This window comes from Eschrichtius robustus, chromosome 11, assembly GCF_028021215.1.
Source record: "Eschrichtius robustus isolate mEscRob2 chromosome 11, mEscRob2.pri, whole genome shotgun sequence".
NCBI classification, from domain to species: Eukaryota; Metazoa; Chordata; class Mammalia; order Artiodactyla; family Eschrichtiidae; genus Eschrichtius; species Eschrichtius robustus.
This window is the reverse complement of record NC_090834.1, coordinates 64956677-65028765: the sequence shown is the minus strand read 5'-3', so window position 1 is coordinate 65028765 and position 72089 is coordinate 64956677. Positions and strand designations below refer to the sequence as shown.

At 38.9% G+C, this 72089-nt stretch overlaps 2 protein-coding genes across 2 annotated transcripts in view; both read left to right on the top strand.

Annotated features, from left to right (window-relative positions):
- OR6A2 (olfactory receptor family 6 subfamily A member 2) overlaps positions 1 to 135 on the top strand; it is a 993-nt gene extending 858 nt beyond the window's left edge. The window contains exon 1 of the mRNA XM_068555765.1: positions 1 to 135. This exon is cut by the window's left edge and continues 858 nt beyond it. Within this exon, the coding sequence (XP_068411866.1) occupies positions 1 to 135 (135 nt within the window).
- A 34987-nt stretch (positions 136 to 35122) lies between these two features.
- Positions 35123 to 64910, top strand: LOC137771983 (interferon-induced very large GTPase 1-like). Its single transcript, XM_068555811.1, has 3 exons — positions 35123 to 35198; positions 40847 to 40916; positions 57380 to 64910. The coding sequence occupies exon 3, from the start codon at positions 57382 to 57384 to the stop codon at positions 64678 to 64680; it is 7299 nt and encodes a 2432-aa protein (XP_068411912.1). The 5' UTR covers positions 35123 to 35198; positions 40847 to 40916; positions 57380 to 57381; the 3' UTR covers positions 64681 to 64910.
- Positions 64911 to 72089: the final 7179 nt, after the last annotated feature.

Sequence of the window (72089 nt, the reverse complement as noted above, 5' to 3'; positions counted from 1 at the left end):
GCTGTCATTGTACCACTGCTCAACCCTATCATTTACTGCTTGCGCAACCAAGAGGTAAAGAGAGCCTTACACCGTACTCTGCGCCTATACCAGGGCCATGATGCTAAGCCTGGGAAAGCTAGCAGAGTTGGGTAGAAGGGATGTGTTAAATCTTAGATAATGCTCTTAAACTTAGGATCTATGTCTTCTATGAAGTCCAGAGGAGCTCTTAGAGCTTAAATTAGGGACTAGAGTTTCAAAGGTACCACCAAAGAACTAGTTCAGAAGGAGGAAGAGAGGTGGATTACAAGCTTGAAATTGGATTTCTTCAAGACAAGGTCTTAACGTACAGGCTAGAAGTTGATCCCATGTTGTCTGCTCTATTGTAATTTACGTAGAGCAGGTTTATGAATCATGCATCCTGGTGGGGTGGAAAGGGATGACTATGAGCACAAGCAAAAGCAAAAAAGCAAAAAAAAAAAAAAAAAAAAAAAAAAATGCAGAACTAGCATCTCTCTAAATGGCTCTTCCTGGGTTTGTTACTGGGTTTTAGTTCTGAGGCAGAAGATACAGAAAAGGGAAGTGGAAGGAGGAAGCCATTCAAGGAAACACAGGCTTCATTATGGAAAAGCATGAGGAGACTTCTGGATGAGATCTCTTCTAGCCGGAGGACACCAACTGTAGCCTATGAGGTAGTGGGGCCCCATGTGATCACCTACTGTGAATTACAAGGCAAGGAGATAGGAAACTGTGAATTTTTGTATTGGCAACATATCACCTCCTGGACTACAGGGGTTTAGAGCTTCATTTCCTGATTTACCGAGGTCAGTGCCCACACTGAACTAGTGGAGTGGCTGATTGCAGCTGTTTATTTAATCTTCAGTCTCTCTAATTAGACTATAAGCTCCATGGAACTAGGGATCACATTTGTTTGTTCATCATTTTATTACCAGGGCCCAGAATAGTATCTACCACATGGTAGCTATAAAGAAATATAATAAATGAATATAATTTGGAGCCATGTAGGCAAGGCATGTGTGTCACACCTGTAGGTAGGACTGGCAGGTTCAGGAACTAAACCCCTCACACTTTGCTAGGGTATGAGGAGGTACAAAATGACTCAGCCTTGTTAGAAGAAAATTTGGCAATATATATCACAAATGCTAAAAGTATTGAAAACATTCTGATTAAGAAATATTTGTGCAGACAGACATTTGTATTTACTATAAGAAAAATATGGAACTATGCTAAATTTCCACAGAGGACTGGTTAAATAATTTGTAGTTTATACATTAAATGGAATGCAGACATTAAAATACCATGATCTAAATAGAGCTAATGACAGAAAAATATTCCTAATAAATGAAAAATTAGATTATGTAATAGTATCAAAATACTATACTATACAAAATAGTATCAGTCTATTTGTTCATTTATTTAAATAAGACTAGAAGGAATTTGACTGAAATAGTAGCAGTAACTATGCAATGAACCCCTTGCTCTTATACATTGCATTCTGCGACAAAGGTATTATTACCAGCATATTTATTTAAATAAACATTTCTTAGCCAATAAAATATGCCCCTTTATTCATCTGGACAGAGAGATGGTTAGAGGGTATGTCAGTATGATTTTTGGAAATTTAACTCCTTACAGTCACCCAAGACCCAGAACAACAGGCTACATGAAGCTTCTCTCTTTAGATGTGGGAGCCTTCTGCTGTTGCAGTTTATCTTCCTATAGTTTTCTACAGTTTAAGAAAGGATATGAAAGGCTATAATCTATATAAAATATTAAATCACTGTCTTGTACACATGAAAGTAATATAATATTGTAAATTAACTGTATTTCAATTTTAAAAAGTATGCAAAGTCTACTAGCAAGGTTATCAGGCATTATTAGCTGGTCCCTATTTATTTAATGTAATATTCACATTTATTCGTGCCAAAACAGTTACATAAACTTATAAGTGTCTTGCTATTATAATTTATAAATGACGGGATATACAGTTCATCAAAAATCTATCTTCCACCTTCCCCCATAGAATAAGTTTCTGAAAGGGGGTAGTGGTCTGGGATGGGAATGTCTTCCTCTGGGCATCAATAGTGTAGCTGTTTTATGAATCTCCTTATCAGGAAGTAAATATGTGATGTTGATTTCCTTTACTGTGCTTTTCTTTATTTTCCAATAAAATGCATTATTTTTTTTTTTTGAGTTTAAAAAAACACCTCTAATTCTGACTTCAAAATTTGAAACCAAATACTTCAGGTATAGGAAAAGTGTTTAGCACAGTCTCCTGCACTTATATATCTTTCAACAACAAAAATGAGATGAGTCCATGTGAACTCTGGTGGGATTGACACTTCTCTTGACTTGAACTGCATGTTCATAGTCATATTATCCGCATGGCTGATATTGAATTTTATATTCCAAACCTAAGATTTTCAAATGAACTATTAATTATCAGATTATTTCTCATAGTCCATTGATATAATTATTTTGTCTATAAACCTAGATAGAGGACTTTTTTTTACCCTATTACATTTGATCCTGTTTCTTTCAAATCATCTTTATAATCTGCCAATCCTTCAAAATACTGCATAAATAATGTTACTCTTTTGTAATTCCCTTTTGCCAGGGTAGTGTCTGGGGGAAGTCTCCAGTCTCCTTCATCATTACAGGAAATAGAAGTTCTGGATCCATACAGGGTCTTTCAGATAGGAGAGATACCCAGCGTGGCCAGAGGCAACTAACATCTACAGAGCAAGTGAGGATCAACGTAGACAGCTTCTGTGCTCAAAAATATCTACTGGTTCCCATCAACCTTGAATAAACTCCAAGTTTCTTAGTCTGTCCTTCAAGTTTCTTCATAGTATGATCGCAATTTTCCTTTTGGTTTTTATTATAAATTTTTGCGCACTACAACCTTGTGCAGATGAATTTTAGACTGTGATTAACATTTTTTTTCTTGAACTTAATATTCCAATATCTTTTACTATTTCCTAACATTTCGTATTGAACAGCGTCAGAAAACGTCCAAAAACCTTTCTGGAAAAGAGCATTAAAAAAAAATAACATTCTTCTGTAGTACTAAAACCCCTATTCTGCCTCATTAAAAAACCCTTACAGTTGTGAAATACAAATAAAGACAAGAAACTGTCAAATATATGGGACTTAGGGACAAGATACCTAAATGGAATGTGGTAACTTAGACTGGATCCTGGAATGTAAAAAGGATATGGAAAACCTGGTAAGATCTGAACAAATCCTGGAGTTTAGTTTAAAAATGTGCAAATCTTGCTTTCTTGGTTTTGAAAGTATACACAGTAAGGTAAGGTGATAATATTAGAAGAAACAAACTGGGGGAGGAGAATGTGAGAACTCTCTTTAAAACTTTTCTATAAATCCAATATTATTCCAAAATAAAAAGTTTATTTTAAAAAGAAACATATTGTCAGCCTTTTTATGCTAAATAATTTAATAGAACTCAATTGATTTCAGTGACTTCATATTAACTTTTTCAAAATTTTCTGGATTTTTAATTCTCATGGAATTCATGCATTGATGTTGTTTTAATCTAGCTGATTGATAAGGGAGAATTAAAGTATACTTGACACATTTTTTTCTTATTTTATTAATTTTTATTGATTATTATTAATAATGTATCATTGATGTGGGAGTTACACTCTTTTTTTCTTCTGGTTTCTTTTTTCTTTTTTTTCTTTCTTTCTTTCTTTAGACACATCATTTTTGCTTTATATATTTAGCAACTCTAACCAACAATACCAGCTCTTTCAGATGTCACCATCTGGTGCAGGCAAGCATGAGTGGACAGCTCCATGCATTGCAGAGAAGAGAGAGGGCTTATAGCACAGGTGTTTTCATTTTCTCTTACAGTCATTCCTTAGGAAGCTATTACCTTCCCTGATTTTCGTGTTCCATAGTCTCATTTCATGAAGACCAGTGGTCCAGGCTTTCCAAAATAGTGCCAATACACCATATGCTTTTAGACAAAGAATACGAATGGATGGCGTATGGGAAGAGCTAAATCTATCCTTCTCCATCAAATTCTAGCCAGTTTTTTAAAGAACAAAACAGGTATGTTTCTATTGGACTACCTGATACAGAAGGTAGTGTGGTATGAGTACATAGTATAAATGATAAATAATACAAATATATTTTATTTGAAATAAACAGAAGTGTTTACACTGCTCAGTGGGTCACTTGGAAACAAACTCCTGTTTGACTGCATTTCTGAGCAAAAACAAAGCTAAACTACAAACACCCATCTTTTTTGACATGTATTTGGAGATATGTAGGAAGACACTACTGTACTTGTTTTTTTTTTTTTTTTTAAAATAAAACTCGGGGCTTCCCTGGTGGTGCAGTGGTTGAGAGTCCCCCTGCCAGTGCAGGGGACACGGGTTCGAGCCCTGGTCTGGGAGGATCCCACATGCCGCGGAGCAACTGGGCCCGTGAGCCACAACTACTGAGCCTGAGCCTCTGGAGCTTGTGCTCCGCAGTGAGAGGCCCGCGCACCGCGATGAAGAGTGGCCCCTGCTCTCAGCAATTAGAGAAAGCCCTCGCACAGAAACGAAGACCCAACACAGCCAAAAATAAATTAATTAATTAATTTTAATAAATAAATAAATAAATAAATTTTAAAAATTAAAAAAAAACTCATCTCCTGGTCATAGAAGTGTAAACAATGTAAATGAATCCACCACTACCAGTTGTCACATCCTATTTATGTCACTGGTGTATTCTGAGATCACACATATACCTGCCAATATACCTAGGAAGGGTTGATACATCACAGTTTCATTTGAGGTCTTCTCAGGCAGGACTAAAGCAGAGTATTTTGGAACAAATTTTACATCCTATTTACAACAAATCACTAGCATTCCCTTAAATAACAGGTTACAATAGACAGATACTGCCTGGAAGTTATCCTCTAGGATCTTTAGGAGTTTACCTCTCTTGAATCTAAAATCTCTCTAGAATTTCTCACTTTTTCAGGCCCCTGTTTCACTCCCTTCATCCACCTTTGGCTACTCACAGAGACACAAGTATATCTCTTGGTCCTTTGCTCTTGCAAAACTTTTAGCACTTGATTCTCGATTTTATGGTTACTGAGGCACGATTAAGAGCAGAGATACTGTAGGCTCACCACTCTCTTGTGGATAACCTGACAGACAGAAGGGATTGCCATTTCACACTATTCTCAGCTCATAGTACATACTCCACAAATGCTCGTCAAATGACTCAGTGCTTCCTGGAGTCCAAGGCAGAGGACTCTAGTCACCTGTCTCACCTTCTGCTGTCATTATGCTGCATTCTTTCTTGTGCTAGTCTCTCTACACTGAAAGCCCTCTCACATCATTTCTTCTGATCAAATCATGGCTGTGGTTCATATTCCAACACAGGTAATATTTTACATTTGTATACTTATCACTAGACAGTTTTAGAACTGTTTTCCTATACATATTACTTTTGAAACTAATATTAATAATATGATGTGACAACGGAATTATTATTACCATGTTTTATGAGATAAAAAACTGAGGAATAAAGACAATTTTTGAAGGTTAAATGTCTTCAGAAGGATGGAACCTAGATTAAAAACCAGATCTTCTGATTACTGGACCAAAATTATTTCCCATCACGCTATTTTCACGCTACCTTCCTGCCATGAGTCTGGAATGACACCTCTTTGATGAAACCTTTTCTAGATTCTTATGTTAGAAACCATTTCTCTCTCATTGGTGTTCCTAGAGCACTTTGCACCTCTCTTTTGGCCCATGTCACATGCTACACTCATTACAGTGTATACTTCTAATTTTAATTAGAATACTAGAAGTTCCTAAAGGGCAGAAACCATGATCTACATAGTTTTACTCCAAAGAATGTATAGCACAGTGCCCTGTACGTAAAAAGAGCTCAATAAAAGCAGGATGTGATTTTTTGTAATGAATGAACAAATGAATGTATTAATTACCTTATTAACTGACTTAGGGTTCTCATCCTGGTTTTTGAGTAATTTGGTGCTGCATTACCTTGCATATGGTAGTAAGAAAAAAGGGCTACACCCTATCCACACGTATAGTTAAACATGTCCCGGTAGAAAGAGGAATAGGTAGGTGGGTGGAGATTCAGCTTCCCTGTCCAGGTCCCCGGGACACAGTATTGGCAGCACACAGAATTTCCCCGGAGCCAGGAGAGACTGTGTGTTAACAAGCCCATGGGAGGAAGGGACGGTGAGCGTTAAATATACCCTCCTGCCCCGGCTCCAGTCTTCTGGGCTCAGTGCAGCAGCACCAACCATGCAGCCTAAGCAGAGACCAGACATGGATCTCCAGGAAACACAAAAATAGGCAAACCAGCCTGCTTTCCCTTGATTAGTGCAAATGTCTGCAGAATTTTTCACTCTTGAAGAGAGGGCAGGTGGACCCTGGTAAGTGGTTGAAGGTACCAGGTGAGATTCGTTGATCCCTGAAGAAAGTTCCAAGGAAGATGAGGAGCGGCTTGGGGAAAATGGCTGCAGGCACCGTCTTGGGGTGGGAGAAAGGGTATTGTGGGGAACGAACGGGGAAATGAAGATCCAGTACATCTTTACCGAAGGTTGGGGAACTTTGGGCAGCTGTGATGTCGTTTGGATGTTGGACTAGGGCACAGAATATATGTTTCTTGCTCCAGAAGAAGCCTGTTGGTGTCTGTGTTTTCTCTTGAGAACAAGCACACAAAAGACTGACAAAAAGTTCTATAGTTTAATGAAAGGATTTCTTTCCTCAGGTACCATAGAGATCCTGGAGCTCAGTGCTGTTAGTTCTGAAACAAGGAAAACAGAGAGAATTCTGCGTCTCTCCACGATACAAAATAGAGCCTGCTGAGAGGTACATTCGTAGCCAAAACCTGGAGGAGGATATGACGTAACAGGGGTGTGATTGAATACACAAAAGCAACATGTTAGAGAGGATAAGAAAGGAAGCATGAGTGATCTGCAACTCAGAACTTTTCAAAGATGCTATAATCCTGTTTCCCAGGAAATTGGGCTTACCACATTCCCCCAGAATATAACATTAAAAAAGTAAGAGAGTGAAAATGAAAACAGCTGCGTGTTTAAACAAAGACATGTGAGTATCATGTATGAGTCTAGTGCATTATCCGTGCATTATCACATTGATTCTCACAACAAACCAGTAAGGTAGGCATTAGTAACATTATGCTATTTTACACCAGTGGGTATTGAAGTACCTAACTGTTAAATATTCTGTTTAGGATGTCACAGCTAGTAGCCTTGTTCTGACACTAAAGTCAGTGCTGGTAACTAGTATGCAAAGGTAAGTGTGTGGGAAATTGTGTGGCTGATAGGGAAAATGTGGACTGTTACACACGTCCTGAAGGGAAGTCTCTACATTCTTCCTCCTGGGACAAGAACATGGGAAAACTCACTCCTTTCTGCTACCAGACCCAGTTGCTTTTCCCAAAGAAAAGCATTAGGTCAAAGGCATTGAGGAACAAGGCTGGGAACTGCTTATTAAGGAACTATGATACATAGGGGTGAAAGGTGCTGGTTGGAGGCCTGGGGGTGAGACATAATCCCTTTCCACCCAGCAAGCAGTGTGGAGCTCTGCTGATGTGTGCAGCTCTGGAAAGGAGGTGGTAGTGCAGTAATATGTATGTCAGCATCCCAGTCTTCAGTCTCTTGCCACGAGCCGTGGCCAGAAGATCTCTAGTCCAAAGGGATATCAGGATGATCCTTGATTGGTCTCCCACCCTCTGTGTGCTAAGTGAACAGTACAGTGGACAAATTGTTTGGCCAAAAGAGTGAGCAATATTCTGAAGGTGGGACCTGAACTCAGTCTTTGTAGATGAGTGTAGTATTTAATTTACATTCATTTACATTTTTTCAAGAGATAAGCCTGTGGTAACCTCTCTCCTTAACCACAGATTAAAATAATTGGGCTAGTTCACAAATAATTCTTCCTTCCAGCCTTGCAAGAGCGGCTATCCTTATACCGTATTCATGTATGCTCCTGCCTCCCTTTTCCTTACCCCTCTATGCAGATCCTGCAACAATGGCTCATAGATAGAGAGTCTGACCTACCAGGTGACCAGACACCAAGGATCATATCCAGTGTTCTCAGATATGGTGGATATGTTTGTTATAAAAGTACCCTGAGTGTGCAAGCTGAGCGTATGTCCAAAGATGTGTAGCCTGATAGGTGCCTCCTGCCAGCAAAGACCCTGAGATCACAATCCTCTGCCCCTGAACCATTTTCTGGGCAGCTCTAAGAGATTAATTCACTTGTTAACCTATATTCTTTTAATATTTATGTGTTTGCCAGTCACTATCCTAGGCCTTGTGTTCACAGTCTTGAAGAACAGTCTTTTTTTTCCCAGTTCTATTGAGATATACTCAACATATAACATTGTGTAAGATTAAGGTGTATAATACGATGGGGTTTTTTTTTGCTATTATTTTAACATCTTTATTAGAGTATAATTGCTTTACAATGTTGTGTTAGTTTCTGCTGTATAACAAAGTGAATCAGCTATATGTATGCATATATCCCCATATCCCCTCCCTCTTGCGTCTCCCTCCCACCCTCCCTATCCCACCCCTCTAGGTGGTCACAAAGCACCGAGCTGATCTCCCTGTGCCATGCGGCTGCTTCCCACTAGCTATCTATTTTACATTTGGTAGTGTATATATGTCCATGCCACTCTCTCACTTCGTCCCAGCTTACCCTTCCCCCTCCCCGTGTCCTCAAGTCCATTCTCTACATCTGCATCTTTATTCCTGTCCTGCCCCTAGGTTCTTCAGAACCATTTTTTTTTAGATTCCACATATATGTGTTAGCATACGGTATTTGTAAATCAACTATACCCTCATAAAATTTTTTTTAAATGCTTTTTAATTTTAGATAAGCAGCCATAGGGTTATTTATTATTATAACCTAGCTATCATCTATATTTATAACTTGACATTCCTTTTCTGGTTTAGACCACCTGATTTAAAATTTTTCTGCATAGCCATTAGGTCATTTGTTATACAACTCCTCTGTATCCTTAGTTATCTTCTATTTTACTTGATGAATTGGATTTCCAAGGGAGTTACCTTTTTGTCTATACAACAGTGCATTTTCCTCTCTCCTTTTATTGTATTTTGCTTTTAATATTTCTTTTACTTAGTTTTACTTACAGAAACTAACACAACATAGTAAAGCAATTATACTCCAATAAAGATGTAAAAAAAGAAAAAAAAAAGAATGAAGCCATCTGGGCATCTGGTTCCCCTTTGGGAGCCTTATTAACATCACAAATAAACATGTCTTTCAATTTTCAAAAAAAAAATTTAAAAATAATACAAATGAACTTATTTACAAAAAAGAAACAGACTCACGGACAGAACAAACTTATAGTTACCAGGGGAAAAGGGTGGCAGGGGGAGGGATAGATTGTGAGCTTGGGATTGACACGTACACACTGCTATATTTAAAACAGATAATAGATAACCAACAAGGACCTATTGTATAGCACAGGGAGCTCTGCTCAATATTCTGTAGTAACCAAAATGGGAAAAGAATTTGAAAAAGAATAGATACATGTATATGTACAACTGAATCACTTTACTGTATACCTGAAACTAACACAACATTTTTAATCAACTATACTCCAATATGAAATAAAAATTTAGAAAAACAAATACATGTTATACTACAAAAATAAGTATACATACAAGCTGTGAAAAAAAAATGCTATTAATTTTATCAAAAAACCCAAAAACCTAAGAGTCAATCCACTAAAGACGTATAAGAACTTCCCTAAAGAAAATTATGAAACTTTACTGAAGCACATAAAGAAACATCGTAATAATAGGAGACAACCACATTTGTGGAAGAGAAGTTGCAATAACAGAAAGTGGCCATTTTCCCCAAAATTAATTTCTAAACTCATTGAAATTATAGCCATGAACCTAACAAAGTTCCCACAAAACTTTAAAAGTTTACCTTAAAATAATTATGAATTTCTAACTAAAGAGCCAAAAATAGCCAATACTGCTGGAAGAAGAAAAATTAAAAGATACTTACCCAACCAGATAACCAAGTCTTTTAAAAATCCATATTATATAGAATAACCTAACAATGACAGAGAGTAGACAAATATAGCAAAGGCACAGAACAGTAGCCTAGAAAAAAAAAAAAACCTTGCATATATACAGATTTGCATATATAGTGGTAGCATTACAAACCAGAAGGGGAACAATGATTAATAGATAAATTAGGCTGGAAAAATCAACCATCTAGGTGGAAGAAAATAACTTAGGTGTCTACTCATCTTAATGAATTTAATGACTTCTTATGACGAAGCAGTTACATTCCTATGCATACATCTTTTAGAAAACTCTCAAACATCTTCAAATAGAAATATGCACAATCATTGCACAATCACTGAAATAGCAGAAAGAGAATTAGAAACTATCTAATCAACTCCCAATGAGACACTGGATAAATATGATATGGTATGTTCATATAATGAAATTTAGACACTGTATTTTCATACAGAGAAAATGAACAAATTAGATCTGTGTGTATGAACACAGAAAAATCTCAGTAATGTAAAGATGTTCCAAAGATAAGCTGCAGAAGTATGTATATAGTATGTAGATTTTGAAACATAAAAGTAATGTTATATTTATTATAGACAATTACATATGTAGTAAAATTATATAAACTTGGACAGAAGACACATACAAACTTCATAACAATGGCCATTAAGGAGAGATGAAAGGAAAGGAACTCTGAGGTTATACAAAAGGTTTATAATAGTATCTGTAATGTTTAGTTCTATAAAAAATCCATAAAACAAACAGCAAATGGTTAAATTTCTTAAATGTATGTATTGCATATTCTATTATAATACTTTTGAAAATATACAAAATATTTTATAATTTCTAAATTATCTTACAATATGGTAAGAGATGGTATGTATATTCCATTAAGTGAGGGATCTGGGCTGCCCCATCTCACCCCACCACTCACTGCTGTATTTCCAGCACAAAGAATAATTTAAGACATATAATTGATACTGAAAAATATTTGTTGAATGAATGTATAAATGAGAAATTATATAGGCTGCCAGAGCAGAAAAAGGAGCAACTAACCAACTAACTCTGCTTGGGGCAGATCTTCAAGACTACATTTTTTTTTTTTTAATTTATTTATTTTTGGCTGCCTTGGGTCTTTGTTGCTGTGCGTGGGCTTTCTCTAGTTGCAGCGAGCGGGGGTTACTCTTGGCTGTGGTGCGCGGGCTTCTTATTGCGGTGGCTTATCTTGTGGAGCACGGGCTCTAGGCGTGTGGGCCTCAGTAGCTGTGGAACGTGGGCTCAGTAGTTGTGGCTCCCGGGTTCTAGAGTGCAGGCTCAGTAGTTGTGGTGCACAGGCTTATGGCATGTGGGATCTTCCTGGACCAGGGCTTGAACTCATGTCCCCTGCATTGGCAGGCGGATTCCCAACCACTGTGCCACCAGGGAAGTCCCCAAGACTACATTTTGTGAAGCTTTTCCTGGTCACATCCAAATGTCCTCCTTGCCATCAACTTCCTCCTCCCCCTCCTCCGCCCCCCCTTCTTCTTTTCTCCCTTCCTCCCTCCTTCTCTCTCTCTCCCTCCCTCTCTCTCTCACTCACTCTCACTCTCCCTCCCTCCATCTCCCCACCCCTGATCTTCCTTACACCTTCAATTTTCCTGGGTTAACTGCTATGTTCTACAGAGGTCTATGTCAGCATCTCATTTCATCATGAGACTTTAAACTCCTGGGGCATGGAATCTGTCTATTTTATTTGGTCCTGGATCCTGGAACAACATTGGGCACTGTGAAAAAGATGAAGAAATATGAGTGTGAAATAATGGGTTGAATCCATGCCAGGCTTTAATGTCTCTGGCAGTTCTACCCTGTTGTCCCCAAAGGAGATCATTTCATCTAACCTCCACCACCTGCCCCAGTCCCACGTAAGAGCAATAGAAATAACATAGCTTGAAAGATTAGCTCATGTCACCACTCAGTTAAGTTTTCCAGAGACAAGTTGAAGTCATGGAATGACTGACAGAGACAGATTAACAAAGAAGTAAATATCATTCAGGGTAATCAGAGCCGTATTGGGGAGAAGTTCAGAGGTCTATTGGCACACGAATTAGGACCAGCTAACTTACATTTTGGAGAATCAGGGAAGTGTTTTTGGAGAAGATGCCATCTAAACTTGCAAATAAATAATGGTAAAAAAGTAAGAAGAAGAATTAGAATAAAGAACTGACAGAATGAACAGGTAAAACTTCCAGAGGCAAAAGAGAGCATGGCAAGCATAAAAGTCATTAAGTATGGCTGGTGTCTAGAGGAGAAGGTGGAAAGTCACAAGAGGTAAGCCTGGAGAAAGAAACAGAGATAATGCAGGATGTCAGGTACAGAAGGAGGAACAGGCTTGGACAGGAGTTTTGTTTTGGATGTATTGCAAACACATGTGAAAGACATCCAAGTGTAGCTATTTAGTAGCTTCGGGTGTGGAGGTCCAATAGGTAGCCCAGTGAGTATCACCTAGTCACTCAGTATAGAAATCTGGTGTAGTCCTGACCCCTTCCTCTTTTTCATCCCATCCCAATATCCAAACATTATCAAACTTGATTATTTTCCCTCCTAAATATCCTTTAATATATCCATTACTCCCATTTTCATTGCTCATGCCCTAGTCCAAAGCACCATTATTTTATGCCTAGATTAACCCCAAAACCATGTAAATGATTCCTCTATTTCCATTCATGCATTCCACCCAATATACTATCAACACTCTGTTCTTTTTTTAAATTTATTTTTTATTGAAGTATAGTTATTTATTACAAAGTTGTGCTAGTTTCAGGTGTACAGCAAAGATACATGTATCTATTCTTTTTCAAATTCTTTTCCCATTTAGGTTATTACAGAATTTTGAGCAGAGTTCCCTGAGATATACAGTAGGTCCTTGTTGGTTATCTGTTTTAAATATAGCAGTGTATACATGTCAATCCCAAACTCTCAATCTATCCCTCCCCCTGCCACCCTTTTCCCCTGGTAACCATAAGTTCATTCTCTTTTTCCCCTGGTAACCATAAGTTCATTCTCTAAGTCTGTGAGTCTATTTCTGTTTTATAAATAAGTTCATTAGTATCATTTTTTTTAGATTCAGCATATAAGTGATATCATATGATATTTGTCTTTGTCTGACTTACTTCACTTATTATGATAATCTCCATGTCCATCCATGTTGTTGCAAATAGCTTTATTTCATTCTTTTTAATGGCTGAGTAACAGTCCACTGTATATATGTTTTTTTATAGGATATTGAATACCATTCCCTGTGCTATACAGTAGGACCTTGTTGTTTATCCATTCTATATATAATAGTTTGCATCTGCCAATCCCAAACTCCCATCATCCGGCCAATGTTGGCAACCACAAGTCACTTCTCTATGTCTGTGAGGCGTTTCTCTTTCATAAAGAAGTTCATTTGTGTCACATTTTAGGTTCCACATATAAGTGATATCATATGGTTATTTGTCTTTCTCTTTTTGACTTACTTCACTTAGTATGATAATCTCTAGGTCTATCTATGTTGCTGCAAATGGCATTATTTCATTCTTTTCTTTTTATGGCTGAGTAGTATTCCATTGTGTATATATACCACATCTTTATCCATTCATCTGTTGATGGACATTTAGGTTGCTTCCATGTCTTAGCTATTGTAAATAGTGTTGTTATGAACATCGAGGTGCATGTATCTTTTCAAATTAGAGTTTTCTCCAGAAATATGCCCAGGAGTGGGATTGCTCAATCACTCCTGGAGGTTTAAGGAACCTCCATACTGTTTTCCATAGTGGCTGCACCACTTTACATTCACACCAACAGTTTAGGAAGGTTCCTTTTTCTCCATATCCTCTCCAGCATTTATTATTTGTATTTCTCTAATATTGGTAATGTTGGGCATTTTTTCAGGTGCCTGTTGGCCATCTGTATATCTTTTCTGGAGAAATGTCTATTTAGGTCTTCTGCCCACTTTTTGATTGGGTTACTTGTTCTTTAGATATTAAGCTGTATGAGCTATTTGTATATTTTGGAAGTTAATCCCTTGTCAGTTGCATTGTTTGCAAATATTTTATCCCTTGCTGTAGGGTGAATTTTCATTTTGTTTATGGTTTCCTTTGCTGTGCAAAAGCCTTTAAGTTTGATTAGGTCCCGTTTGTTTATTTTTGTTTTTATTTCCATTACTCTAGGAGATGGAGCCATAAAATATTACTGCGATTTATGTTAAAGAGTGTTTTACCTATGTACAGATGAACCTATTTGCAAGGCAGAAATAGAGACACAGATGTAGAGAACAAACGTATGGACACCAAGGGGGAAAGTGCACAGGTTGGGGGGATGAACTGGGAGATTGGGTTTGATATTTATACACTAATATATATAAAATAGATAACAAATGAGAACCTGCTGTATAGCACAGGGAAATCTACTTCACTTCACTGTACAGTAAAATTAACACAACACTGTAAAGCAACTATACTCCAGTAAAAAATTTTTAAAAAGTGTTCTGCCTATGTTTTCCTCTAGGAGTTTTATAGTATCGGGTCTTACATTTAAGTCTTTATTCCATTTTGTGTTTATTTTTGTATATGGTATTAGAGAATGTTATAATTTCATTCCTTTACATGTAGCTGTCCAGTTTTCCCAGCACCACTTATTGAAGAGACTATCTTCTCCATGGTATAGTCTTGCCTCCTTTGTTGTAGATTAATTGGCCATAAGTGTGTGGGTTTATTTCTCAGCTTTCCATCCTGTCCCGTTGATCTACATGTCTGTTTTTGTGTCAATACCATACTGTTTTGATTACTGTAGCTTTGAAGTATAGTCTGAAGTCAAGGAGCCTGATTCCTCCAGCTCTGTTTTTCTTCTCAAGATTGCTTTGGCTATTTGGGGTCTTTTGTGTCTACATACAAATTAAAATTTTTTTTTCTACTTCTGTGAAAAATGCCATTGGGAATTTGATAGGGATTGCACTGTATCTGTAGATTGCCTTGGGTAGTATAGTCATTTTGACAATAGTGATTCTTCCAATCCAAGAACATGGTATATTTCTCCATCTGTTTGTGTCATCTTTGATTTCTTTCATCGGCATCTTATAGTTTTTGGAGTACAGGTATTTTGCCTCCTTAGGTAGGTTTATTCCTAGGTATTTTATTCGTTTTGATGTAATGGTAAATGGGATTGTTTTTTAAATTTCTCTTTCTGATATTTTGTTGTTAGTGTATAGAAATGCAACAGATTTCTGTGTATTAATTTCGTACCCTGCAACTTTACAGAATTCATTGATGAGCTCTAGTAGCTTTCTGGTAGCAGAAAACTATGTTTCTATGTATAGTATCATGTCATCTGCAAACAGTGACACTTCTACTTCTTTTTTTTCAATGTGGCCTCCTTTTATTTCTTTTTTTTCTCTGATTGCTGTGACTAGGACTTCCAAAACAATGTTGAATAAAAGTGGTGAAAGTGGGCATCCTTGTCTTGTTCCAGATCTTAGAGAAAATGCTTTCAGCTTTTCATTGTTGAGTATGATGTTGGCTGTGTGTTTGTCATATATGGCATTCATTATGCTGAGGTATGTTTCCTCTATGCCTGCTTCTGGAGAGTTTGTATCATAAATGGATGTTGAATTTTATCAAAAGTTTTTTCTTCATCTACTGGGATGGTCACATGGTTTGTATTCTTCAATTTGTTAATGTGGTTATGTCACACTGATTGATTTGTGGATATTGAAAAATCCTTGTAACCGTGGGATAAATCCCACTTGATCATGGTGTGTGATCCTTTTAATGGATTGTTGGAATTGGTTTGCTAGTATTTTGTCAAGGATTTTCGTACCTATGGTCATCAGCGATACTGGCCTGTAATTTTCTTTTTTGTGATACCTTTGTCTGGTTTTGGTATAGGGTAATGTTGGCCTCATAGAATGAGTTTGGAAGTGTTCCTTCCTCTGCAACTATTTTTTGGAATAGTTTCAGAAGGATAGGTGTTAACTCTTCTCTAAACTTTTGATAGAATTCATCTGTGAAGCCATCTGGTCCTGGACTTTTGTGTTTTTGGGAGATTTTAAATTACTGATTCAATTTTAGTACTGATAATTGGTCTGTTCATATTTTTTAAATTTTCTTTCTGGTTCAATCTTGGGAGGTTGTAACTTTCTAAAAGTTTGTCCATTTCTTCTAGGTTGTCCATTTTATTGGCATATAGTTGCTTATAGTGGTCTCTTACGGTTCTTTGTATGTCTGTGGTGTCAGCTGTGATGCCACCTTTTTCTTTTCTGATTTTATTGATTTGGGTCCTCTTCCTTTTTTTCTCAATGAGTCTGGCTAAAGGTTTATCAATTTGTGTTTAGCAGCATATTGTTTAGCTTCCACGTGTTTGTATTTTTTTTTTTTTGCCATTTTTTCCATTCGAGTAAGCTTCATAAAAGCATGAACAAGTCTGTTTTTTTCATAAATTTATTTCCTGTATCTGATACTAGTAAGAGTTCAATAATTCTTTTTTTTTTTTTTTTTAATAAATACATGGTCTTTTCACTCCCATGTTTCTGGTAAACTTACATCTAAAACACATCTGGAATCTTTCTTTCTCCTCTCCCAAACGTGTATCTAATGACTAAGTAACTGCACTTCACCCACCTTTATCTCTCTGCCATCAGTAGTGCCAGCTGTTGAACTTCACTATTTCTATAGCCTCCAGGCATCTCTCTCTCTCCTATAACAATCTCCCTTAGCTTCACCACTTTGGAACGCAGTGTCTCCGTTTTTCAGCATCAGCACTTAGCAGATCAGATGATGTCAGAATATTTTTAAAAGAAGTAGCTCTAACAATAGCCCATGCCCTCAAACTCCACAAGTAATTTGGAGAGCTCCTCTAAATCTAGCTCTCTCACAACAATTCCTGATTACCAGCACCTAATCTGAAACACTTTCCTGAAAAAGGACTTACTCTTTGTTGACTATTGACTAACTTCTTTATCTTCACTCACCATCTTTTCTATGTTCTTCTTTTGCCTATAAAATATATTCTGAAGGGCTTCCCTGGTGGCGCAGTGGTTGAGAATCTGCCTGCCAATGCAGGGAACACGGGTTCGAGCCCTGGTCTGGGAAGATCCCACATGCCGCAGAGCAACTAGGCCCATGAGCCACAACTACTGAGCCTGCGCGTCTGGAGCCTGTGCTCCGCAACAAGAGAGGCCGCGAGAGTGAGAGGCCTGCGCACCGCGATGAAGAGTGGCCCCCGCTTGCCGCAACTAGAGAAAGCCCTCGCACAGAAACGAAGACCCAACACAGCCAAAAATAAATAAATAAATAAATTTAAAAAGAAAAAAAAAGAGTGGTAGAAGTATATTTTGTTCTAATGAGGCAACTCTGGGTGGGCTCCTGGATGGGTGATGGTCACCAGAAAGACAAAGCCATGATTAGAAGTTTCATATTTTCAGGCCTCCACCATCCATTCTCCAGAGAGGGGAGAGGGGTTGGAAATGAAATTAACAATAGATTAATATTATGTGTGATAGCCTCCATAAAATCCCAATAGCATGGGGTTTGGAGAGTTTTCAGTTTGGTGAACACATCCAGATACCAAGAGGGTGATGTACCCGAACTCTACAGAGACAGAATCTCCTGCACTCAGAACCCACCCAGACCTTTAGTAAACATAAGGAAGTGTTCCCTGAGTTCTATGAGCCGCTCTAGCAAATACATCAAACCTGAAGAGGCGGTCTTGGGAACTTCTGATTTGTAGCCAAGTCAGACAGAATTTGAGGGGAACCTGGGGACCTGCTACTTGCAGTTGGCATCTGAAGCCAGGGGCAGTCTCCTGGGACTGAGCCCTTAAACTGTGGGATCCAACAGTATATCTAGGAAGATACATAGTGTCAGAATCAAGTTAAATTGTAGGACAACAGGCTGGTGTTGCAGAATTGCTTGCTGTGGGGAAAACCCTCCATGCATCTGGCATTGAAACAAAGGAAAACTGTGTTTTTACTAAAACACCTAGGTTATCTGATTTTTCTTCCCCTTCTTCCTCTCTTTTGATGGGATTCAGTGAAGGCTGCCCCAAGATGTGCCACTCTGGCATGCAGATTATTTCCAGCTGAAGACAAGCAAGGCCCAAAAGACTCAGGAAGAACCTTGGAACTTCCACGTAACTGCCTAAGATAATTTAATATAGACAGACTGTTCCAGGAGGGAGATATCACTATAGATAACTATATAACACTATAGATAACTACAGTATATTATGAACTAGGAGTGGTAGACAGGGAGGAACTTAGCAAGGCCAGTTTGATCCAAGTCCTTCTGTGTCCCATTCTCTCTAGATGGCCCAGCAAACATTTGTTTAACAAACATTAAATCTCTACATTTCCCTGTGAATCACCTTACTTCCCTTTGAAATCCCAGACCCCTACCTCCTTCTCCTTAGTCCTGTAAGATAAATAAATGTACCTCATCTTGCCTTACTGTCTTTCAAATTTCTCATGCTTATGTTAATCCTCCATATATATGTATTAAATTTGATTTTCTACTGTTAATCTGCCTGATGTCATTTTAATTATTTGACTAGGCAAAAGAAAGAAGAGGGCAAGAGGAGAAATACCGCCCACCCCCTTTCTTCGTTGGCAAGTATCACCCACCAGATTTCAAAAGACACCCTCAAAAGACATTTTCTCTTAGCTAAAGATGAGCCAGCTAAAAGGAAAGGATCAGGGGGAAATGCCAGGCAAGACAGACCCAGTGATCTCAGCTGCCCTCCTCTCTGTAATCAATGGATTAGAGATGGACTGGCCCATTCCTCAGGATTTTTAGCCGAAGCTGAAAGTAGGGCTGAAATTAGGGTGAAGCAAGTGAGGCACCTAGAGTACAAAATTTATGCACTCTCTCACTCTCAATTTCCATTCTACCCTGGGTTCCTCTCTTGCCTCACTCTAGTTCCAGTCCTGGATGGAACCCTGGGTGGATTATTGGCTCTCTCTAGTATCACTGCAGAGGTCTGGGTGAATTCCTTTTCCCTCAGTTTATTCAGAATAAGGCTAGAATTTTTCAAAGAGAACATAAGTTAAAAACTGGCAGTAAAAAAAGAAACAAAAAAGCCTGGAGAAAACATCTTTCAAAAAACATTCACTGGGGCCTCCCTGGTGGCGCAGTGGTTGAGAATCTGCCTGCCAATGCAGGGGACACGGGTTCGAGCCCTGGTCTGGGAAGATCCCACATGCCACGGAGCAACTGGGCCCGTGAGCCACAACTACTGAGCCTGCGCATCTGGAGCCTGTGCTCCGCAACGGGAGAGGCCGCGACAGTGAGAGGCCCGCGCACCGCGATGAAGAGTGGTCCCCGCTTGCCGCAACTAGAGAAAGCCCTCGCACAGAAACGAAGACCTAACACAGCCATAAATAAAATAAATAAATAATTAAAAAAAAAAAAAATATATATATATATATATATTCTGAAGACCTTCTCTCTCCCCATATTTGTTACTAAGGACCAATATCCATCTTATAGTTCTTATAAATCTCTAGACATTGACAAATCGATGCTACCATACAATTAAATCTGTGCAGCTGCTTTTGTTATATAATTTAGATTTTAATAACCTATGACTAAATTGATAATTATGACCATCACCCATCATTACCGTAAAAGAAACTTTTACTTTAGGTCTTATTTTGTAATCCACGTCCTTAGCTGTCGCTCCTAGACTTGTGACATCTACCAAATGTGTTAACATGAGTTTTTATTTTATTTACATATAAGTAGAAATGTTATGGATGATGACATTAAGGGCAAAATAATGCGGTAAGTAACCAAATATCTGCATCCAACCAATATCACTCTGTCAGTCAATAATAATTTGTTTCATCTATTGATACTGAGCAGGGCCCTGTGGGGCTCCTAGGCACAAAGCCTTTCTGTGTTCCCGGTTTCTCTGATTACAGGAAATAGCCTTCATTCAGCTCCCATGACCTTCCCTGAGTTCCAACAGGCAGATTCAAGCAGTTGCTAATTAGGGAAGGCAGCGGATGTGAGACCAGGGAGAAACAAACAGTCAAGAGAAACAATTGTGCAGCCTTGGACAAGGTCCTGTTTCCCCATGAAAGGATACACACACAATGTCTTTGAGCTATTTTGCAGATGCTGAAACCTCCTCCAGGTGGGAGAAGTTAATGATTAACAATAGTATGCTGCCCCCAAGCATGTAGACCTCAGACAAGTTGGAACCTGAAGGCTGATGATGATGACTCCTTCTTAACTCACCCCCAACGCATCAGAAGAATGTCCATGAGCTGACCATGCCCTCTTTGAACTATTACTATAAAACTTCTCACTATCCTCTCCAAGTTGGGACACAGTTTTTCAAGGCAGGAGCCCGCTCTGTCCCCCTTTGCCTGGCAAAGTTATAAAGCTATCCTTTTCTATTTCACCCAAAACTCTGTCTCAGGTTCGATTCTGCACCAGTGTACAGAGAAGCTGAGCTTTCGGCATCAGTATCAGCTACCTTCTAACCACACCACCATGAATTCCACATTTCTACAACCTCTCTCTAAACATAACAGAAGAGAGTCAATTCTTTGACGAAAACAAGTTATTTGTCTACACATATCCCTCTTCACTTACCTGATCTAGCCATATCAGTATAGTAAAAGGTTTGAAATCAGTTTGGAAGCACTGTTGTCTAGTCAATTCTTTCTAATTCCAGAAATCATTACTTTTCTAAAAAAATTAATAGACAGAAACCTCAATTAAATAGACCAGAAGGGGAAGCTCTTATGTCTCAGGATGATAACAGAGTTCAACAGGATGAACAATTCTCTTAGTTCCTGTCAAGGACTTGTACAATGAAAAGCCATGGACTCTTTGTTTACTATAGCACTCCCAACTTCCTTCCTCCCTCTGTAAAAGCATTCTCCTTCCCTTGCTATGTGGGGAGATGCACATGGCTTGCCATGGTTGCCAATCTCAAATTGCAATTCTCTGCTAATCCTGAATAAGCCCATCTTTGCTGGAGAAATATCTGGCAGTTTATTTATTTTAGGTCAACATTTTGGTGGCCCGTATAAGGACCAGAGAAGACCCCTGAAGGCTGTGGAGATGGTGAGTAAACAGGTGCCATAGCCACAATTGACCCCATAGGCTCACTGCTTTTCTCACTGACCCTGGAGTTTGAAGGTATTTCTTTCTCCTACATCTGAGCTCATGCTCTCTTTGCATTTGAAGCTCTCAAGGCATTGTTCAGGATTTATGTTGAGGTTTAACATTTCCATTAAGGCCTTGTTCTCTATGCCAGTACTCATTTGGTACTTTGTTCTGATTTGAGATTAGACAGTTTCAACTGAAGCTGACTGTGAAGCCACGGTCCCATTTCTTCTTCTTATTGATTTGATAACAAGAGAAAGTTCCACTTTGGACTAAATAAAAACCCAGTGTAACTGAGCAGGACCCTGCCATGTCCCCTGTCACTTGTTTGTAGAAAAACTTTAGCCTCCTAGGCCTTGCCCAAGTTCCAAAGAGTAAATTTAATCAGAGAACTGAGAAAACACAGAAATGAAGGGAAACAGTCAAGCAAGACAAAACAATAATAGTTTAGCCATGCAACAAAGTCAAGGACTTTAGTTCCTCTCAAAGGCTATATATAATATCTGAGCCATATCTTGAGCTGTTCTGCAGATACTGAAACCACAACCAGGTAGAAGAAGTTAACTGCATGCTGACCACAAGCACACAGACCCAGAACAGTTGGTACCATAAGGCTGATGATGTTGACTCCCAATTACCTCACCACCAACCAATCAGAAAAAAGTCCACAAGCTGATCAGGCACCCTGCAACACTCTCACTCACCCTGTCTTTAAAAACCCTTCCCTTAAATCCATTGGGGAGTTCTGGTCTTTTGAGCATTAGCTGACCATACTCCTTGCTTGGCCTTGCAATAAATGCTTCACTTCTCTTCACCACAGCCAGGTGTCAGTATATCGAGTTTACTGTGCATGGGCAAGCAGACCCAAGTTTGGTTCAGTAACACCAGTCCTCCTGGAGACTCTAAAATGCCCATTCCTCACCACTGTTGGTCCACTGACAAAATGATGGCACTCATAAATCGATATTGGTGGGAAAGAGTAACAAGGTTGCGAAGAGTGCCTACCTCACTTGTTCCACTTGCCCAAAGTGCAACGCAAGGAAGCCTGTTTGTACTGTTCCTAAACAATTTAAACTGCCTAATGGATCATTTGAGGTCTGGTCAATATATTTCATACAACTTCCTCTGTCTAATGGGTATAAATATGTTTTAGTCATGATCTGCATATCTTCACACTAGACTGAAGGCTCCCCTTGCAGAAAGGCCTTTTCTCTGGCCAAAGTCCTTCTAGAAAAGATAATCCCTACCTAGGAAACTCCTCTCAAACTTAATAATGACCAAGAAACCCATTTTACTGGCCAGATACTTCAACAACTATGCTGGTTTTACAACATATTCACTTTGCTTATCACCCTCAATGCTCTGGTTTAGTCAAACATACTAACAGCATTATTGAGATTCAATTTGCAAAATTTGTACAGGCCCTCCAAATACCTTGGCCAGTATCATTGCTGTTGGTCCTTCTACATTTCAGATCTACCCTTTTTGGAACTCATAAGCTCTCACCCTTTGAGAGAGTCACAGGATGCCCCATGCACTTGGCTTCTGCTTCTTTTGATCCAAAACTGATAAAAGGAGAGATACTCTGATATTGCAAAGGCCTAATTGCTTCTATTAAAAATAACCGTATTTTGGTACATCAATCATTTCACAGTGCACTCTCAAGAGACAAAGATCTTAAGCATCAAAGCTTGCAACCTGGAGATTTCATCTTTTGGAAAAGATACCTCCAGAAGAGGTCTCCTCAACCTAGTTGGAGAGGTCTCTTTCAGGCACTGCTAACCAATCCTTGTGTCACCAAACTCCAAGGAATAGATAGACTCTTGGATTCACATGACATATGTAAAGAAAGCATCAAATCCTGATTGGACAGCACATCATCTGGTGACCTGAAAGTAAAGATTTCACAGAACTGAATCAGATGACATTGGATGAGAAGTTTTCCCAAGATATCCAGATTAGGTTTGTTGGAAGTTTGTCACCAAACCTCTGATGATGACGTAAAACTTCAGATGACCTCCAGTGTCTATGATCTTGATAACATATGGGCTTCAGATAAAAAGTGCCTGAGAGTTCTCCCTCTTACCCCTCATTACTCAGATGTGACTCCAATAGGTTTCCAATCTGTGCACTTTCCCTCCAATGTGAGACCTACACTCACAGTACACTTACAGGAAGAAAGGCACTTCCTGGCACAGATGGGCAAAAAAGCCACTGAAATTGGAAAACCTGACTTGATCAGCAATGCTTTCAGAGAAAAGTCTTGATAAAAAGGGGAAAAGTGTAAAAAAAATAATAAACAGCAACCTCAATTAAATAGAGTCAGGAGACCAAAGAGGAAGCTCTCACACCTTGGGACAATAGCAGAGTCCAAAAGGAAGAAGGAAGATTCCTCTTTGTTCCTGTCAAGGACTCAAACATGAAAAGCCATGGACTCTTTGTTTACTATGGCCTTCCCAACTTCCTTGCTCCTTCTATAAAAGTATTCTCCTTCCCTTACTGTGTGGGGACTTGCATGTGGCTTGCCAAAGATGCAGACCCCAAACTGCAATTCTCTGCTGATCCTGAATAAACCCATCTTTGTTGGAGAAATATCTTGCAGTCTATTTGTTTCAGGTCAGCACTTTTTAATAGTTCATTTAAGTTATTATTAGGTGTTTATATCAATTTTATACAACACCCTATTGAATTTTTCCTTCCAAACAAAATAAATTATAAATTACATTTTATGGTGAAAAGTGCTAAGGTAAAAAACACATCAGGGATGAAAAGGGTAAGGGATTAAGAGATACAAACTCTATGTATAAAATAAATAAGCAAAAAGGATGTATTGTACAGCAGAGGGAAATATGTCTATTATTTTGTAATAAGTTTAAATTGAGTATAATCTATAAAAATATTGAATCACTGTATTGTACACCCGAAACTAATATAATATTGTAAATCAACTATACTTCAAAAAAATACATCAGGGAAGAGAAATAGAAAGGGAATAGCAAGCATATGATGGCAACTTCACATAAGGAGATTAGAAAGGCCTTTCTGAGAAAGTTATATTGAATTAAAGACCTAAAGGAATTGAAAGAGGGAGTCATTCAGTTATCTGAGAGAAGAGCATTCTGAACGAAGATAACAGCAAGTTTAAAATTCCTTAGAAGGGAATGTGCCAGATGTATTTGAGATGTCAGTACAGGAAGCTTTGACTTTACAGGAAAGTCTGGTTTCGCTCTGCTGTCTGACCTCATGTTCCACAGGACACAAGAAAAAGATTTCAGATTTAGACAGGGGCATGAGATATAGTCAAAAGGAGGCTGTTTAAATCATATGAGAATTTAACATGCAGAGGTATATGCTGAACTGTACGCCGTGGGTTTCTTGTATCAAGCATAAATAGAGATGAAGGACATAAGCACATACCATGTATATTAGTTGCCTAGGGCTACAGTAACAAAGTACCACAGACTGGGTGGCTTAAAACAACAGAAATTCATTGTCTCAAGTTTCTGGAGGCTAGAAGTTCAAAATCAAGGTGTCAGCAGAGCCATCCTTTATCTGAAACAGGTAGGGAAGAATCTTCCTTTGCCTCTTCAAATTTTTTGGTGATTTGCTGGGAACCTTTGGCATTCCCAGACTTGCAGTTACAGCACCTCAATCTCTGCCTCCATCATCACATGGTATTCTGCCTGTGTGTCTCTTTCTCCTCTTCTGACAAGGATACCAGTTATATTGGATTAAGGGCCACCCTACTCCAATATGACCTCATCTTAACTAATTACATCTGGAATCACCCTATTTCCAAATAAGGTCACATTCTGAGCAACTGGGGGTGAGGATTTATTAACGTATCTTTTAGGGGACACAATTCAACCCGTAAATCTGGGGTTAATTGTTTAGGCTCAAGGCAGAGAGTGATGGCAGAGTTGTGAGTTTGGGAAACTACTGAGAAGTAAAGGGATCTTGCCAAGATAACACAGAGCTCTGGGGTTCCTTCTCCACTTGTGCAGGTGGAAGCACTGAAGTCAAGAGGACAGAAGGGTTTTCTTCACATACTTGGTAAATCTGACCACTCTTAGAAGTAACAGTTACTCCAAGATCTAGTCTGCAGGAAAACTATTGCTTCAAGTTATATTTTTAATTAAGAAATATTTATCATTTCAATAATTTATACTTCCCAAGAAAGCTAGTAATGATATTTATTTGTGACAGTTTAAAGTGGCTACTTCTCAATGTTATTCAAAGACATGACTTCCTCTTATGCCAAACATGTCTTTGAATCATACTGTTGAATAGGTCACTTCTTGGTTATTTTCCTGTTTGTGTTGACTCCATGCATGGAATACAGATTCAACTGTGTTCTACTTCAGACCATGGCTCATCTTACATTAGTCTGTTCCTGATCTGGTTCCCTCCTCTTCTTGGACTTTTCCTCCAAGTTTTTAGGTATCCTTATTTCTTAAATGATCACTATAAACATAAAGCAGTCATTTGAGACAAATTTTCTAGCATTCAGCCATGAATCTTTGCTTTCCTATCTGGCTTTTAATTCCTTTTTAAAATTTCTCCCATTTTCCTGAGAATGATGGAATATTGACTCATCAAGGAGAACATTTTGAAGAGAGAGGACAATCTTGTTTAGCAAAGGAAAAGATCCACTGAACCCGGGAATTTCCAATCCTCTATCTCTGTTCTGAAAAATATTTTAGGCGGGATGCTCCTCTGAGATCAAAAAGTAATGAAAAACTTTCAAATGTGAATTTGAAAACAAATAGGCTTTTAATCACCAAATGAATTGATGTAGTTTAGACAAACTCCTGCAATTATGGTGCTCCCCAAATTAAACTACAAGGCCATTAGTACATACACAAAGCCCATATACTAATTTAGAAGCAAAGACAAAGAAGCCAAAGTTTAAAACTCACTTAAACTGAGAAGATTCCATGGGGGAAAAAAGAGGAAGTAAATGGAAAATAGGAAAACAATATATTTAGAGCGCATTATTAGAGAGACCATCATGGCAGGAGACTGTAAAGGCCAGGGAAAAAATTTTGGTTGCCATAGAAATGTGTCTCTTTAATACAACTTAGCATGATTACAGCAAATAAGAGTAAAGTTGACTAGCGTCAGAAACCGCACTTAGAGGAAATACTTTGAGAGGTCCACTCTAGAGTAGATGATTTGCAGGCTTAGAGTATATGTTCTGAAATAGATGGCCTGGATTGTTGTGAGGATTGTAGCATTTGCCCCATCATGTTTCACTCTCTAAAGTGCCCCATTTTAAAAGCAAACTATGTGGTCACCCTAGTTTTATGGGCCTGGAACTCAAGACTTGTAGCGGAGTTGTCCTGTGTCTACTTAGTTAAACTGAAACTACATTTTCTACAACTTCCTTCCCTTTGTAGTTCAAGGTTAGTGTAGACCACAGAGATATTCTGTGTGAGATTTAGAAGGCAGAGGTGAAGCAGCTATATTCTTTGTATTCCATGTAGAAAGTTGATTAGGGACACTATTGCAGCTCACAGATGTTGTCACTGACTCACCTTGTAGATGTGGGGCAGTGGTTCAGGTGACACCTCCATCAGCTCCCATCCAGCTTCCCTCTTTCATCTTCTCCAACTTGTGGGCTAGGTAGGAGTTTAATGTTGTGACAAAGGGCACCAGCTTCTTTTGCAGATCACCTGAATTATCAGAGTTAGGTGACTGGATGACTGGAGGCTGTAAGAGACCAAAACAGTCTCAGCTCATCCTCATGGATTCCAGTTTACCATTATCCTCCCCCATGTCATGTTCATCTTACCTCCCCAAGTGCCTGTCCTGGTGACTTCAGGCCCAGCACTAATCACAGAGGCAACAGTCATTTTATTGCATGAGATCACAACCCTGTAATAAATCCCTTGGATAGAACTCTGATACAACGCTTGACAGACAAATAAGAAAATAATTTGCATATGGTTGACCAGTGAAGACAAGGGGTCATTTAGAGTGAGAGTACAGAGTAGATGAGGAAGGTTTTACAACGAGGCCATAACGAAATACAGTAGTGCATGTCTCTGCAAAGTGCAATGAGCTTGCAAAGCCAGCAGAAGAGAAGTGCAGCCAGATTCACAAAGAGGGACTCAAGAAAAGTGCTGTGTCATGAAAGTCAATGGTGGTTTCAAGAAACAGGAACACTGTCACACGCTCTGTTAAAAACAAGACAACAGGCCCAAAGTTGAGCCTGCTAACCCCACATCACTAAACTGAGACTTAATTATAGTTTTGGCTTTCCCAGAAATGAGTCTGATACCAGTCAATCAGTAATTGCCTGATCAGCATTGGTTAGGTAATCCGCCTGATAAATCTTTGCCATTCCTATAAGGAAATAACCAATCTGCCTTTTTGCCTAGTACAGCTTCCTTGTTCCTCTTCCCTACTGTCTATAAAATTACTTCACTGTAGGGCTTCCCTGGTGGCGCAGTGGTTGAGACTCTGCCTGCCAATGCAGGGGACACGGGTTCGAGCCCTAGTCTGGGAAGATCCCACATGCCGCGGAGCAACTAGGCCCATGAGCCACAGTTACTGAGCCTGCGTGTCTGGAGCCTGTGCTCCGCAACAAGAGAGGCCGCAAGAGTGAGAGGCCCGCGCACCGCGATGAAGAGTGGCCCCCACTTGCCGCAACTAGAGAAAGCCCTCGCACAGAAACGAAGACCCAACACAGCCATAAATTAATTAATTAATTAATTAATTAATTAATTAATTAATTTTAAAAAAATTACTTCACTGTATAGCTCTCCAGATATCTCTTCTGTCTACTAGATTGGACTCTGACCCGCACATGAATCACTGAATAAAGCCAAAGAGATCTTTAAAATTTACTCAGTTGAATTTTAACACCTCCTAAGGGTAAGGAGAACACTAAAACAAAACACCCTGCCTCTTGAGCAATATGGAAGCTACTGACGGCCTTATCCAGAGCTGTTTAAGTACACTGACACAGCAGATATCAGCCAGGAGCGGGTAGGAGAGAGTAGAATGTGAGAAAGTAAAGAGAATGAGCATAGATAATTCTTTCACAAAGTTTCTGAGAAGCCAAGGATGAAGGCAGAGTGATAGGTGAAGGTATACGAGGTGGCAGATGAAGGGATTTTTGAAAAAGAGAGAGTCGTTAGCCTGTGTGTGTGTGTGTGTGTGTGTGTGTGTGCGTGTGTGTATATTTTTTAATTTTTTTGGCCACACTGTGCGGCCTATGGGATCTTACTTCCCTTACTTCCCCAACCAGGGATTGAACCTCTGCCCTCAGCAGTGGACGTGCCAAGACCTCATCGCTGGACCACCAGGGAATTCCTGATATTAGCCTGTTTAATAGCCAATAGGGTTCCAAGGAAAGATGACAGACTGAACTCACATATTTATTCCCTTTCCCTTCAGAGACTCTGCTAAAATGATAGTAACAAACACAGAAACCTTTTTAATGTAAATGTAACGATGAGAACAGAAGAGGGTCTGTGAGGGGATGGGAGATTTTGAAAATGGATGCAAGACTGATAGTGGATAGAGCAGGCCAGGGTAAGCCACAGCCCGAGCTGCTCACAGAAGATGAGCAAATTCACCCCCACGTAACCATACACAAGAGAATCAACTGAGTCAGAAACTCGAAGACAACCCATACAATGAAGAACATGCTCCCCTGCTCAGAAAGCCTGGAGCCAGGAATTCCACGATGTGCATTCTATCTCCTACCCACCACAATCTTCTAAGCCCCAGTGTCCTGGGGGTGGAGTGGAGGGAAGATAGAGGAAGAGAGACAGGTGAAAATCCAGGGAACCTAATCAGGAGACAGCTCATTGCTGCAGCCTTCTAACATCACCAGATACTACAAATAGGAAATGAGTAGACTACTTGGTGACTCAAATATCACAATTTCTATACTTCATACTTAGAAAAATAGGTCAACTGCAACTTTTTCAAATGCTATAGCCTTTATCTTTCCAAACTCTAACTTGGTTGAAAGGCAGCTGTCACTGGATCAATGTTTGAAAGTTTGTTTCCTTCTCAGAGATGTCCTGGGGTTTTTCAATTATGAAGTAAAGAAAAGAGTACAATATCTATTCACTTAAAGCCATATTTTAGACAAATGTTTTCTGCTCTAGCCGAGATCCCTACTGACAGTAAAAGTCGGCTTATTTCTGGGAACTGAGAAATGAAACAGAAATCCTGCAATGATTAACAAGGAAGAAGCCAAGTAAGAAATGTGAACATTTGTGGAAGACTGTTTTTGAATCTATGGATATTTTCGCCATTAAATGATTTAAATGACTGAGACAAACAAACATTACTTGCAAAGCCACACTGAAGTTTCATTTCGGGGAAATGAGAAGCAGGGCAACATCTGGTCTGGTCCCACCCCCTGCATCCTCCCAGCACAGAGGGACAGCAAAGACATATTCACAGATTGGAGCACAGTTAAGCACGAGATAGTGAAGAAAAGCCTGAAAGGCACAGAACAAGTTATGTGGTCTCTTCCTTCTGGAGGGTCACAGAAGCTCAAATTACAAATAGAAGAAAAGGGATCCTGTCTGCCCAGATTTGATCTTCAGGATTACAACCTGGTTTGAGTGTAGACTAAGATATAGACCATAAAATGAGGGATATATCTGCATTAACCCATACAGTATTGAACCAGGGAGGTTCAATAATGAAGCTAGGGACAAAGTGAGAGAGTAGCACTGATATATATATACACTACCAAATGTAAAATAGCTAGCTAGTGGGAAGCAGCCGCATCGCACAGGGAGATCAGCTCGGTGCTTTGTGACCACCGAGAGGGGTGAGATAGGGAGGGTGGGAGGGAGGCTCAAGAGGGAGGGGATATGGGGAGATATGTATACATATAGTTGATTCACTCTGTTGTACAGAAGAAACTAACACAACACTGTACAGCAAATATACTCCAATAAAGATGTCAAACAAAACAAAACAAAACACAGCATTCCCATTTACTGTTATTTAACCAAGAGACATGAAAACATGTCCATAGGAAGAGTTATAATCTAATGCCCATTGCAGCTTCTTCGTAGTAACTTCAAACTGGAAATAACCTTCAGCTATCAAGAATTAATAGATAAACAAATTGTGGCATAACCATACAATAGCACACTCAGTAATAAGCAAGCAAACAAACAAAAAACCAAACAGGTGATTAGATAAAGAAACCACTGCTAAATGAAACCATAATGTCAAAAACAAAATGACAGAAGCCAGACACCATAAGATATGCACTATACGACAATTTAAATGAAATTCTACAACAAACACAACTATGGTGATGAAAAGCAGATCAATAGTCTCCCAGGGCTCTGGGTTGGGAGAGGTGATTCACTGCACAGGGGCAAGAGGGAAATTGTGAATGATGGAAATGTTCTATATTGTTATCCTAGTGGTGATTATATGATGGAATATACTCATTAAGACTCATCAACTATGTACTTAAAATTGGTGAATTTTAGGCTTCCCTGGTGGCTCAGTGGTTGAGAATCTGCCTGCCAATGCAGGGAACACGGGTTCGAGCCCTGGTCTGGGAAGATCCCACATGCCGCGGAGCAACTAGGCCCGTGAGCCACAACTACTGAGCCTGCGCGTCTGGAGCCTGTGCTCCGCAACAAGAGAGGCCGCGAGAGTGAGAGGCCCGCGCACGGCAATGAAGAGTGGCCCCCGCTTGCCGCAACTAGAGAAAGCCCTCGCACAGAAACGAAGACCCAACACAGCCAAAAATAAATAAATTAATTAATTAATTAATTAAAAAAAAAAAAAAAAGAGTGGTAGAAGTATATTTTGTTCTAATGAGGCAACTCTGGGTGGGCTCCTGGATGGGTGATGGTCACCAGAAAGACAAAGCCATGATTAGAAGTTTCATATTTTCAGGCCTCCACCATCCATTCTCCAGAGAGGGGAGAGGGGTTGGAAATGAAATTAACAATAGATTAATATTATGTGTGATAGCCTCCATAAAATCCCAATAGCATGGGGTTTGGAGAGTTTTCAGTTTGGTGAACACATCCAGATACCAAGAGGGTGATGTACCCGAACTCTACAGAGACAGAATCTCCTGCACTCAGAACCCACCCAGACCTTTAGTAAACATAAGGAAGTGTTCCCTGAGTTCTATGAGCCGCTCTAGCAAATACATCAAACCTGAAGAGGCGGTCTTGGGAACTTCTGATTTGTAGCCAAGTCAGACAGAATTTGAGGGGAACCTGGGGACCTGCTACTTGCAGTTGGCATCTGAAGCCAGGGGCAGTCTCCTGGGACTGAGCCCTTAAACTGTGGGATCCAACAGTATATCTAGGAAGATACATAGTGTCAGAATCAAGTTAAATTGTAGGACAACAGGCTGGTGTTGCAGAATTGCTTGCTGTGGGGAAAACCCTCCATGCATCTGGCATTGAAACAAAGGAAAACTGTGTTTTTACTAAAACACCTAGGTTATCTGATTTTTCTTCCCCTTCTTCCTCTCTTTTGATGGGATTCAGTGAAGGCTGCCCCAAGATGTGCCACTCTGGCATGCAGATTATTTCCAGCTGAAGACAAGCAAGGCCCAAAAGACTCAGGAAGAACCTTGGAACTTCCACGTAACTGCCTAAGATAATTTAATATAGACAGACTGTTCCAGGAGGGAGATATCACTATAGATAACTATATAACACTATAGATAACTACAGTATATTATGAACTAGGAGTGGTAGACAGGGAGGAACTTAGCAAGGCCAGTTTGATCCAAGTCCTTCTGTGTCCCATTCTCTCTAGATGGCCCAGCAAACATTTGTTTAACAAACATTAAATCTCTACATTTCCCTGTGAATCACCTTACTTCCCTTTGAAATCCCAGACCCCTACCTCCTTCTCCTTAGTCCTGTAAGATAAATAAATGTACCTCATCTTGCCTTACTGTCTTTCAAATTTCTCATGCTTATGTTAATCCTCCATATATATGTATTAAATTTGATTTTCTACTGTTAATCTGCCTGATGTCATTTTAATTATTTGACTAGGCAAAAGAAAGAAGAGGGCAAGAGGAGAAATACCGCCCACCCCCTTTCTTCGTTGGCAAGTATCACCCACCAGATTTCAAAAGACACCCTCAAAAGACATTTTCTCTTAGCTAAAGATGAGCCAGCTAAAAGGAAAGGATCAGGGGGAAATGCCAGGCAAGACAGACCCAGTGATCTCAGCTGCCCTCCTCTCTGTAATCAATGGATTAGAGATGGACTGGCCCATTCCTCAGGATTTTTAGCCGAAGCTGAAAGTAGGGCTGAAATTAGGGTGAAGCAAGTGAGGCACCTAGAGTACAAAATTTATGCACTCTCTCACTCTCAATTTCCATTCTACCCTGGGTTCCTCTCTTGCCTCACTCTAGTTCCAGTCCTGGATGGAACCCTGGGTGGATTATTGGCTCTCTCTAGTATCACTGCAGAGGTCTGGGTGAATTCCTTTTCCCTCAGTTTATTCAGAATAAGGCTAGAATTTTTCAAAGAGAACATAAGTTAAAAACTGGCAGTAAAAAAAGAAACAAAAAAGCCTGGAGAAAACATCTTTCAAAAAACATTCACTGGGGCCTCCCTGGTGGCGCAGTGGTTGAGAATCTGCCTGCCAATGCAGGGGACACGGGTTCGAGCCCTGGTCTGGGAAGATCCCACATGCCACGGAGCAACTGGGCCCGTGAGCCACAACTACTGAGCCTGCGCATCTGGAGCCTGTGCTCCGCAACGGGAGAGGCCGCGACAGTGAGAGGCCCGCGCACCGCGATGAAGAGTGGTCCCCGCTTGCCGCAACTAGAGAAAGCCCTCGCACAGAAACGAAGACCCAACACAGCTAAAAATAAATAAATAATACAAATAATAAAAATAAAGGAATTCCTTGAAAAAAACAAACAAACAAACAAACAAAACATTCACTAATCATTTAACTGAAGTTCATGTTAAAAACAAACATTTCTTGGAATTGAGAGAAAACTAAAAGATGAAACCAAGAGTCTGTCCTCTGTATTGGGGGTTGACCTGGAGGAACAGGAGGTAACTGTGTGGTGAAATGAACCTGTTTGTGAATCTGATTTTGATTCTACAGGATTGTTTTAATTCCTTCATTAATTTATACATTTACTGAAATCTTAATCAAATTAAACACTGGAAGGAGCACTGCAGCTGAAGACACTCCACTTGACGTTTCTTGTTCTGACAGATTAGATCTTCAAACAAATTATGTGCTGGGGAAAAAAGAATTCATATTTGAATGTCTGCTGCAGGCCAAGCACTGGGTGGGATTATTAACCTATCTCATTTTATCCTCATTAATGTATATGAGGTGGGTAGTGCTACTGGCACAAATTCATTCCACCACCTGGGTGCTTCTCATTACTTAGGTCGCCCTCTCCACACTCAAGACAAAAGCAAACATAGTTAGTCACTGTTGGATCCCGGACTCAAATTAATGACTGACATTTAAACTCTTGTTTACTAGAAAATACCTACACTCCTATTCTAAAAGTAGGAAAAGTAAAGTCTTATTGGAAGGACACCATGCCAGCTGCCCTTATACCTTCTTTGTGCCTCATGTCAACTCACTGAAATAGCTATTAATATCCTCACATATAACTTGAGGAAAAAAGCTCTGACAGATATGGTAATTTCCTTATTCAATCATCACACATTTTGTTCATCTATATGTTTCATGCACTACATCTGGGATATAATGATGAAGAAGACAGATCCCCCACAACTGGGACAAACACAGGGAGGTGGGATGTTTCAGGTTTGGGGGATGGGAGAAATCAGATAGACAGCTACAGTGCAGCACAATGTGATAGGAGCATCATTAAGAGTGGTATAACTGCTCTGAGAGCACAGTGCAGAAGAGCTCAGTATAGGTCCATGTAGTGGAGATGTGCAGGTGTACTGGGAGTGGGAAGGGGAAATATGAAACAATGTGGGTAGAATTTCTAGAGGACCTGGGAAAAATGAGTATGAGGTTCACCTCCAAGAAGACGTGTGTAGACACATAAAGCTTGAAACAGAAGAAGAACACTGGAGCAGGAGGTACTGATCTACAAGCAAAATTATAATGAATTAAATCATGGAGTAAGATAATAATCAATGAAACAAAATGCTTTACATGGGATTTAGGTGTGAGAGAAAACAGTCAGATTTTTAACATTACTAAAAAGCGCTAATATAAAATATAGACAACTGTAAAATTCTCTTTCTCACCATAAACACACAATATGCTGTTAAGAATTTATCTCGCGGTAGTGTTGAATCATCCAAATCAGCTAATACAATGTTGGAAACCTGGTTAATTTTCAAATCAACCACAAAAAACAAAACAAACAGACAAACAGCTAATTCTAGTGAGATCTTTTATAGGAAATAAAACCTAAGAAGTTTCATTGGCACTGAGAGCATGCTTCTTCTTTGTCCTTGGGTGACTTGAGAGCTAGAACAGTAAAGCAGTTAAAGCAACTTCCCTGAGGAAGACACTCGAATGTGCCCATGTCTCTTCTCCTGAATTCTTTCCCTATCCTGTCTCTCCCATGTTCTTTATCTGGTGCTCAACCCATTCCACCACTGATACACACATGCATGCACACAAATATACCAACATTAGTCTTCCATTTGCAGTTATTTTAACACCCAGGAATCACAATATAAACAAATAAATGAATTAATTAATGAATAAATAAATAAATAAATAAATATAAGCAGGATTCCTTTAAATCAGCTGATTTTTTTTAAACGGGGAAAAAAAACAAAAAAGTGAAACCAGTTTTTCTCTTCCTGTTTGGAGGACAAAATAAGGCCCTTTTACCACAGAGGCAGCTGAAGTCTAGGCTGAAGATTTCAGTCAGCTTCAGTCAGCAAACTACCAGACTCCGGGAAAGAACCAGCTCTACTTTCTCTCGAGTATCTCTGGAGCAACCTGAAGACAGGAGCTTGGCCTCAAGAAGACAGGTAGGTGAAGGAAAAGGAGGGAAATGGGATAGACAAAGAGATACAATGACATACTCAGAGACTAAAATAAAAACAGAAATTGATGGAAACAGGCATAGGGACAGTCAGAGACACAGGCAGATTAAGGCATGCTAAGAACACAAATAGGAACCTGGCTTTCTCATTGTTCCAATAAACAGCTCCGAATCTGGGGGAAAGGGAGTACATTATCAAAACAGACAAACAACTTGGTAATTTTTATTGTCAACTAAAAATAAATCTAGACTTAGGTAAAAAGAGACTATTTGAAAGGATTATTGCAATAAGGGGAGACTATTGTAATAGAGAAAATAATCCAAACATAGAGCTTCAGGAATCTCAAAGGCCAGGCAGAAGGGAATATTCTTTCAGAGGAAAGGGTCAGCAGGCTAAGAAGAACACAGTATAGAGGGAGTGGGGTAATCAGGGAATATTTTATCCTTAGGAGGGATCATTAAGGAGAGGTTGTATGCAGGGTCAGGAGGAGGGTGGGCCAAAGTTAAGGGGACTGAAAAGGAGAGAATTTTAACTAATGTTTAGTTTCAAACACTTTCCAATTGATCAGGGGGACAAACAGCTCAGTGAATCCTTTATGAGGCAAAGAATGGAATTTAAAGGGTCTGTGTCTGCTGCTATATTTAAAATAGGTAACCAACAAAGACCTACTGTATAGAAATAAATAAATAAAGTTAATTTAAAAGGGGGGGGGCGGTCTGTGTCTGGCGTCCCTATAAGTAATAAAGGGACACACAGATGAGTTTATATAAGTCATATGGGGAAAGGTGGCTCTTTGCAGTAAACTAATTCTCAGAACACAAAAGGGTGGATGGATTTCTTTAACCATCACTGCTTCCAGGAGTAAAGGACTCAAGAAAAGTTTAACTTTGTTATTATGATTCATGTAAGTAACAGGTGCTATGGTAAGCACAGAGGAAAGAGGAACTAACTCGACCTGGAAGAATAAAGGAAGCCTTCACAAATAAGGAGAAACCTGAATTGGGTTAGGAGCATAGTGTCCTGGGAAGTGCTCATGTAACATAATATTTTAGGGGAGGAAACAATTTCCCTTCTAGATTTTTTGGCTGGTCTAATAATTGAATTGACATAAAACAGATTAACGGGAGAAAATTAAGTTTAATTACATACTTACAAGATCCCCACCAAGACATGAAGACTCAAAGCAATCTGGCAATTGAGGCATATATACCATCCCAAGCTAAGGAGAAGAAAGTAGGAGTGTAGGGCTTCAAAGGCAAGGAAGACACTTCACAAGAAGATGAGAAGAGCAAATGATTGGTAAGCAAATGTTTGCCATGCCATGCAGGTACATCTTTCTGATATAAAAAGTTGTCTCTGGTAATAGCTCTCTCTGGTACAGGCCCTCTATATGATTCTTCTAGGCAGTTCAAGGAGAGGTAAAAAGTTTTCCTGAGTCTGCTGGGTCTTAATTGCCTTCAGCTCAAAACAATCCACATGCCAAAGTGGCAGATTTGGAGGTGGCATATTCTGCTCCCCCTCAACATACAGGGTTAAGAAAACTATGAGGCTGAGGACAGACGACGGAGTATAGTTTCTAAGAGAAGTAAGTGAACTAGATGTTAGGAAAAGGAAAAAGAGTGGTTGTAAAAGGAATTGGGTTAATTGTTGCCAGATTGTGAGGGGTCTTGAATGCCAGGGCCCAGTAATTTGATATCATAAACCAGTGAAGAGTTTTCAAGTTCTGTAAACAAGTAAATGATTTACCTACAAGTTTCAGGATGCAATGTGAAAGATGGACCACAACAAGGATAGAGATAACAGATTCAAGAGCTTCTCATACAGAGCAGTCAAATAAATAGGGCAAACTAATGCCGAGCATTTAGTAAGTAACTAACAAGGACCACAGTTTAGGGGAAAAAGTAGGGAAAATGGGCTTCCAAGAAATAAAAGGTGCCCACATCACCATTTCCCCATCAAAAAGGAATGGATACCCCCAAATGGCTAGACTTAGGAATTCAGGATGAGTTTCTAACTGGATAAGCTGTTCAACACAGTTAATCCAACAAGTCCAAAGAGGAGCTAAAGGAATAATAAAATCTATAATAGGAGGCAGAGACTAAGAGGCAAGCTAAAATTTTATTACTTTATTGAGCTGTAATTCACATATAATATTATCCTGTTGTGCAACATGATTCCATATGTGTATATATTGCAAAACGATAACCAAAGTCTAGTTAACATCCATCACCACACAGTTATAGTTTATTTTTCTTTATGATGAAAAATTTTAAGGTCTTCCTCTTAGAAACTTTCAAATACATGGTACAGTATTATCAACTATAGTCATCATGCTGCACATGAACATCCCCAGGACTCATTCATTTTATAACTGGAAATTTCAGCCTTTGTCCTTCACCCATTTTGCCCTCCCTCTCCCCCACTTCTGGCAACCACCAACCTGTTCTCTGTATCATTTAGTTTGTTTTTGGTTTTGTTTTGTTTTCATTTCCATATGCAAGTAAGATCATATGGTATTTATCTTTGTCTGACTTATTTTACTTAACATAATGCTGTCAAGGTCCAACCAGGTTGTCACAAACGGCAGAATTTCCTTCCTTTTTTTTTTACTGCTGTATAATATTCCATTAGAAATGTACCACATTTTCTTTATCCATTCATCCATCAATGGACATTTATGTTGTTTCCAACTTTGGTTATTGTAAATAATGCTGGAATGAACCTGGTAGGGGAGAGGGAGGATTTTTTCAAATTAGTATTTTCTTTTCCTTTAGATAAATACTCAGAAGTGGCATTGGTGGATCATTATATTTGACAGAAACTGGGAAAGGCTGGACACTGCATAAAGAGCCAAAAGCAGCTCACGATTAGCAGCAGAGTCTTTGAACACACATTCTCTAACTACATATCGAAAGCAGCCTCAAGTTACTCTCCATCCCATTATCTGCTTGTTTCTTTCCTAGCACTTAAAATAATCTGAAATTATTTTGCTTATTCAAATACTTACAAGTTTATGGTTTGCTTCCCTCCACTAGGGGTAAACACTGTAAGGGCAGGTATCTAACCTGCCTTATTCATCAATCAACACACAGCACCTAAAACATTTCCCAGCATGATGATAGCCCTCAATAAGTATGTGTGAAATAAATGCTGAAATTTTTTAAATCTTTGCCAAACTTCCAATCCATGGTACTTGTATGATCTAGTTCACTCAAAGGCACATTATCATGATGGGTACAGAGAGAAGAGATGGTCAACAAAGAGGAGCTCCCTAGATTCTTCTATTGTTTCTCTGATATCAGTCTGCTTTAAACTTATCTGTAAATAAACCAGATTTTTCATTTGTTTAATATTCAAACTCTTTACTCTTTATTCTAAGAATAGGAGAATATTTCCAGGATATATTAGAGTTGTTGTTACTGTTGTTGTTATTAATTCTGTACAACATTTGATGTATATTTTCATTATGGAGAATCAGGCCATACTGCCGCTCTGGGAAATATTCTTCTATTGTTTCTTTGATGATTTTTCTCAAACATCCTTTCTGATCTCTCCTTCTGAAAACCATATTAGACTCAGTCACATGTTGGCAGCATTTCTGGATCTAGCCCGCCTGTCTCCTTAATGAGCTTTATAGCTCTTCATAGCCCTTTCCGTGTCTTTATCCTTTGAAGTTAAATTCTTAAAGATCCCTCAGTTGAACATTCTAGCATAGTAGTTGAACCTTCATGTGTATTCATGCAAATACTGAGACAGAAAGAACACCTCAGTTGGAAACTAAGAAGTAAAGAGTCTCAAAGGAGATATCTTCATGTTCAGGCCAACAGGAATGGCAAATTTAGTTTTTACACTCCCATCTTTTCTCCATTAAAAATGTCTCCTTAGAATAGGGTTGGGTTTTTTTCAAAATATGATTGAACACTTGGCAGCATTTATAAAATTAAAGTTGGGGGGTTTATAAAAACCACAGTTCCTGAGCAATAAGCTAGACATCCCATGTCAGATTCTCTGTGAGTGGGGCTGGGAACCCACATTTTTAAGATGTCCTCAGGTGATCAATATCCAAAATAAAGACTGAGAACAACTACTTTGAAAGATTAACTCATACTTTTAACTTTAAATTGGTTTAAAACCAAGTCCAGTTCGATCAGAGGAGTGAGGACATTACAATCCTTAACACCTCCATTAATTTGCTGCAATTTCTGCCTTCTTTAAATCTATCTCTATAATCTGGCATTCAAATAGACCAAAACTGTATGATAAGCTAGGTGGAGAAATCATTGTAAAAATCTTTCCAGCACCACAAAGTATGGGCAAATAATCTACCTCTAGGCCACAGGTCCTTCACTGTAGGCAACACTGAAGTAGACAAGAACTAAAAGACATCTTTTCTTCTCCTCATCCTTCTTCCTACTACCCATATCTCTACTTCTCTTTCATTGACACAACCCTAGTATCAGCTCTGAGGCACACAAAGCTACAAAGAATGGCTTGTTGCCTTGGGAAACTATTGGAACAAGTGCCTTATACACAGCACTCAGATATACACACTATTTTACATGTATTTTTCTTAGAGAATAAGTCAGTGAAAAGATACAACATGGTCTTGAACAAGGATGTAAGTCTTTGACTGTTAATAGATCCTTGCTGGAACTCACAAAGTTGAATTTTTATGTGACTTCAAAGGATTTCTTCCCAGACACTCTAGACAGGGGTGGGAAGGAGGGATCCTGGTATACACCTTAACTGTAAAACTGATTTACTCCTGAGGAAAATACTAGTGTGTCTGGACCTACATACACCTAGTAAAGGCCACTGCATTAGTCTTCAGCAGAGATCATTTTGTTAGGTTACATAAATACCAGGGACTCAGTCTTTAGCAAGGACTAAATATATGGATTGATTTCCACAATACACTTTCTCTAGTCAATATGAAGTCTTACTTGTACCATTCTGCTTTGTGAGCAAAGGTTGTGTCCACTGTGGTATAAACCAATGCTCCCGAATCACTGGCAGATCATCTCCTAATGTGGGGATATATCCATGGTCTGCTAGCTCCCTTCAGGGAAGGTCATCTTGAAAAATGTCTTCTGACACATTCAACTCCTACCCAATGCCCAGCAGACTTACTCATGCAGAGTGAGAAGAGCCTGACAGTGTAACAGGACACACAGACTCCCCAACTCCAGTGTCAGGACAATATCTGTCCAAATCTGAACCAGCCTGTCCAGTGGAGACAATCATTGAGGAGTCTACCCTCCTCCCTATGTGCCTTTGTCTGTGCCCTTGAACTGACACCCATGAGAATTCTAGCTCAACAGGCTTAGTCCTAAGTCTTAGAAAGAAAAAGCAGCTGCAGCTACTGTCCTACCCTTTTGGTTCCTTCCTAACCTATTTGGAGGTCAATGGCTATGGGATTTCAAACGCTGAAGAGGCTTTCTTTGGGTTACAGTCTCCCACATTTCCTAAAGGAAAGAGACTCCTCGTTCTGAGACAACAAGAAAATAACTAAAACATTAGCAGAAAAGAGACACAGCACCTCCCTTAACTTTCAGTCTACACCAAAATGATGAAAGTTATTTTCCATGTTGCAGCAATTTCTATGGCTAATATTTCCCATTATCTCATGGCAGAAGCACCAGGAGACAGGAAGCCACCTCTGAAAGTTAACCTTCAGGATCAGCATTCCTGACTGCAGCTGTGGTATGTAGTTTCTAGTTAAAATTTAAAAAAGAAAAAAAAAAAGCATGGCCTTAATTTAGACCCTTCTGTCTTGACTGATCCTTTCATTCCCCAATGTATATAAGCTTCCCAATCTTTATTGTACTTGATATATTGTCATCAAACCCTATATTTATGCTCCCTGGAGTGGTGGGTCTGCCATTCTACTTTCAGTTTTCATGGTCTCCCGCAGATTGGAGCCTGCTCCTCTACCTTGGGGAGCTTCTCGTTTTCCTACATGTCCATTCCTGGTCCTATAGGATCCTATGGCCCTTGGGCCTTATTCATCCCATTCGAGCAGCCCTTGTCTCTTTTCATGATATTTCCCCATTACACTTGCCACTTTTCTGGTTACTTTGGTTCCTAGGCCAATCTTAACTAGATATCCTCTCTGAAAATTTGCCTCTACCACCTGGAATAGGTGTAGGCACTAAAATGAATTCCATGTACAGAATAGCTCAGCTACAATCCTGAGCCACCTAAACTCCAAGTCCCTTTGGCCAACTAAAAGGATGTCTTGAAGGTTATATGTCTCCCCAGATAACAGCCATCCTACTTGTTTCCATGGCATACACTCCCTGGGCTATGCTTCCCTTAATTCCTTCCTACTTTACCTTGAGGCACTGAAAAATTCCCTGGAACCTAATCTTCATACGTATTCCTTCTAAGTTCTCTGGTTTAGCTCTTCAAGTCCCCACCAACAGCTCCTCTCTCCAGATTTTCCTAAAGTGTGAGGCATGCTCTTATTACTAGGAGAATCAGATTCTCCCTTGGCTTAGTGGTGGAAACCTCTTTTAGGTCCGCCTCCCCTTCAGTGGGATTTACCTCATTGAGTCCCACATCCCTCTGGGCACTGAGATTGTGGTTCCAACAGGGCTTTAGAAAAATTAAATGATAGGAGGAGTTAACATTTATTGAACCCTTAGAATAGGTCAAACACTGGGCTGAGCATGTTAAATATTTTGTCACTTGGCACACAGATGAGGGTAGCTCCATGATTCGAGGCCTATGTAATGCCCTCGCCCTGCTGCTAGCCAATAGAATGTGGCATAGATGAAGGAATTTTTCAGATGAAATTAAGGTCCCAAATCAGTTGATTTTGCGTTAACCAAAAGGAATATTATCCTGGGTAGGCTTGACTTAATCAGGGAAAAGACCTTAAAGAGCGACTCGGCCTTTCTTTAGAGATAATTTTCCCTCCCGCTGGCTTAAAGAAGTAAGCCACCATGTTGAGGGAGGGCCTACAGAAAAGATAATGTGGCAAGGAACTGTGGACAGTCCTAAAATCATAAGGAGATGAATTCTGTCAACATGTATAAGCTGAAAGCAGCTTTTCTCCAGTTGAGACTAGATGAAAATACAGCTCAGTCAACACCTGGAGTGCTGCCTTGTAAGACCTTGAGCAGAGGACCCAGCTAAGCCATGCCAGACTCCTGACAGAAATTGTGATATAGTGTGTGTGTTTTCTAAGATACTAAGTTTGTGGCAATTATATGATAATATAAAAATAATACAGATTTTGGTGCCTAGAAGTGGTACCTAAAACTTGGGAACAGCTTTGGAATCAGGCAAGTGAGCAGAAGCTAGAAGAACTTTGAAGAGCATGACAGAGAAAGCCTATATACCTTCGACAGACTGTTAGAAGAAATCCAGACTTTAGGTATGCTGCAGTGAGGGCTCAGAAGAAATTGAGGGACACGTTATTAGAAACAGAAGGAAGAGAATTCTTGTTATGTAGTGATAGAAAGCTTAGCAAAATTATGTCCTGGAGTTATGTACAAGGAAATACTTAAAAGCTGGTTTTATACTTAGGGAGACTTCCAAGTAAGGTGTTAAAAGTGCCTCCTGATTTCTTCTTGCTGCCTATGATAAAATGTGAGAAAAGAAAGATAAACTGGGGAAAGAACTGTTAAACAAAAAGGAGCCAAGGCCTTAGAATTTTGAAATTTCTCAGCCTCTGCAAAAGGCAAAACCCATTAGAATAAAGAGATTCAGAGTCTTGAATCTCTGTTGATTATGATTGTACAACCTTTTCCTAAAACCTCAGAAAGATTAAAAGGTAAAGGAATCAGGCACAAAAATGGTCCTTTCAAGAAGATAAGGGCTTGCCTCACAGATATCAACCAAATTAGAAGTCCTCTAGGAAGCTTAAGGTCACTGCTCCCTACCATCTCAGCGGGAGGCCAAGGCTTTTCCAGAAGGGTTTGTCTGGAAAAGAACCATAGAAGTGGCTTTTGTCTAAAGGAGTGAACCCCACTGAAATCTATAGAAGATCCACAAAGTTCTTGAGAAAATTTGTTCAGCAGAAACACTGCTAGCTGTTGTTGGATGGAGAGTCTGTTTACGTCTGTCAGAGCTAGCTGGTTTACAGTATTGTTCAACTACCCTGTTTCCTTACTGATCTTCTACTAGTTGTTTTATCCATTATTGAAAGTACAGCAATGAAATCTCCAACAATTATTTCAGAACTGTCTATTTCTGTCCTCACTTCTCAATTTTTGCTTCCTATGGTTTGGAGTTCTGTTGTTAGGTTCATAGGTTTATAAGTTTTATATCTTCTGGATGGGTTGACACTTCTATCAATATTTAGTGTTCTTCCTTGTCTCTTGTAACAATTTTTGACTTAAAAGTCTATTTTGTCTGACCTTAGCGTAGATACCTCAGTTCTCTTTTAGTAACTATTTGCCTGGAGTGCCCTTTTCTATCCTTTCACTTTTGTCCTATATGTCTTAGATATAAAATGAGTCTTTTCTAGATAGCATGTAATTGCATTTTGTTTTTCAATCTATTATGAGAATATTTACCTTTTAATAAAAGAGTTTAATCCATTTACAAAAATTACTGATAAAGAAACACTTATTCTGCCATTTTGCTTTGTCTTTTATATGTTTCATATCTTTTTTGTTTCTCAAGGTCTCCATTAACTGTCTTCTTTTGTGTTTGATTTTTTTGTAGTGTATGATTTTGATTCCTAATTTCCTTTTCTGTATATTTTAAAAGTTATTTTAGCATTGGTTGTCCTGGAGCTTACAATTAGCCTCTCAAACCTGTAACAATCTATGTTGAATTAATATCACATTAGCTTCCATAAGTATATAAAAATTCTGATCCCACACTGCTCCATCCCTCCTCCCCTTTATGTTGTTGTGTCACAAATTACATCTTTCTACTTTGTGTCCTCATTTAACATAGATTTATCATTATCATTTTATTCGTCTTTCAATCAAATTGGGAAAGAAAAAGGAGTCACAAATGAAAAATACAGTAATACTGGCTTATATATTTCTTTACCTTTGTTATTTTTTCATGTGGCTTCAAGTTACTGCCAAGTGTTCTTTCATTTCCACCTGAAGGACTCCCTTTAGCATTTCCTGTAGGACATATCTACTAGTGATGAACTCCCTCAGCATTTGCTTATCTGGGAATGTCTTAACTTCTTCTTTATTTTTGAATGATGGTTTTGCCAGATATAGGATTATGGGTTTTCTCTTTCTTTACGTACTTTAAATATGTCATCCCACTGCCTTCTGGCCTCCATGGTTTCTGCTAAGAAATCCAGTCTTTTTCTTACTGAGTCTCCCTTGTATATGACAGTCACTTCTCTATTGCTGCTTTCAAGATTCTTTCTTTGTCTCTGGCCTTTAAAAGTTTTATTATAACGTGTCTCAGTGGACCTCTTGTGTTTTTCCTCCCTAAAGTTCATTGAGCTTCTTAAATGTGTAAATTCATGTATTTAATCAAATTATGACTTTTTGGGCATAGTTTCTTCAAAATTCTTTTACATCATTTCTCTCTCGTCTCCTTACGCAACTTCCATTATCTGTATGTGGTATGCTTGATGGTGTCCCACAGGTCTCCTAGGCTCTCTTCATTTTTGTTCACTCCTTCATCTTTATGTTCCTCAGACTGGATAATTTTTTTTTAATTTATTTATTTATTTATTTATGGCTGTGTTGTGTCTTCGTTTCTGTGCGAGGGCTTTCTCTAGTTGTGGCAAGCTGGGGCCACTCTTCATCGCGGTGCGCGGGCCTCTCACTATCACGGCCTCTCTTGTTGCCAAGCACAGGCTCCAGAGGCGCAGGCTCAGTAATTGTGGCTCACGGGCCCAGTTGCTCCGTGGCATGTGGGATCTTCCCAGACCAGGGCTCGAACCCGTGTCCCCTGCATTGGCAGGCGGATTCTTAACCACTGCGCCACCAGGGAAGCCCCAGACTGGATAATTTTAAATGACCTATTTTCAAGTTCTCTGGTTTTTAATTCTGCCTGCTCTAATCTGATGTTCAAATTCTTAGTGAATTCTTCATTTCAGCTATTGAAATTTTTAACCCCAGAATTTGTTTGGTCCCTTTTTATAATTTGTATCTCTTCAGAGGTATATACTATTTGGGGCACATCATTCCCCTGGTGTTACTGAATCTCTGTCCATGATTTACTTTAGCATTTTGAGCATATTTAAGCCAGATGAATTAAAGGCCTTGCTGAATACATTCTATGACTTGATTCCTCATGATAGTTTCTATTCATTTTTCTGTGAATGGGTCATATTTTCTTCTTTCTTTGCACGTTGTAAAATTTTTTTTGTGGAAAACTGAACATTTTGAATTTTATAATAAGGTGACTCTTGAAATCATAATCTTTCTCGTGCTCAGGGTTTGTTTTGGTTCGTTCCTGTGGGTTTTGGTTATATGTTTAGTACTTTTCTACCTTTTTCTCTAAAGATATTTGTGGTTTGTGCTCTCTGAAATGTGTTCTTTAGCTTATCATGAGCTTATGTGTTGATTGAGATTTTTTTGCCTAAAGACAAAACAAAAAACCAACAAACAAAACAAAAAACACCTCGCTTTGCATACTGGCTCAGTGTTTAGCATTCCTCCAATGCTTAACCTGGCCCTTTACAACTCTGCCTTAGCCTTCACTTTCTGCTTCTGAAACTAAGGATCATTTAGAGGTATAAATCCTACACACAGGGAACTTTTTACTGTTCCACTTCCACACAAAATCTCTCTCCAGTCTTTCCTACCAAGTTTCAGCATGTCTATTATTTGTCTCAACCTTAACATCTTCCCCCAGACAGTAGGGGTTGTCCGTTTACCTTTCTTGTTTGCAAGGAATGCCCTCCACTTGGCTGCTTTTGTGCCCTGAAGAAGCCCTGTGCTACGCAAAATAAAAACAAAACTGCCTTTCGTCAGTCCTTCAGATAGCCCCCAGAGGGCTCCAAATAGACAAACACAATCCTCTGAGATCAAGGTCTGCTCTTCTCCCTTTGAAAGCAGGGACAAGGGTCTCACAATGGGAATGTGGGCTGATATCTTCAAGATTCCCTCAAGCAGGGGAGGAAGGTGGCCCAAGGCAAGTAAAAATGCCACAACACTCCCCTACCATTTTTAAGTTGTCTTTTTCTTGATCAGCAGATACTTGGTTACTATAGACCTTTGATTATTTTCCAGATTTCCAACAAAGTTGATTCTGATGTTTTTTCTCTTGCTTGTTTATTGTTTCAGTAGAAGGATGTGCCCTTGGAGCTATTTATCCCTTCGTATTTGCGGATGTGCTCCTATATAATTTATTTTTCATAACGGCTGTGCTTAATAACTGCCTTACAAAATTCCTGTACATTTGACATTTGGTTCTCATGAGTCAGTATAGGCTGGTTCCAGCATACCATGAAATATGGTCACTGAAGGCATAACAGAGGTTTACAGAGGTCTCTGAGAAAGCATTGAGAGCATGTCTATAAGAAAGGTCTCCCAACCCAGCCAAGAACTGAAGGCCTATGATTGAGATTTTATTCTTCCCTAAATACGCTCTTGGATTCTTTTCTAACCCTTTTATCAACTATTCTTCTCCCCTACACCTAACCCATTTCTGATCTCAATGAGAGCTTCTCACAAAAGATAGACCCTTAGCCACTCTAACTCTCAGTTATCAGAGCTCCAGAAGATTTTAGGCACCTTTCAGCAGGCAAAGTAATAAAAGACTGCAGTATCACCATATGATAAATGTCAAATAATATTCTAAATCAAGCCTTTTAGAAGAAAATGCATGAACCAAAATTTCTCAGGCTCAATTATAATTTTAGACATCATAATTATAGTTATAATTAGGGTCACAGTATGTAAAAACAGCACTGGCCAGGCAGAAATGTTTATTTCTAGGAAGTTAAAGAAACTTAGATAAAATTAAAGTTTTGTTGCAAGAATGAAGTTGAGACAGGATCTACAAGACATGGCAACATTTCTTTATGTGGAAAAGTTTTACTATCCTTGCCAAGGCACTGCTGACTTAAAAAGAAAAGAAAAACTGTTGTTTCTGGGAAATGAGAGAGAGAGAAATAAAACTGAAAGCCTTTCCACAGCAGTTGGTAGAAATAAGGAAGGGCTGACCCTGACAGCTGGGTGATGAATAGGGCTTATGTGTGTGATGCCCCACCCAGGGGCACTCACACACATACCCACACAGGACAACTCACCTTATAATCAGTAGTCCTCTTATGATAATTTTTAAACTTGAGTCATTATTAAACACATAATTCAAGATCCTTGAGCCTTTGCAAGATAATAACAAATGTTAAAACACAGTAAAAAGTTTTTCTTTTTTTTTTTTTAACTTCCTTATCTCATTTTAAAATCAGGCCTGGTGCTACACAGGAAGCCAAAGCCTAAACTAAAAGCAGTCAGCCTTAACTGTAAGAGACTCAGGGAAAGAACCCACTCTATATGCACATATCTCTGGAACAACTTGAAAACAGGAGCTTGGCTTAAAGAGACAAGTTGGTAAGAAAGAAGGGAAATGGAAGAGAAAGGTGTATAAGAATTGACACAGAGACTGAAAAAGAAACAGTGATGAAAAAAGTCAAAAGGAGCAGAGACTAAAAACAGAGACACAAGGATAGACTATAAGACTTCTTAAGAACAAAACATGAATTTGACATGGTGGTTGATGCATAATAGCTACAAGTATGGGAAGAAGGGGAGTACATGATCTAAACAGGTAATTAAGAAACAGTTGGAGGGCTTCCCTGGTGGCACAGTGGTTAAGAATCCGCCTGCCAATGCAGGGGACACGGGTTTGAGCCCTGGTCTGGGAAGATCCCACATGCTGTAGAGCAACTAAGCCTGTGCGCCACAACTACTGAGCCTGCACTCTAGAGCCCGGGAGCCACAACTACTGAGCCCACGTGCCACAACTACTGAAGCCCGCGTGCCTAGAGCCTGTGCTCCGCAACGAGAGAAGCCACCGCAATGAGAAGCCTGCGCACTGCAAAGAAGAGTAGCCCCCGCTTGCCACAACTAGAGAAAGCCCGTGTGCAGCAACGAAGACCCAATGCAGACAAAAATAAATTTAAAAAAAAAAGCTTTAAAAATAAACAGTTGGAAAATCTATATAATATATATAAGTACAAGGTACTATTGATAGCTCAGAAAAGAGAGCTATGTACTCAACCTAAAGATTAATGAAAGGTTTCACAAATAAGGAGAAACTTGAATTAGGGCAGAAGGAATATAGAACCCCAGGCAGAAAAGATGGGGAGGAAAGGCTCATCCAGGGTAATATTTAGAGTCAAGAATGCCATGAGAATGAAGGAAGATGGCAGAGTGTGGTTTTTAAGGGAGAGAGTGAGGTAAGTATTAGGAAAAGGAAAAGGAGTGGTTGTGAAAGGTACGGTAGAGTATGATTCTTGTTAAAGTATAAGGGCCTTGAATGATAAGTCATTTTAATTTTATCACAAGACAATGTAGAATTTTCAGTTTTCTAAACAAAACAATACATGATTTAAATTTGGATGTCAAAAGGATGACTCTGGATGCAATGTGGAAAAGGAATTATAAGAGAGGAAAAAAATTACTGAATATACCAGAGCAAACATGAAGGCCCAGTGGCAGTGTGTATATGGAATAGGTAATAGACTCATGAGCAAATTGATACAGGTGATATATAGGATAATCTATGCCCTATAGTAGATGCCCAACAATGAAAAGTTATAGATGGAAAACTATGAAATAAGGTGTCCAGAAAACAAATGTGCCCATACCACTATCCCTCCATTATCATTGGGGGATATATGTGGTCTGAAGGTGAATCCAGACAGGAGCCAGAACTGGAAGTGAGTCTGTAATTAGTATGAGACATATTCCTACCCACAGACGTTAATCCAACACCACCAAACACCAACACCAAGTACAAAGTGAAAGAACTGGATCACAGATAGAAAGTGGGTACCCAAAACCAAATACAACTCTAAGAGAAACTAGAAAAGTTAGAAACAAATGAGGAATGCCTCAAAAGATTCCCATGATTAGCATCAGAACTATCAGTGCATTTCACGACACCTTATGCATTCTCTAGAGAATCAAGAAGTAAAGTCATCTAATGAGGATTAGAGCTCCAATTAAAGCTCTGTTTCTCCCTCCTCCTAGACTCTCATCATTTCCTTCCTCCTAGACTGATGCAGAACCCTCTCTGACCATGTCTTATTCATGCCTATAACCCCATTTTTGAGCAGACCACCTGGCACATAGTCTATGATATGTACATGGGTTTGAACTGGATGGAAGAATTTGAGAATATGATGTCTGATTGTAGTGAGCTAAAGAGAGACAGAAGTCAAAGGTGACTATTTGGAACCTGAGACACTGGAAAAATTAAAATAGGATGAGTGTGATGGGAAAACAAAAGGAGGGAGAGGTTTGGAAATCAGGTGATGAGTGCAATTGGGACATCCTGTTTTGATCCACCTTCATGGGGAGTTCTGGCTGGTGAAGACCACATCTCTGTCTTAGGCTGATCCCTAGATTGGCTCTCCAAATGCATGTCTTCATGCCCTCACCCAGGTATTCAACTTTCTTCTCCTCTCCCCTCAACTATCCACCAACAATCCCCAAACACGTGGCTGTCCCCTGCCCAGCCTAAAGGCTTTCTACAACTCATTAGAGACACAATGAAAACATGTTGTGAGCAGTGTTCTACATGGGGACATTAGGTTGGGTTGCTAATCATATTGTTCGAGTTCTCTTTGTATTTACTTACTTTTTCTTGGTTTGTTTTATCAGGTACCAAAAAACATACTAAATACTAAACCTTTCCTAAAGTAGTTGTGGATTATCAATTTCACCAAGTAATTCTGTAAACTTTGCTTTATTTTTATTGAACTTATTTTTTAGAGCACTTTTAGGTTTACACATAAATAAGCAGAAGTTACAGAGATTTCCCATATACCTCTTGCCCCCGCACGTGTCATCTCCTGCATTATCAACATCCCCCAACAAAGTGGCACATCTGTTACAGTGATGAGCCCACATTGAAAAATCAATTATCACCCAGAGTACGTAGTTTACATAGGTCTTGCACATTCTATGGGTTTTGAAAAATGTCTAATGAAGTGTAACAAACCCTTAAATATACAGAATAGGTTCACTGCCCTAAAAATCCTCTGTGCTCCTCCTACTCATTCTTTCCTTGTAACCACTCATCTTTCTGCTGACACCATAGTTTTGTCTTTTCCATAATGTCATACAGTTGGAATCATAAAGTATGTAGGCATTTTAGTCTCACTTTTTACGCTTAGAAATATACTTTTAAGTTTACTCCATGTCTTCTCATTTCTTTTCATTTAATTTCACTTCATTCTTTTCATTTTTTTTAGAACTGAATAATATTCCATTGTCTAGATGTACCACGGTTTATTTATCCATTGACCTATTGAAGGATATCTTGGTTACTTCCAAGTTTTTGAAATTATAAATAAAGCTGCTATAGACATCTGTGTGCCAGCTTTTGTGAGGTATAATTTAGGTAAATACCAAGGAGCATGATTGCTAATCATATGCAAAAAGAATATTTGGTTTTGTAAGAATGAACCAAACTGACTTTCAAAGTAGCTATTCCGTTTGCACTCCCAGAAGCAATGAATATGAGCTTCTTTCATGCCAGACCCTTGTCAGCAATTGGTGTTGCCAGTGATCTGGATTTTGGCCATTCTAATAGGTACATAGGCATATCTCATTTTATTGCACTTCACGGGTATTGTGTTTTATTACAAATTGAAGGTTTGTGGCAACGCTGCATCAAGCAAGTCTATTGGCACCATTTTTTTCTCTCCACAACCCCTGGCATCCACGGATCTTTTTACGGTATCCAAAGTTTTGGCTTCCACTATTTCATATAGTTGGAATCATAAATTATGTAGCTTTATCCGACTGATTTCTTTCACATAGCAATGTGGTTTAAGGTTCTTCCATGTCTTTTCATGGCTTTATAGCTCAATTCTTTTTTTGCTAAATAATAATCCATTGTATGGATGTACCACAGTTTGTTAATCTATTAACCTACTGAAGGACCTCTTGTTCGCATCCAAGTTTGCAAATATGAATAAAGCTTCTATAGACATCATGGGAAGGTTTTGTGTAGACTTAAGTTTTCAACTCATTTGAGTAAATACCAAGTAGCTTCGTTGCTGAATCATATAATAACAGTACAGGGTTTTGTTTTTTTTTTGTAAGAAACTGCCAACCAGTCTTCCAAAGTAACTGTAACATTTTGCATTCCTACCAGCAATGTATGAGAGTTCTTAGCCATCCTAATTGGTGTGTAGTGGCATCTTGCTGTTTTAATTTGCAGTTCTCTAATGACAAAGATGGTGAGCATTTTTTCATGTTTATTTGCCATTTGCATATGTTTTTGGTAAAATATCTGTTCAAAAATGTTGCACCGGCTTCCCCGGTGGCGCAGTGGTTGAGAATCTGCCTGCTAATGCAGGGGACACGAGTTCGAGCCCTGGTCTGGGAAGATCCCACATGCCACGGAACAACTAGGCCCGTGAGCCACAACTACTGAGCCTACGCATCTCGAGCCTGTGCTCCGCAACAAGAGAGGCCACGATAGTGAGAGGCCTGCGCACTGCGATGAAGAGTGGCCCCCGCTTGCCGCAACTAGAGAAAGCCCTCACACAGAAAGGAAGACCCAACACAGCCAAAAATAAATTAATTAATTAATTTTAAAAAATGTTGCACCATTTTTAATTGGGTTGCTTGTTTTCTTACTGTTGAGTTTTAAGGATTCTTTGTACATTTGGGATACCAGCCTTTTATTAGATATATATTTTGCAAAGACTTGCTCCCAGGCTTTGGCTTATCTTTCCTTTTTTTTAAAACAGTATCTTTCATACAACAGAAGTTTTAAAATTAATGAAGTCCACTTATTAACTTATTCTTTCATGGATCATGCTTTTGATTTTGTATCTAAAGTGTCATCGTCAATCCCAAGGTCACCTACATTTTCTCCTATGTTTTCTAGGAGTTTCATAGTTTTGCATTTTATATTTAGGTAATACGATCCATTTTGAGTTAATTTTGTGAGGAGTGCAAGGTCTGTACCTAGATTCATTTTTTTGCATGTAGATGTCCAGTTATTCCAGCACCCTTTGTTAAGACTATCCTTTCTTCCATTGGATTACCTTGACTCCTTTCTCAAGATCAGTTGACTATATTTGTGTGGGTCTATTCCTGGCTCTTCTAGCCCATTCATCAATTCTATTTGTCTCTTCTTTTGCCAGTACCATACTGTCTTTTATTTTTTTTTAATCTTTATTGGAGTATAATAGCTTTACAATGGTGTGTTAGCTTCTGCTTTATAACGAAGTGAATCAGCTATACATATACATATATCCCCATATCTCCTCCCTCTTGCGTCTCCCTCCCACCCTCCCTATCCCACCCCTCTAGGTGGTCACAAAGCACCTTCATAGCTTCACAGTAAGTCTTGAAATCTGGGAGTGTCAGTATTCTGACTTTGTTCTTCCCCCAATATTTTGTTGGCTATTCTGGGTCTTTTGCTTTCCTTGTAAACTTCGGAATCAAGTTGTTGATATCCACACAATAACTTGCTGGGTTTTGGCTGGGATTGCATTGTCTCTATAGATTAAGTTGGGAAGAACTGGTCTTAATATTAAACACAAAATATCTCTCCATTTATGCAGATATTCTTTGATTTCTTTCATCAGGGTTTTGTGGTTTTCCTTATATAGATCTTGAACATATTTTATTAGGTTTATATCTAAGTATTTCTTTTTTGAGGGTGCTAATTTAAATGGTATTGTGTATTTAATCTCAAATTCCAATTGTTTATTGCTAGCATATTAAAAAAACAGTAATTTTTGTAAGTTAACCCTTGTATCCTGCAACCTTGCTATATTCACTTACCAGTTCCAGGAGATTCTTCTGTTGTTGATTCTTTGGCATTTTTTACATAGATGATCATGTATGTCATCTACAAACAAAGACAGTGTTATTTATTTTTTCCCAATCTGTATATTTTTATTTCCTTTTCTTATCTTATTAGCTAACTCTTCCAACAGGATGTGTGATAGGAGGGATGAAACGGGATTCCTTTACCAATTCCATTTTAAGAGGAAAGCTTCTAGGTTCTTACCATTCAGTGTGATGTTAACAGTAGGGTTTTTGTTAGTGTCTTTTATCAAGTTCAAGAAGTTCCCCTCTATTCCTAGTTTGCTGAAAGTTTTTATAATGAATGGGTGTTGGATTTTGTCAAATAGTTTTTCTCCATATATTGGTATGATCATGTGATATTTCTTCTTAGTCTGTTGTGGTGTTTTACATTAATTGATTCTGAATGTTGAATCAGTTTTGCATACCTGGGATAAAACCCACTTGGTTGTGGTGGATTATTCTTTTACATATTATTAGATTTGTTACTTTTTTTTTTCATGAGAGATATAGGTTTATAGTTCTCTTTCTTGTAATGTCCTTGACTGATTTTGGTATTAGGGTGATGTTGACCTCATGAATTAAATTAGGAAGTATTCCCTCTGCTTCTGTCCTCTGAAAGAGATTGTAGATATTTGGTACAATTTCTTCCTTAAATGTCTGGTAGAATTCACCAGTGAATCCCACTGGGACTGACGCTTTCTGTTTTGGATGGGTTGTTAATTATTGATTCAATTTTTTTTAATACACACGGGCCTATTCAGATTATCTATTTCCTTTCATGTAAGCTATAATAGCTTGTTGTCTTCCAAGGAACTAGTGTATTTCATCTAGGTTATCAAATTTGAGAGCAAACAGTTGTTCATAGTACTCTTTTCTTCATCCTCTTAATGTCTATAGGATTCATATTCATAACCCCTATTTTATTTCTGGTATTAGTAATTTGTGCCTTCCCTCCTTCTTTTCATAGTCTGAATTATCACTTTTGTTGGTATTTTCACAGAATCAAATTATGGTTTTATTGATTTTCTCTATTGATTTCCTGTTTTCAATTTTATTGGTTTCTGCTTTAGTTTTCATTATTTCTTTTCTTTTGCTTATTTGAATTTAATTTTCTCTTCATTTCCTAAGGTGGAAACTTAGATTATTGATTTCAGATAATTTTTTCTTATATATGCATTCAATGTAAATTTCCCTCTAAGCACTGTTTTCACTGTAGCCCACAAATTTTGATAAGCTGTATGATCAAGTGTTTTTGTTATTTCATTTTTTCTCTGTTAGTTTGACAGTTACTCTTCTGTTTGACATTATATTAGAAATTGCAACATATATTCTACTTAACAAATGGCACCAAAATCAATAGAATCTTTGACCCTCCTCTCAAATACCGCAAGGACCTGTTGGTGATATTTTCCTTCTCCTGAAAAACATGCCTTAGTAGTTCATTCAACGTGCATTTCCAAGTAGCAAACTCTGTCAATGTGTTCTTTTCAATCATGTTTTTCTTCCACTGTAACTCTTTAAGGATATCTAACTCTGTACAGAATCCTAGTTTGTCAGCTATTTTCTTTCAATAAATTTAAAATTCCATTCCACTGGCTTCTGGCTTCCATCAATGCTGCTGAGAAGTCAGCCCTCTCTCTAATTATTAGTTGTTTGGAGATAAAATCTGTTTTTCTCTAAATGCTTTGTTTTTGCTGTTTTATTTTCTGCAGTTCCACTATGATATGTCTGATTGTGAATTTATTTGCCCTCCTTGGTGTATGCCAAGGTCTTAAGTGTTGGCTTTAATTTGTAATGGAAATATTTCAGTTGCTTAAAATTTATTTACCTCTTCCATCAGATATTACTTCACTATCCAGTAAATTCCTTGAGGCTCCAAAGAATTTGTCTTAAAAATTTATCTAGATATTTTAGATATCTTCAGTTGAAAACGTTGTTCTGAGTTTCTGAGTCTGCCATAAATCTAGATTCAAATTTTAGTGACATTGGGGAAGATGGAAAGCACAAAATAAGAATGAGTGTAAGATGAGATGAAAATTATAGAAATCCAATAAAGACAAGGTGAAGGCAAAATCTTTTGGAGAGCTGGTAGGGGATTAAAAAGAATTGAGATTGAAGAGAGATTTAAATGGATAAATTGAAAGGACATGGTGAACTGCATTCATGTCAGCAGGAAGAAGGATGAGTAGGACACCCATTGACCTGGAAGTACGATAGTGACGTTCAGTAGGACAGGAATTCCAAAAAGAGGGGAAACCTGAATAATGTGTGAAGTTGTGACATGTAAAATCTCATCTCATCTTCTGCCCAAAGATATGTCCAAAGGCATTGGGGGGAAAAACATAACATTGAGGAAACACTGAATACTAGAACATTTGGTCCTACATACACGCATTAAGATGGCATCAGTAGAAAAGAGATCTTCATAATCCATATACAGTTCATAATATAAAACAGTTATTCATAATACAAAGATATTATTAACTAGTGTCAGATGAAGAGTAAGAAGTGAGTGACAAGTATAAACCAGGTAAGAAGTGCATTTTATTTATTTACTGAGATATAATTAACATATAACATTGCATAAGTCTAAGGTATACACCATGCTGAATTGATACATTTATATATTGCAATATTACCAACATAGAGTTAGCTAACACCTTTATCGCATCACATGATCATTTCTTTATTGTGGTGGGAACAATTAAGATATAGTCTCTTGGTAACTTTGAAGTTTATAACACAGTATGTTGCTTATAATCACTATCTGAACATTAGATGTCTAGGACTTATTTATCTACTGGTTGCACATTTGTACCCTTAAACAACATCTCCCTAATTCCTACACCTTCCAACCCCTTGTAACCAGCATCCTACTCTCTGTTTTTACTAGTTTGGCTTTTTAGATTCTACATATAAGTGATATTATACAGGATTTGTCTTTCTCTGTCTGACTTATCTCACTCAGCATAATACGCTCAAGGTCCATCTGTGTTGTCACACACACATGGCAAGATTTTCTTCTTTCTCATGACTGAATAATATAAATATTCCATTGTTTGTGTGTGTAGTAAATCTTTATCTGTTAAGCCATGCACTGACACTTAGGCTGTTTCCATATCTTGGCTATTGCGAATAATGCTGCAATAAACATGGAAGTGCATATATCTCTTCAATTCCCTGTCTTCACTTCCTTTGGATATATATCCAGAAGTGGATGCTGGACAATATTGTGGTCCTGTTTTTAATTTTTGAGGAACCTCCACAATCTTTTCTATAGTGGCTGAACCAACTTATATTCTCAGTAATAGTATACAAGTGTTCCCTCTTCTCCACACCCTCTCCAGCATTTATTATTTGTAGATTATTTGATGATGGCCATTATGACTGGTGTGAGGTGATACCTCATTGTGGTTTTGATTTGCATTTCTCTAACAATTAGCAATGTTGAGCATCTTTTCACATGCTTGTTGGCCATCTCTTCAGGGAAATGTCTTTTTAGGTCTTCTGCCCATTTTTTGCTAATCTCATTCTTTTAACGTAGCTGTCCAGTTTTCCCAGCACCACTTATTGAAGAAACTGTCTTTTCTCCATTGTGTTCTTACTCTTTTGTTGTAGATTAACTGACCATAAGTGTGTAGATATACTTCTGGGCTCTCTATTCTGTTCCATTGATCTATGTGTCTGTTTTTAGGCCAGTACCATGCTGTTTTGCTTACTGTAGCTTTGTAGTATAGTCTGAATCAGGGAATGTGATACCTCCAGCTTTCTTTTTTTCTCAAGACTGCTTTGGCAATTTGGTCTTCTGTGGTTCCAAATAAATTTTAGGATTATTTGTCCTACTTTTGTGAAAAGTGTCATGGGTATTTTGATAGTGATTGCATTAAATCTATAGATTGCTTTGTGTAGTATGCACATTTTAACAACATTAATTCTTCTAATCTAGGAACAGAGGATATCTCTCCATTTCTTTGTATCATTTCCAAATTCCTTCATCGGTATTTATAGTTTTCAGAGTATAGGTCTTTCACCTTCTTGATTAAGTTTATTCCCAGATATTTTATTCTATCTAATGTGATCATAAATGGGACTGCTTCCTCAATTTCTTTTTCTGATAGTTCATTATTAGTGTTTAGAAAAGCATCAGATTTCTGCAAATTAATCACAGAGTTCTGTATATTAACATGCCAAAGGCTAACTGAGTGTCTTTTCGTCCCACAGCCATGGACACAGAAGAGTCTACCCCTAATGAGCTCCTGCTCAGAGGCAAAAATGGGCAAGATCTCCAAGAGATGTTGAGAGAAGCAGGATTGGCAGTTGAGTACTGGTTGCCCAAGCTGCAGGAACACCTGGGTGTGACCTGTGCCCAAGCCTTACAACACCTAGAAGAAAAAGAACTCCAGAAGCTGCAATCCCAGGCACAACATCCCTGGGAGAAAAGGGCCCTGGAGAAGCTGCTTAACCTGTCATACTCAAATACTCTTTCAGAGTTACAGGAGTCTCAGGTGGAAACAATAAAGAAAAGGCAGAAGCAGGCAGAACAGGCACTGCAGGAGCTAAGAGAGATGCTGGCAGAAGGGAGGCAGCGACAGGAAGAGGCAGTGAGGAAAAAGGAAGCAGAGCTGATGCAGGCAATGGAGATCCCCAAAGAGTTCTGGCCACGTCCCGAAAAGTCCCTAAGAGACATCATGGAAAACATGCTGGGACAACTCAAACTTATGGAGGGGACACTGTCTCACAGGAAGAACCTTCCAGATAGAGAGCTGGTGCGACATGCATCTGGAGGACTAGCCCTTCAGGGAATTTACAAAACCAGTAACCAAAGGGGCCTGATAGAGAAGAAAGAGGAGCTACTCAGTGTCCCCAAGGAGTTCTCACTCTGTGGCCCTGAGCAGAGTACACGGATGGAAACAAAGGAATTTACATCTTCTCAAAAAGAATCCATGTTCACCCAGGCTGTAGAGAAGCTGGGCTTCAGTGTAACTGCCTCAGCAAAGGGTGGAGGTTGGGGATTTAGCCTGGAAGCTGCTATGAATCAGAGCAAACATTCAGAATCCAAGGAAACCCAACAGTCACATTCTAAGCACTCTTACTTCTGCTCAACCAAGTTCAACTACATCCCACTGGCCTCCTGCCAATTTCCCACTGACCAGCTCCAGTTCTCCAAGGCAGCTCTACAGGAACTGAAATGCATTGAAGACCTTTCAGGTCAGCCAGAAGACCCAGACAAACTTCCCTTGCTGAGGCGCAGGACTGAAGCCTTCTTCCACAGGTTTGGCTCTCATGCTAACCAGGGCCCTCTGCACCTGGGAGGAATCTACTGGTGGAAAGCCATTTCAGAGGGCTTCCAAAGTGAGCAGCTGGCAGAAGTGAAACAGCAAGCTGCAGAGGCCCTGGATATTTACATAAGGGGCAGCTACAGTGGCTTTGGAGTGAATGTTGCTGCAGGTGTGGATGTGTCAGACTCTCATTCAAAAACAGCCTCTCAGGGAACAACCTTCCAAAATCTCCAAACCAAAGTCCAATTATCTGTGGCCCAGACAGGTGGCCCACCAGAAGCAAATGGCCTTTCACAGTGGAAAGCTGGCCTAATTGCCAATAATCAAACCTGGTGTGTCATTGACCGGGGAATTCAGCTGGTGCCCGTTTGGGACATCATCCTCACCAGCCACCGAAGCGATTTTAAGGATCCTTATCAGGTAGCTAACTGCCTGAAAGACAGCTACACTGCTCTGACTGGTCTTACTGCCCAGATCCAGGAGGGAGAAGAATTACTGAGTGTTCAGAAGGAGGCTAGGCTTTTCCTAGAGGATGTGAAATCCTGGGAGGTATCTGATCCTGAAGAGCAGCTTAAAAAGCTGATAAATTTCATGCAAAGATTAAGTGAAAAAATAAAAAGTTATAACGCTTGGACTAATATATGCCTCACAGATAGGAGTCTGCAGAATTTTCTGGTAGACACTGTCAACTTCTGCAAACAGTATTCCATTTATGAAACTAAATTTATTAAATCTCAGTTGTGCAGCCTTTTGGATCCTCACATCTACAAAGTGACAAACTTTCCTCAGGCTCATTCCATCATGCAGTGGATATTTCAGTCAGAACCAGAGGAAGAGAATGTCAATATCACCCAATTTTCTGAATTAATTAAAATCTTTAAAAAAACCCAGAATGACCTTATGGAAGTAAAGGCCAAGTCTGAATCCACAGAATCAGTGGAGGAAGCTCAAAGCAAGGCGACTTACGAGGTCAGCTTGTCTCTTGGCTGCTTCTTGAGATACCTCCAAGAAACGGGGCAGCCAGACACACACATCTTGCTACTTTTGATTGCAGCTGGTGCAGGATATCATGTGGTAAACAATACATTTCAGTATCTCCTTGGGTGTGATGAGTTAGACTTCCTACTGGATAAAATGCAAACTGCCCTAGATAAATACCAAGAGCTCAAAAATATTTGCAACTACAAGGCTCAGGCATTCCTGGTGCTCACAGGTCTGACAGCTACACTTGGCATCAAAGTTGCTTCTCCAGAGGAGAAAACAGAACGCTTGGCATTAGTAAGACGTCACATGGGACAATCTTTGTCTAAAGAAGTTGTACATGTCCTCACCAAACTTGGGGCAGATCATGATTGGGAAAACCTAGAAAAAGACTTGAGATTGCTCATTGATGGGGATTATGAGGCCACCGTCTCTTCGTTGCAAATGGAGGATGTGAAAAAACAATTGCAAAGTCTTTTCCATGGAAAGAAAGAGCCCCATGAACCACATGATAATGAAAGTAAAAAACGGGAGGTCATAGAAAATAGAGCCTTCCTAGAAATACTCCAGCGTCTAGGCCTAGAACATTACTACCCAAAAACGATGAGCAGAGCTAACTTCCATGTGATCTCCAAGAATCCTGTGTACAACACCCAGCCCTGCTCTGAAAGAGAGCTTCCCTACTATTTCCTACAGAAGCTACTGATGCTGGATTATGGGCTGAGATACCTGATCATCAAGGATGATGAATACACAGAGAAGCAAGTCTATCCAAGCACCTCAAATCAAGAAAAGGAGGCTTTTGATCCATATGAAGATCTATTTGAAGACAGTAATAGCACCACTAATCCTTCAGCAGCCACTAATGCCAGGCCCTACATTCACCCTATGGATATACAGATGGCAATTCTTCACTGTGCAGATGATTTTGCCAGACAATACATTTTGGCCAAACTTTCCATTTGTCAGTTTGCCCTCCCCCTTCTCATACCTAATCCTTGCAATGCTCAAATTGAATTCTGTCTCTGGTCTCTCAGTCAAATTAGGAGGAGCTGGCAGCAAGCAGGGAAATCAATAAAAGAGGAGAAGGACAATTACAAAAATCAGCAGATGTGTCGTGTCTCTACCCCCATTGTGTCTTTCATTAGAGTTGGAAACGGCTTCTCTGCCTCCAAATCTCAGATCATGAACTGTCTTCTCAGTAAAAGGAAACATGATGTCTTTTTTCACCGACATTGCAAAGGGAGCAGCACAGACTGTCTCTTGATGGGAGGTGTGGTGGAAGTTGCCTGGTTCTGTCCTGGGGGTGAAGATCAGGACAGGTTTGACAACTGCCTGACCTTCATCAATCTTCATGGAGATGCAAAGGAACATGAGAAGCAACTTGCCTTTTTGCAGGAGGTCTCTTCTCTCATTGTGGTCCTCATGTCAACTTCTGATGACAATAAAGAAACCCGAAAAATTGTCCGTGACCTGTGTCAGAAATCAAAAACTTTAATCTGTTTGCTTGATGATAAAGAAAAAACCATGGCAAATAACTCTGGCCCAAGAGTGAGAATTGGGATCAGAAACAGAAATGAGGCAGAATTAATAGAGGAGCTCATAACTACAATCAGACGTTTGTTAGAGCTTTCTGACACTGCACTCAGCTTGGAGAACTGTGCCCAAATTGCTCGCAAGCAAGGATTGCTTATTGATGAAGACCAGAGAGAATGCAAGGAAGCCAAAGAAAAGGCAGAGATTCTAATGGCCCTACTGGGAGAGATGGAAATACCTCAGATGAAGGAAAATTTACTACCCCTTCAGGGAAAACTGTGGCAACTTTGGTGTAAAAAGGACAAAGAACTCTATCATCTGAGAGAAAAAGGGAATCGAAGCATTGAACAACACAAGAGTGAGATTGAGACAGATAAACAAATGATACGATGTCAACAGTTGAGAAAAGCCTTTCCTCTCAACGATTTAATGCATTCTGTCCTTGAAATTCTCCAAAATCATTCAGAAACTGACACCAAACTCTACTTCTTGCAATGGCTGAGTGTGTTTTTAGACAATTTGACTGCAGGACACTTGGAAAAACTAAATGAGAAGAAAAAGGCATTGTGGTCACTGGTCCAAAAAGAAAAGCAAGAGGCACCAAAGAGCAACTCTCTGAAAGGCTTGCAAAATGAGATAGAAGTTATCTCCAGAGAGATTAGTGACTGCACCTTGGGAATTGAGCAACTTCTCAGAGAAGTTGGCCAGATCTATGAAGCTCTGGAAGAAGCTTCATCCATGAAAGATACCCTATTTCTCTCCCTTCCCCACATTGCTGCAGATCTGATGCTATCTGGTTTTCCCATTGAGCTGATGGATGGGGATGCTTCTTATGTGCCCCTGAGGTGGGTGGCAGCTGTTTTTGACAAGGTCTCTGAGAAACTTGGAAACAAACGGCTCTTTGTTCTCTCTGTCCTTGGCCTGCAGAGCTCAGGGAAATCCACCCTGCTGAATGCACTTTTTGGGCTGCAGTTCACTGTCAGTGCTGGGAGGTGTACCCGGGGGGCCTACATGCAGCTTCTGAAGGTGGAGGAGACATTCGCAAAGGAACTTGGCTTTGACTTTGTGCTTGTTGTGGACACAGAAGGACTTCGGGCCCCAGAACTCAGCAACAAGTCCCAGAATCGTGACAATGAGTTGGCAACCTTTGTCATCGGACTTGGAAACTTGACTCTGATCAATATTTTCGGGGAAAATCCATCAGAAATGCAAGATATTCTACAAATAGTTGTCCAAGCTTTTCTGAGGATGAAACAAGTAAAAATCTCTCCTAGTTGCCTCTTTGTGCATCAGAATGTGGGAGAAGTTACAGCTAAAGACCAAACTATGGAAGGACGAAGGCGGCTAGAGCAGAGACTGGACGAAATGGCAGCAACAGCAGCTGAAGAAGAGCAGTGCTCAGATGTAACCCACTTTCGTGATGTCATTAAGTTTGATGTTAATACCCACGTCTACTACTTTGCTCACCTCTGGGATGGCAATCCCCCAATGGCCCCTCCCAATCCTCGTTATAGCCACAATGTCCAAGAACTGAAAAGCAGAATTCTTGTGACTGCCCAACAGGAATCTAGGGGAAGCATCATGAAGATATCAGACGTAAAATTCCGAGTTCAAGATTTGTGGAGGGCCCTATTGAATGAAAACTTTATTTTCAGTTTCAGGAATACCCGAGAGGTCATGGCCATGAGCAAACTGGAAACCATGTATAACTACTGGACATGGGAGTTGAGGAGTCATGTGCTGAGCATACAGGACCAGCTGATCAACCAGATTCAGAATGAAAAAGTACAGACACTCGAAACACACACAATTGAGGCTCCAGTTACAGAGAAATATGAAGCCATCATGCAAGAACTTGAAAAATATTTTAATGAAGACCCAGATAGTGAAGTGCTGGTACAGTGGAAAGGAAATTTTGAAAATAAGCTAATAATCCTTAAAGAGGCATTCATTTTAGACAGCCAAAGAAAAGCCAAAGAACTTCTTAGTTTTAAAAAGAATCAAGAAAAACTGCATAACAAAAAATCAGGTTATGAAAAGGAATTATTGGAAAAAAGCCGAGAGTTGGCTTTAACTGTAAAGGGCACCCAATTGAGTGAGGAAGAGCTACATGAGAAATTCAACCCACTTTGGAAAAAATGGGTCTATGATTTGTCCTCAACTCACCCTCCAATCACAGAGCCTAAAATTGAAGTGGATTCTGAAAACATCCTTTTGGATTATTTCAAAAAGGAGAAAGACATGGCAAGCATACTGAAGAAAAATTCTGGAGAAAAGTTTGAAATCAAATATGACAAACATATCAAAATGAACAAGAAATATTTGAACTTAGTTACAATGACATTAGAGGCCCAGGATAAGGAGTCCATAAATATGACTACTAACGGCATTGTTTCAAAAGTTAACGAAACTATTAACAACATTTGTAGGCAAAAGCATGATTACAATCCAAGTTATTTCTATGAAATCCTGAGAATAATAGATGAGGAGGTGAAATCTGCACCCACTAAGGAAAGATACACATTTACAAGAAAATATGAAATAGACTTATCCTTGTGTTTATTCCAAAGAGCATCAATGAAGTTTCATGATATGCACAAGGCATTCAAGAGAGCAAATGATCCTGTAAACTATCTGGAAAGCAAGAAAGATGATTTCTTCATGAGTTTTAAGATCTCTTGTCAGGGAGCAACCTCAATTAAAACATTTGTTGATTTTCTGTGGCACAAACTCACCACTGCTGTCTCCAACACCATAAAGAAAAACATGGCCCGCAAAATTGCCGGGGACATGCAAGCCACCTGCCCGGCATTCAATGGAAATAGGGCTAACCTGGAGAAACACATTCTCATCTCTCTGGCAGAAGAGGAAAATTTTGATAATTATTGGCAGTACCTTCATAATCCGGAATCATTTTTTAAGAATTACATTGAAAACCACATTAAAAGATATTGTTCTGACAAAGGAAGTGAAAAAATGAAGACATTTTTAAAAATAAGTTCAGATGAAATCAAGAATGCCATCCTCTCAGCTATTCAGGCATCCACAGCAGTAGCTAAAGATAAAAGCAGCACTGTGTCTGGGTGGTTGGATTTGTTCTGTGATCACCTGGGGAGTAACTTGATCTTTCCACGAAAAGACCTGATAAGCATTGAACACCAGGAGATAAAAGATATTGACTTTCTCAAAGAAGCCATGAGTAAAGCTTTGGATCCTGAAATGAAGAGAGTAGAAGAGAATGACTTGTATATGCTTATAGAAGAAATCGTTCCTGAAATCCAGAAAATAATCGCTGAACATCTCTCTGGCTGCTGGAAACAGTGTCCCTGCTGTAGAGCAATTTGTACAAACACAATCCCTACGCATGATGGAGACCACAGTGTTCCCTTCCATCGTCCACAGGCTGTCAGTGGAAGATGGTGGTACACAACAGACCATTTTGTCATTGATTGCTGTACCAGTCTGGTAGCAAGTGATTGCTTTTTGGTTTTGGGAGATGGCAGGAAAGTCCCATATAAGAACTATCGACAGGCAGGAGGGGAATATGCCAGGTGGAGTATCACCCCAGACACATCCACCCAGCCATACTGGAAATGGTTTGTCTGTCACTTCAGATTAAAGCTACAAGAAAAATATCTCAAAAGATTTATAGATAAAGGTAAAATTCCTGATGCATGGAACAAAATCAAGAAACAGGATGTGCTTAATGACTTGAAAAAAAATTAATACTCAATGACCACAAAACAGCCCCAGTATCTGAACAAAGGAGGCACATTACCTGAGGAAGCCTAAAATATCACCCACTCATAAGGAAAACCTCCCTTATATCAATTTTTTCAATTGAAACATCTAAAACTAAATCAGTTAACAGCAAGAGTTGAAGACTTGCTGAGAAAGAACCTTCATTTTTCTTTGCCTCAATTCCTTTTGCTTTAAAAACAGATTACTAAAATATATGAGTACATGATAAAATTTTTAAAAATCCATTTAAAATACCTACTTCATATTTTAAACTATCATTCTGAATGTTATTTTTTATTTTTAAATATATAATGTTATTTAAAGTCACAAGAAAGTCATTTTCATAGAGGGAAGTTAAAATCATTGCAGACTGCCACAAATTCTATAGAATAACTACATAGTTTAACCAATATACAGTTCTCGACTGGAATCTACAAATTCTTTTCATTTCTAAGTGTATTTTTTTTACCCTCAGAAATTTGTGAGGAAGAGTTATTAATGCTTGAATGCAAAAACATTCATGGAAAATTCATGATTCCCAATCCCAAATATAGTGCTTTTAAGGGATATCCTGTTATAGGAAATGAAAAAACAAAACAAACCAGAAACTTGACCAGGATAGAGCCTGCATCAATTCTGGAAACATTATTCAACAAATATGGAAAATAGAAGTTAAATAACTTTTTCTTATTTAACCATCATCCTCTTCTTCCCTGGTGCCTTGGCACTTGCCTGTGCATGTTTTTTAAAAAAGGAAAAGAAAAAATTCACAGGAGCTTAGGTATTCAAAGCCTAGAGCTATGTACAAGTCTGAGAAGGACTTGTTAATGGAACAAGATTCATGACCAGGTAAAAAGGGCCATTTTAATCAAGGCTGTGGACAAGGTCAAATTTGATTAAGCCATGATCATTTAATCATTAATGATTTAAAAAAACTATTCCTTCAAGACTAAAATATCAAAAAATATATAGTTTTGTGTGGTGATATTTCAATAAGAGATGCTTTTTATGTATTAAAAGGTAAGAAAATGATTATCTCCAAATCAGGCACCCTTGTGACTTTTCACAGTATTTGAGCCATAGGGTCATGATCAGAAGTAAAAATGAAGAACATGCTGAAGCCAACCAAGGATCTGAGAGGGGAAGGAAATCTCCATTCTGCAAACTTTTACCTTCTAAAGCAATGACTTTTGCTAGGTTCTCAAAGCTGATGATCTGAAGGAATCCTGATGCAAAGAAAAAAGATTATTCATGCCTGACATAAGGGCATCCATTGGCTTCCATTTCAGGGTTCACTGTCTACCCCTCCATAGCCAGTGAAAACAGACAGTACAAAGAGCAGTCAAAGGACTTGGATCTTCAGAGCTGGGAGACAGGAGTGTTCACTCTGCTATCTTTGTGCCCCAAGGCTTCAAGCATACTCTCAGTTTCAGGTCAAATGACCATGTTTCCAGAAGAAATCCTGGAACAGAAAAATCATATGGAAAACAGATGTTCTTGGACAGTAGGGTTTCCCTTTTGTTCTCTAAAAAAGTAGCCTCACTGAGAGTTGGAACTAATAGGATAAAGTTGAAATAGTGATAAAAACAGAACCCATGCATAATATAGCACCTGTCTCTGACATAGCTGCATCCTTGATAACTGTGCAATGTTAACATTCGCTGAATGCCTTTCATATTTGTTTAATGAATCCATTAAAACTTTTAACTAAAAAGTATTATATATCATATATTAACTTTGATTTTTCAAGCCGAATTGTTGTGCATGAAAAAATAAATTTTTGGATAAATTCCTCAGGCATTTAAGTAGAGTGATTATTAAATGAAATTCAGAGGCTGTGTCAAGAACCCAAAATGGCTAGACTTAAGTTGGGAATGAGAGAAGATGGCTATGTGTGAATGTGGTTTTCTGTGATAGCAGTGGAGAGTAAAGTGCCATCAACGTGGGGTGAGGATTAAAGGGTCAGTGGGTTGAGGTCACTGAGGGAGATCTTAGGAACAGTGGAGTAGGGTGAATGGAGTCAGTAGGGATGAGAATCATATGGTCATCAAAAATGGGAGATGATGGGCCCAGTGTAGGTCACAGATTAGAGATGGCCAGAGTTGTAAGGTCAATAGAGGTATGGTTCACATGGTCAGTGGAACAGGTCTCTCAGAGTCACTGAAAGTGGGGATCATGGAAACACAGAAATTGGGTGTCACCACATCAATAGACTTCAGGGATTTCCAGAGTAAGTTAAGCAAGAGAGGACAAGGCCTGCAGGGATGGGGCTAGGAGGGTGTTGGATTCTAAGACAAGATCAAATAACATGAATAAGAGGTGAGTTGCTTAAATGAAGCTGGAAATTTGCACTAAAAAGATTTTCACTTAGGTCTCTCTCCCTCTCTCTCTCTCTCTGAGAGAGGATATAAATACGGGAAGGTCAATTGAATAAGGTGTGTTATGGACGAAATATGTCTGTCATCCATAAATTCATATGTTGAAGCCCTAATTCCCAGTGTGATTTTAGAGGGGGCCTTGGGAGATAATTAGGGTGAAATGAGTTCATGAGGGAAGGGTCCTCATGATGAGATTAACATCCTTATAAGAAGAGACATCAGAGATATCTCTCTCCCTCCCCAGGAGCATGAATCAAGGAAAGATCATATGAGCACACTGCAATATGTGTAATAACGCAAGCCAGGAAGAGAGCTCTCATCAGGAACCAAATCAGCCAGCATCTTGATCTTAGATGCTCTAGAACTGGAAGAAATAAATTTCCATTGTCTAAGACACCTGGTCTGTAGTGTTTTGTTATGGCAGCCCAAGCTAAGTTCCTAGGAAGTTGCCAATAAGAAATTAGAAGCCTTTGGGTAGAGCATGTGCATGGACATACAGCAGTGGGCACAAAGTGTGAAGAACTTTATATCACACATGCCCACCAGAAAGCACCCACCACTGAAAGGACACTGAACAACCAGGTTGGAAAAATGACTTGACCAGTTCATATTATCTGTTCTTCCTCATCAACCCCCCAAGAACTGGCATAATAGGCACATAAATGAAATGGTAAGGACAGTAGATATATAGGCTATGCATGGATGCAATAACAGGAACCAAGGCTAATCTAGCTAACGTTGCCTCTCAATGTCCAACTTCCAACAACAGAGACCTATGCTGAACCACCAATATGTCATTATTCTCAAAAGTCCAAATAGACGCTTGTTGGCAAGTCAATTTCATTTTACTCCTTCCATCCTGCAAGGTCCAACACTTTGTCAACATGGGGATTGATACCTATTCTGGGTGTGCGTTTGCCTTTCCTGTTTGCAGAGCCTTGATTAGCACCACTATCTAGAGATATACAAAATGCCTGATCCACAGGTATGGTACCCGGACAGTTGAGGATAAGGGAAAGCTAGAATTCATAGTGAAGGAAGAAATTGCCTTTGGTTACACCCCCCAAGACCAAAGGAAGCAATCTAGGCTATAGTTCACTTCTAACCTTCCTCTTCTAAGTTTCTCCTCAGGAAGAGAGGCCCATGGACAACAAGGAGGAAGTGCCCTCCAAACATCTTTGGAAGGTAAATCTATATGGCATAAGAACTAGACTCTGCTGGTCATGAAGATGCACCACTTTCAATAAAAACTTCTGTGAGTAGAGGTAACTGAGAGCCTCCACTGCCCACCTGTTTGGATCTATCAGGGTGTTCACACCGAGGCCACACCTCCCCCAGGCTACCCTCAATGACTCAGCATGGAAAAGCCCAATCCTGCTCATCATGGAGTTCCTTTAACTAGCAATCATTGCTCAGGATTCCCTATAGGCCTGGCCAGGATTTGTTCTAAACTCACTGTGGTCTGAGACTCTTTTTACCAAACCCTTCTTTCCCTCTCTCCTTTCTCAGGTGTCAGACCAGCATTGTGCTCTGAAGGATTCCCTGGCTTTCATTGCTTTCTCCTCTTATACCTTTCACACAGGCATTTCATCCAATAAATCTCTTACGTGTCTAATCCCATCTTGGTATCTGCTTCTTGAAGGACCAAACTGATGTTAAAACCCCCTCACACTTTTATTTACTTAAATTATTTTGGAAATCTTTCGTTACCAACACATATGAGCTGCTTCATTCTGTTCACTGATTTCACTGATGCACAATATTTTATTTAACCAGATGCTGATGGTCATTTAGGTTTATATCCTAATTTGACTATTACAAAAATAAAAATGCTGCAATGATGAATATATCTGAAGAATAGTTTTCATTTAAGTTGTAGAAATTGTTGAATCATATAATAAGTAATTTTGGGGATTTCCCTGGTGGCGCAGTGGTTAAGAACCCACCTTCCAATGCAGGGGACATGGGTTCAAGCCCTGGTCAGGGAAGATTCCACATGCCGCAGACCAACTAAGCCCATGTGCCACAACTACTGAGCCCACGTGCCACAACTACTGAAGCCTGCACAGCACCTAGAGCCCGTGCTCCGCAACAGGAGAAGCCACTGCAAAGATAGACCTGCGCACCACAACGAAGAGTAGACCCCACTTGCCGCAACTAGAGAAAGCCCGTGCACAGCAACAAAGACCCAAAGCAGCCAAAAATAAATAAATTAAACAAAAAAGTAATTTTTAATTTTCGTAGATACTGCAGTATCTAACACATCCTTTGTCTTTGTTTTCACACGCTCACCAACCCCTTTGAATCATCAAGTTTTTTAAAAATAGTATCTCACATTTTAAAATTTCCTGTTATTTCGTTGTTAGTAACATTAGGATCCTTTCACTTATTTACAAGCTATTGATACTTTGTCATTCTTTCTGCTTACTGTTGTTGTCATTTGCTTCTTTCTCTCTTGAATTGTTCATTTTTTTGATTATTTATTTGTAAGACCTTTCATATGTTAAGTAAATTATTACTCTTTCTCACATAGGGGTTGCAAATATTTATTTTACAGTTGACACCTTTCTTTTGACTTTGTATAATGCATTTCTTAACTTACAGAAATGAGTTTTATGTAGTCACAGGTACATATCTTTTCCTTTCTGGTATATGGTTGTTTCTTGCTTGGAATGGCATTCTCCATATCAATAATAATAACAACACCAACAAGAATAATAAAACATTTCATTTTCTTCTAGTATATTTATCAATTTTTGGACTTTTTTGAAATTGTACTTTTTTTAAAATTTTTTAATTTTTTGGCTGTGTTGGGTCTTCATTGCTGCGTGCGGGCTTTCTCTAGTTGCGGTGAGCGGGGGCTACTCTTCGTTGTGGTGCACGGGCTTCTCCTTGCGGTGGCTTCTCTTGTTGCAGAGCACTGGCTCTAGGCACGCAGGCTTCAGTAGTTGTAGCTCACAGGCTCTAGAGCACAGGCTCAGTAGTTGTGGCACACAGGCTTAGCTGCTCCACGGCATGTGGGATCTTCCCAGACCAGGGCTTGAACCCGTGTCCCCTGCACTGGCAGGAGGACCCGTTTCTACTGTGCCACCAGGGAAGTCCTGAAATTGTACTTTACTGTAAGTTATTTTGGTAAAATAAATAAGGTAGACGGTCAATATTATTTTCTTATGGCCATGTAGTTTTTGAATAATCCAATTTTTGTCAGTAGTTTTAAATAAAATTTTAATCATAAACAGAGTCAATATGACTCCTTTTATGGACTTTCAAGGATTAGTACCAAACCCTTTTTAAATATGACGTTTCCTTTATTTGTGAATATCTTGCAAGAATAGTATAAGCTTATATCTTCTACTAATTTCTTTGACTTCTCATTCATGTATTTCTCTGAATATATCAACTTGACTAATTCCAAACATAAATGTTACATATTTATTGAGATTGACTTAAATGTATACTTAAATTTAAGAACAATATATTCCTTTACAGAAAAAAAGCTTCCTCAGAAAAATGTATCTCATTTATTCAGTATTTTATGCACCAGCCAAAGGCTTTAGATATTTCTCTAGAACAGTAGTATGTACATTTCTCATTAAATCTAGTCCAATTTGTTATCTCTTTTCAGTTACCACTGCATACGAAATCAACTTTTCTATTATATTTACTGACCACATATTTTTTACATATAAAAAATCATTTATAATTGATATTGATAAAAGCTTTAAAACATTGATTTTTAAATATTAATCTTATACTAAATAATGGAATGATTTTATTATACTTAGTCTCTGGTTCTCAATTGATTACACTGGTTCTCCAGGTTTGATATTTCATCATTTGCAAACAAGCAGGCACCCACTTTCTCAATTTGTATTAAGTCTTTTTGTTCTTATCATGTCTCATTAATTTGCTTAGATATAACAATGTTAAGTAAAGTGGATGTAGTATCATAGTAAAGTGGTGAGTATCTTTGTTTTCTTAGCCTTAGTGAAAATACTTTTGGCTTTTCACCATTAAAGATGACATGGGTTTCTTATTTGAGATATGTATTTTACCATGCTATAGAAGTATCTACCTATGCCTACATTATTAAGAATTTTACTCATAAATGGACATGTATTTTTATTATATGCATTTTCTGTATCCACAGAAAAGATAATATTTCCTAATAGTGAACAAGCCATACTTCGCACTTGTGTATTTTATTTTGTAATGTTTGTGTATTCTGTTTGCTAACTGGAATTAGAATGTTGACCCAATTATTTATAAGTGAGATTAATATGTACATTTATTTTGAATATTTTTGTCAGTTTGTAGTAGTAATAGTAATAATAATAATAGCAACAACAATAACAGTAGCATATATCTCTTACTCACTTACTCTATACCAAACATTCAAAGAGTTTTAGGTGTATTAACTCACTTATACCTTACAACAACAACATGTAAGCACTGTTTTTATCCCCTTTTTAACAGAAAGAAACTGATGCAAAGGAGGTTAAATAACTTGACTAACATCATACTGCTAGTAAATGATGACGCCAGAATTTGAATACAGGTGGTCTGATTCCATAGCTGTCACTTTTAACCACAATAGCATGTGTAAAGTAATTTAGAGGATTTCCTTCTCTCTTTAAGTTTGGGAATTGTTCTTATATCATTAGCATTACTTTTCTTTGACGTCTAACAGAATTCCCTTTTTAACTATCAGGGCCTAATTCATTTATCTCATTCCACTCTGTAAGGAAAGAGAGAAAGACACAGACAATGTTTTGACACCTTTCTCAATTACTTTCATGACAATTTTTTTACTTAGGTTTTCTATTCCTTTAATGTAGATGGCTCAAACAAATTGTGCATTTCAAACAAAATTTCCAGTGGACTAAAAAGGCTGAGAAACTTCTAGGCAATGTAAAGTACATGGCCTCTAACTGACAGCAATATATATATATACATGAAACCTGATACATATATATGTAGAGATATAGATAAATTATACAGATAGATATAGATATA

Bases quoted from the DNA above. Each gene is read 5' to 3' on its own strand.
- LOC137771983 (XM_068555811.1), top strand. From the start codon at position 57,382: ATGGACACAGAAGAGTCTACCCCTAATGAGCTCCTGCTCAGAGGCAAA.